At 42.5% G+C, this 72,089-nt stretch overlaps 1 pseudogene; it reads left to right on the top strand.

The window, feature by feature from the left end:
• Positions 1-39,417: 39,417 nt before the first annotated feature.
• Positions 39,418-48,840, top strand: LOC127663779 (endogenous Bornavirus-like nucleoprotein 1; annotated as a pseudogene).
• Positions 48,841-72,089: the final 23,249 nt, after the last annotated feature.

Raw genomic sequence — 72,089 nt, 5'->3', positions numbered from 1 at the left:
CACACACACACACACACAAGGCTTGGGAGGTGGGGGCAAACATCAATCTCTAGAGGGTAAGTGTGTTGCTAAGAAATGAGATCCTTTTTTGTAAAATAAAGAGAAGCTCAGAGATTACAAGAAAAACAAAGGAAAAGAAGATGTTTTTGAAAATAAGCAAATAAAGCTAGAAAGGACCAGTGATGTCATCAAGTGACACTTTTTCCCAGTGACCCCTGAAGCAGCAACCTGAAGGTGCTGACATGAGCTAAGGTGGGGAGTTATTTACAGGAACAAATGTTCTACATATGCACTCTGTAATAAGCTTTGTTCTTATTCAGATGCTCTGAAGGAAGATTGCCCTGCAGAACCAAACGGACCTCCCTATGAGGACACCTGAGGCCCTACAGCAACTTTCCGTACCATATGAAGTCGAGATGAAATAAAATCCTTCGCAAACAGGAGAGCAAGGCTTGCAGTGAAGTGGTCTGGGGAGGCAAAGACACGTCTGGGCTGTGAATTATCTAAGTTAAGTGCTTATCGCAGGGAGATGGACTTTCTAGAAAGCGGCGTAGAAGACCTAGGTGCTGAAATGCCTCCTGGGCCATCTTACAATGATGTAAAGTGCATGTCTCAAAGAGGCAGATGCTTGTACATACACTGTTATGTTGCAGTACACAGTTTATGTTAAAAAAGAAAACATAGTTTGCTACTATTAAAATATATAGCTACTGGAAAGAACCGAGATATCCCTCAACAGAAGAGTGGATGCAAAAAAATGTGGTCTATATACACAATGGAGTACTATTCAGCCATTAGAAGCAATGAATTCATGAAATTCTTAGGCAAATGGATGGAGCTGGAGAACATCATACTAAGTGAGGTAACCCAGTCTCAAAAGGTGAATCATGGTATGCACTCACTAATAAGTGGGTGTTAACCTAGAAAACTGGAATACCCAAAACATAATCCACACATCAAATGAGGTACAAGAAGAATGGAGGAGTGGCCCCTTGTTCTGGAAAGACTCAGTGAAGCAGTATAGGGCAAAAGCAGAACAGGGAAGTGGGAAGGGTTGGGTGGGAAAACAGGGGGAGGGAAGGGGGCTGATGGGACTTTCGGGGAGTAGGGGTCTAGAAAAGGGGAAATCATTTGAAATGTAAATAAAAAATATATCGAATAAAAAAATAAAAAATAAATTTAAATATATATATATATAGCTTCAAAAAATACCAACAAAGAATGAAATAAATATCCCAAAGAAATTGTCTAATTGTGTCCTGACATAAATATGTACTAGGTAAACAATAATGAGAAAAGTAAAGCCACAGTCAAATATGATGCATAACTGGCTACAATTTTGTGTGTAAATCTGTACTTGTGTGTAGGCACACATGTGTGTACGGGTCTGCATGTATGTGAGTGCATACATATGGAAGCCAGATGTCAACCTCTGGTGCCATTCATCAGGTGCCACCCGCCTGTCACTGGCCTGAGGCTTACTTATTTGGTAAGGCTGGCTGCCTAGTGAGTACCAGGCATTTGCCTGACTCTGTCTTCCCAGTACTGAGATTACAAGGGCATACCACCATGCCTGGCTCTCTAATTATAATTTTTAAACACTTTCTAGTTACAAGTCATAATCTAGTTATACAGTATGCAAGACTGAGAGGAGCCAGATTCAGGGGTGAAAAAAAGGTTGAAAGGATCATGTCCAGCTGTTACGGTATTTTCCATGTCCAATCATATTAGGGCAGTGGAAGGACTGTGATTGGACAAGAAAAGGGGGCGGAGTGAGGAGTTGGGGGGGGGGGGGGACAGAGGTCGCAGGAAGAGAAGGGAGAGAACCGAAATAGAGTCCAATGTTAGACTATCAAAAAGTTAGAATAATACTGTATTGACATCTTATAATTGTGTTTATAATATACATAAATCTAATTACCTAACTAATCAAGCATCAAGAGTCATGTTTTTACCAGGGAATTCAGCTGGCAGACCGTAGATGTGTGGGCATTATGTGGAAGTGTGAAGAGCTCGTGGGACCCCTCAACAGAGAGTTTGCTGGGTGGGGCCTGGAAAGTGGGCAGGCTGGCAGATCACGGGAACGGGGTCCTAATCTGCGGAGAGTCCGCGGGTCCTTTGGCAGGCTAGCAGGAGCTCTGTGGCCCGGAGGCGTGAAATCTGCAGATCACCATTGCCTAGTTGGCACTAGTGCAGGGACGTGCCAGCGTTCTTTTTGTAATATTTCCCGCAATATCCAGCTTATGCTCTCTGGGCACTGATAGGCCAGTCTTGGTGAGTTCAAGACCAGCATTGTCTGCATAGCAAGTCCTAGTCCATCCAGGGCTATAGAGTGAGACCTTGTAAATAGCGAAACTACATGGGCTGGTTCAGCAGCTAACACCTGAGGCTTGCTATGCAGTATGCAAACACCTGTGTGATCTTCTATTTTACAGATAAACAGGCAGAAAATGTTGCACATCTATACCTAAATTTTCTTGTGCTATTTCTGGTCCCTTTGAAAGTCACCCATTGCCTGTGTCTGGTCCTTGTGTTTTTCACAACCATTAAAATGGATTCTTGGCAGGTCATCAGTTTTCACCAAGTCAAAAGTTAAAATGTTATTGTATAGTGTATGAATCATCTACCCAAACTTTCCCCACATTGCACACCCCTGCAACCACCACCACCAGGATATTTGGTAAGTGCCCTGGCTCATAACTTCCTCTGTTCTGGTATAATGTGACCTTGCATAACCACCCCTCAGTGGAATGTAGCCTTGAGGACAACCTAAATCCCCGCCATGGTCACTTCCACTTATCTCAAGAATAAAGTCTCCCTTAGCCCCTTAGAGGTGAGAGCTGGGTTTATGTTGACATTAACCATAGACTTCTAAAGTTATGCATGAAATGACCAGAGTGAAAAACTGGGCATTACAAAAAGAGGTAATTCTTAAAATTCAGTCTTTTCAGTTGGCAAGAATCTCAGCTTTTGATTCTTAATATTCTCAATTCTAAATTCAAAGTGTTCAACTCTCTAGCAGAAGTAAGAATCTATGCAATGAAGGATCTCACAAGCTCTTTCCTATAGTATCTTAGATTAAATGTTATTTCCTAGCAGGGAAGTAGTGCAGTATTTTCATAACTTGGATAACAGATCAGGATTACCTAAGAATGAGCCTTGAGCATTATCAATACTGTAGCTGTAGGAGACATTATTAATTTGGAACAAGCAGTTGGAAAGAAACTGAGGTTTGATTTTACCTTAAAAATTAATTAATTAATAAAACCCTCATCCATGTTGTGATCAAAGGCTTGTAACAGCCAATGATCAGTAAAGTTGTTCATACACACAGTCTCCTACTATTGACATATTGAATTGTAAAACATTGATATTTACTAAAATATATTTTCATATATTTTCTATACACCCAAGATTTTCCAGAATATAATTGTAATTTCCTGAGGACATAGAAAACTTTAACTTACATAATGGGATACTCTATTTCTCATTCTAGAATCTATAGGTTTCGCATCCTGACCAAGCAAAAAGAACTTAGACATAGGTGAGAAAGGAAAGCTATTCTCCTGTGTGCCCTATAAAGAAAGGTGGTTCTTAGAAATGTGACTGAGTCTGTGCCGCCGATTCACATTTAAGTAAAGCAGTGGTAGAAAATGACTGTGATGTGGAGAATTACACTCAGATCAGATTATTGAACGTCAGAAATGTGACTCACAGGAAGCAACTTATCAAAGGGCACAAACCCCCCTGAAGAGGGAGCAACCATGTCACTTCTTCCAATTTTGTGATAACCTCCATTGATGGGACTGAACATTCTTGTAATTAAAACAAGAAAGCATCTTTGGTTGATGTATTTATTAGTCAGGGTTCTCTAGAGTCACAGGACGTATGGGCAGGCTCTATTTAGTGAGGGAACTTGTTGATGACTTACAATCTATAGTCCAATTCCCCAACAATGGTCAGCAGCAGCTGTGGATGAAAGTCCAAGGATCTAGCAGTTGCTCAGTCCCACAAGGCAAGCAGATGAAGAAGAGAAAGTGAATCTTCCTTCTTCCAATGTCCTTATGTAGGTCTCCAGCAGAAGGTGTGGCCCAGATTAAAGGTGTGCCACCACACACCTTGCTTTGTCCCAGATGACCTTGAAGTCAGAGATCTCCCTGTCTTAATCTTCTGGGATTCATAGCCACTATGCCTCAAGATCTCCAAGCTAAGATCCAGATCTGAGTTCATTCCAGATACAGTCAAGTTGATACAAGGAATTGCCACTACAGTTGAGGTGAAATAAAAACCACTTTTGTACAAATAGGCACCAAGCAACCATGACTGGCATAAAAAGTGTGCATCAGGGATGATGTTTCCTATCACACATAATTCAGATATCAAGGCTCTCAGCTCTAGATTAAAATGTCAGTCTGAAGTCAGCCTTGGATGGATTTTCCTCATGAACTATCATCTCAACGCTATGTGCTATTAAGTCATGCATGCTATTTCCGGGAATGTGTGACTGTCGTAGACCTGTCGTGTAGATGCCGTTTGGGAGTTGTCGTCACATGATGTCACTGCAATTGAATCTTGGACTTTTCCGTCTCGCAGCATTATGGTGATAAACAGTTCAGCCAGCCACACTAGCCAGGGAAGCAGGAAGCCCAACTGCAGATCTTTGCCTCTCTCTCTCTCCTCTCCCCCAAATCCACTCAACCAGTCTCAGCCCCAGCTCTGTATACCACCTGTTGGGGCCCCTTCTCATTCTCTGTCCCCATTCCCAGGAGAATAAGAAGATCCTACCTGAACACCCCGTTTCCTCTTTTCTGTGGACCCCCTCTGCTCTCTCCCCATCTTCATGTGTCAGCCCCCATTACTTAGAAGCACATTCTACCAGTGCACTCAGTGGCCACAATAAGAATTCCCTACCAGAGCCACCACACCCTGCTAAGAACCAGAGAAGGCATCAGAAACCAAGGAACAAATTGCCCACCCAACAAAGACAAGACCAGATACCAGCACCTAAAATTACAATCATCCCAAAGCCAGATGCCTAGATGCCAGCATATAAAAAAAGGAAAAAAAATTAACAGACCTGGAGAGATGGCTCAGCAGGCAAGAGTACTGACTGCTCTTCCAGAGGTCCTGAGTTCAAGTTCCAGCAACCACATGGTGGCACAAGCCATCTGTAATGGGATCCAATACCCTCTTCTGGTATGTCTGAAGACAGCAACAATGCACTCGTATACATTAAATAAATCATAATTTTTAAAAAGAAATCACTAAGTTAGGAAAATCTCTCTGTTAAGAGTCAGAAATCCTACCACAGTAGGTCTGAAGGATGAAATAGCTGAAACACAAGACATGGATGTTAAAATAACCTTTATGAATATTATAGAATTCCTTAAAGAGGAAATCTGGGACAGTATGAAAAGACCAAATCTATGAATAATAGAAATAGATAAGAAGGAACCCAGGTTGAGGACATAGAAAATATTTTCAAAATATTTCCTGTCTCTCCCCAGCACCTGGTCCTGCCTCCTGATCCTCCTCTGCCTCCCCTCTCCCACTCAAGTCCCTCCCTCCCTCTACTTTCTGTGATGTTTTGTTTCCCCTTCTAAGTGTGATTCAAGCATCCTTGCTTGGGCCTTCCTTTTTGTGTAACCTCTTTGGGTCTGTGGGGTGTATCATGGTTATTCTGTGCCTTATAGCTAATATCTACTTATTGGTGAGTTCATACCATGCCTTTCCTTTTTGGGTCTGTGTTAGCTCACTCAGGATATTTTCAAAATTCATAATGACCTTGTTTTTAATAACCAAATGGTACTCCATTGAGTAAACAACATTTTCTGCATCCATTCTTCAGTTGAGGGACATCTGGGTTGTTTCCAGGTTTTGGCTATTACAAATAAAGCTGCTATGAACATAATAGAGCATGTATCCTTGGGGTTTGGTAGAGCATCTTTTGGGTATATGTCTAGGAGCCACATAGCTTGGGTCTTCAGGTACAACAATTTCCAGTTTTTTGCCCACAACTAAGTTGATTTCCAGATTGATTGTACAAGTTTGCAGCCCCACCAGCAATGGAAGAGTATTACTCTTTCTCCACATCCTCACCAGCATGTGCTGTCACTTGAGTTTTTGTTCTTAGCCATTCTGACTGATGTAAGGTAGATCTCAGTGTCATTTTGAATTGCTTTTCCCTGATGATGTTCTTTAAGTGCTTCTTGGCCCATCTGCCATTTTGTCCTATTGACAGTGTCCTTTGCCTTACAGAAGCCTTACAGTTTCATGAGGTCTCATTTATCAATTGTTGATCTTAGGACCTGAGCAATTGGTGCTCTGCTCAGGAAATTGTCTCCTGTACCAATGCATTTGAGGCTTTCTCCCATTTTCTCTTCTGTTAGGTTTTGTGTATCTGGTTTTATGTTGAGGTCCTTGATCCACTTGGACTTGAGCTGAACTGGGCAATTTGGCCCATGGCAGGTTGGTGTGAGGAATAGAAATGACCATAAACAAGAAGAGTGTACTACATGCTTTGGAAAGCGGGAAGAATGGATTTCCAATGGCTTCAGCACAAAGAAATGCTAAATGATGTGTGTGTGTGGCGGGGGGGGGGGGGGGAGGTTATGCTAATAAGAAGTTATGCAATATGTGCTAAAACACCCCACAGTACCCATAGATTGGAACCTGATTTTATTTATGTTTTTATGTGTCTATTTATAATTTTAATTTAAAAGACAAAAACCTAAGAACTAACATAAGCATAGACAGCCTACACTTTGGGACTCTGAACAGAAACTGACCTGCACAGACCCTGCATAGGAAGAGAATAAAGAAAGGACCATTCAACTGTTGAAAAGAAAAGACTTGGAAACTAATGAGAATTCGTGTCAAATATACATTTGCTGACATTTTGTGGTGAGGAGAAAGGATCAGATTCATTCAACGGGAGCAGTTTAAAATGCCTGCATCCAAAAAAAAAAAAAACGTTAGTATGAGAGGAAAACTGAGTGTTTCTCAGTGCTGACTAGAGATATCTACTGGGACAAGTTAAATGGACTTAACTCTTTAAACTCTGTAAGACATTCACTACATGTTCCACTGACATTGAAAATACGTATGACCTTACTCATTAATATCACTTTCTGATCTGATTAATGTTATTTTTGTCTGTAGTTGCTGTTATTTATCACCTGAAATATAAAGTTGCATATATTTGTCAGATATGTAGTGATGTTTTGAAATATGTGAACATTATCAGCCAAACCAAGTTAATTATTATAAATATCTTCTCATAAATCTTTAATATTGCTCACCTTCAAAGGTGAACTCATTCCTGAAAGCTGGTTAAGGGACGAAGTGACATACGTTTCTCTAAGGGTCCAAATTTTACTTCGACAGGAAAAGCATGGTGAACAGATGTGTCCTGCAGCATAGCTGCTGTGTTGATAACAGTGTAGAATCTGCTCCCGATTGACTGAAAATATTTTCAATTTCATCTAACAGAAGAATTGCATCAATAATTCACTATGTTCTTTTAAAAAAAATCCCTGAGGAATAAATTCCTTTTGATACATTTTGCAATACAATGTCAATCTCCAATATATTGTAAGAGGAAAACCACCAACTCAAGTACAAAATAGTGCATTTATTTTTCTTGTCCAGTAAACATAGAGAAAATGAAACTGCTGGATGGGTATTTGGATTTTATCACCTACAAATTCTCCCTGCCTCATATTATAAATGCAACAGTGCCCTCTAGTCCTCGTTCTGCATGGAGAGGCTGTATTTCAAAAGAAGCTATTCTTCAATACATGAATCATAGTTTTCATTAAGATTTCATCCTGGAATAATTTAAGTAAATTATTTAATCAAGAAAATTTAATTCTGTTGCCTTATAGTCTCAAATACTTAATTCTGTTTTTTAACTTTTGTTTTGGTTTTGGTTTTTCTGAGACAGGATTTCTCAGTGTAACAGCTCTGGCTGTCCTGGAACTTACTCTAGAACGGACTGGCCTCGAACTCACAGAGTTCCACCTGCCTCTGCCTCTGGAGTACTAGAATTATAGGTGTGTGCTACCACGCCCTGCTGTTTTTTAACTTTTAATTGGTTATATCCTTTGATATTCTAAACCGGTATTAAGAATAGGATCTTAGGAAAAGCTATAAGGCTAGCATGATGATTAAAATGTAATTATGACATACCCAACGCTGCAATTTCCTTGGCGAATTTGTGGAACTCTCTCACTGATTGCATGTGGAAAGGTGTCTTTTAGAAAGACCTTAGGGGATTTTGATGGGAATTGCATTGAATTTGTATATTGCTTTTGGCAAGATGGCCATTTTAACTATATTAATCCTGCCAATCCAAGAGCATGGAAGATTTTTCTATTTTCTGAGGTCTTCTTCTATTTCCTTCTTCAGAGTCCTGAAGTTCTCGTACAGATCTTTTATTTGTTTGGTTAGAGTCACACCAAAATACTTTATATTGTTTGTGGCTATTGTGAAGGGTGTCATTTCCCTAACTTCTTTCTCATCCTGTTTATCCTTTGAGTATAGGAAGGCTACTGATTTGCTTGAGTTGATTTTATAACCTGCCACTTTGCTGAAGTTGTTTATCAGCTGTAGGAGTTCTCTGGTGGAGTTTTTTTGGTCACTTAATTATACTATCATATCATCTGCAAATAGTGATAATTTGATTTCTTCCTTTCCAATTTGTAACCCTTTGACCTCCTTATGTTGTCTAATTGCTCTAGCTAGAACTTCAAGTACTATATTGAAAAGGTATGCATAGAGTTAGAAAAAGCAATTCTCAAATTCATCTGGAATAACAAAAAACCCAGGATAGCCAAAACTATTCTCAACAGTAAAAGAACTTCTGGGGGAATCAGTATCCCAGTCCTCAAGCAATACTACAGAGCAATAGTGTTAAAAACTGCATGGTATTGGCACAGCAACAGGCAAGTGGAGCAATGGAATAGAATTGAAGACCCAGAAATGAATCCACACACCTATGGTCACTTGATCCTCGACAAAGGAGCAGAAAACATCCAGTGGAAAAAAGATAGCCTTTTCAACAAATGGTGCTGGTTCAACTGGAGGTCAGCATGCAGAAGAATGTGAATTGATCCATTCTTAGCTCCTTGTACTAAGCTTAACTCCAAGTGGATCAAGGACTTCCACATAAAACCAGACACACTGAAACTAATAGAAAAGAAACTGAGGAAAACCCTTCAGGACATGGGCACAGGGGCAAAGTTCCTGAACAGAACACCAATAGCTTATGCTCTAAGATCAAGAATTGACAAATGGAACCTCATAAAACTACAAAGTTTCTGTAAGGCAAAGGACACAACAGGCAAGCAACAAATTGGGAAAAGATCTTCACCAACCCTACATCCAATAGAGGGCTAATATCCAATATATACAAAGAACTCAAGAAGTTAGACCCCAGGGAACCAAATAACCCTATTTTAAAAATGGGGTACAGATCTAAACAAAGAATTTTCACCTGAAGAAATTTGGATGGCCGAGAAGCACCTTAAGAAATGCTCAACATCATTAGTCATTAGGGAAATGCAAATCAAAACAACCCTGAGATTTCACCTCACACCAGTCAGAATGGCTAAGGTTAAAAACTCAGGAGACAGCAGGTGTTGGCAAGGATGCGGAGAAAGAGGAACACTCCTCCATTGCTGGTGGGATTGCAAGATGGTACAGCCACTTTGGAAATAAGTCTGGCGGTTCCTCAGAAAACTGAACATGACACTTCCAGAGGACCCTGCTATACCACTCCTGGGCATATACCCAGAGGATTCCCTGGCATGCAATAAGGACACATGCTCCACTATGTTCATAGCAGCCTTATTCATAATAGCCAGAAGTTGGAAAGAACCCAGATGTGGAGGAATGGATACAGAAAATGTGGGTATATTTACACAATGGAATACTACTCAGCAATTAAAAACAATGAATTCAAGAAATTTTTAGGCAAATGGTTGAAACTGGAAAATATCATCCTAAGTGAGGTAACCCAGTCACAAAAGAATACACAGGGAATGCAATCTCTGATAAGTGGATATTAATTACCTCAGAAGCTCTGAATACCCAAGACACAAGTAGCATATCAAATGACTCCCATGAAGAAGTAAGGAGAGGACCCTGATCCTGGAAAGGCCTGATCCAGCATTATAGGGGAGTACCAGGACAGAGAAAAAGGAGGGAGGTGATTGGAGAATGGGTGGAGAAAAAGCTTATGGGACATATGGGGAGGGGGAAACCAGGAAAGGGGAAAGCATTTGGGAATGTAAACAAAGAATTTAAAAAATAATAATTTAAAAAAGAAAGAAAGAAAGAAACACCTTAGGGAAGATTCCCACAGCCTTAGAGTCTCCAGCGGTCCTAGCAGCACCTGCCTGAGTATGGTTACTGTCCGAAAACACCAAGCTCCGCCCCTCTGCAAAGAGAACAAAAGTGTAACATTCATGGCAGCTTGGATTCTTTTATTCTGGCACACTCCGGAAATCAGGAAAGCCTGGCCTGGAGCTGGGACCGAAGTTCAACATCAGGAAGCATAGTGACCTGATTATGGACAGAGCCTGGGTCCTAGAAACGCTTGACAAGCGAGGCTCAGCCACCTGTCTCCAATATGCCAGTTAAAGAGACACAGTAAGAGTGGAAATCAGGAAACGGGGATTTATTCAGTGTGATCACATTGAGAAGAAGCAAGGTCCATTCCACTCCCTCCCTTGAACCCATCTTTGAAGTCATAACATTTGGTTTAGGTTTAATAGAGGAAAAGAGGTATGCAGGAAATGCAGGAACTTAGGGGTGGGGGTGAGGTGTTCTACGTGGTGAAGACAGGCTGAGTGGTGCTAGGGAAGACCAATCAATCTCATGCTAAGTCGAGCATCACCCAGGGGTTTCTCTACACTCCAGCTGGCTGGAGCATCCTTCATGGCAGTACTTTACTGCAAAGAGAGCAGCCTATGGTTTAAGCCTGACGTACTGACTGATTACAAGTCTGGTGCTCCTGACTGGGTCTATTAATAAAGGCAGACAAAACCAGGTCCCCTTTCAGCATTACCTGGTGGACCTAGACACAGATGTTCATTCCACTGACCAAAAGCACTAGAGTGGGTGCCCCCTTTTTATTTCCCAAGCTTATTTGTCAATAAAGCTTTTAGGACTGGGAAATGTGATACAGTAAGCGAAATCTTTATTGAGCAGAACAGCAGCCAGCTGGGGAAAGATCAGTGTCGATCAAACACAAATGACAAAATGTGATCGGGCTGGACTGAGAAAAGATGGCAAGGCAGAGAATGGATTTGAAGAAATAGTGACTGGACGGCTCTCAATTTGGTTAAAATAATAAATGCCCACTAGGAGCTCACCAAATCCTCAGGGGGCAGGGGGTGGGATGCAAAGATACGTTTCCAGCAGAACACAGAAAAGAGCAGCAACGTCATCGGCGCAGATATGGATGCCCACCGATGCTATCTTTAGAAGCTCCCGATTTTTTATTTTAAAGCTTTAATTCACCACCTTATTGGATAAAGACAGAAATTCACGTGGATGTTTCAAGTATGGGTTTAATCAAAGTTCAAACTTATTTGAAAATAAAAATTATTTGACAAAATCCAATGCACATAACAAAGCTGTCCCCACCCCAACCCCTGACACCAAACAAAAACCCTCAAAATTTCAGTGGACATTAATGTCAATAATTGTAAGCAAGCTATGGAGAAGGGGAGAGGGGGAGAGGGGGAGGGAGAGAGGGGGAGGGGAGTAAGGGGGAGGGGGAGGAGAGAAGGAGAGAGCATTGGTTCTCTCCCCATAAGGAGCAAAGCTACAGCTAGCATTGTTACCATTGCTATAACTTCCCACAATATTATCCCACAGCCAGGAAATCAGACCTGTGCAGGTTCAGGATGGCCCTGGCAGTGTGTGCTCCAAAGTGTGTCTGAACTGACATCTGTCTCTTTCCTCCAGCAAGACAGCAGCATAGCGTCCTCTCTTTCCTCTGACATCCTGACCTATTTCAAGGAGTATAATAATAAATGGGGTTCACCTGGGGCAATCCAGCCCCCATTCCCCACTGCAGGGTCCTTAATACATCACACCTGCTCAGACTAAACTTACTTGTCAACTTGATTGAACTGAGGAGCTCAGACTTGGATGGGTCTATGAGGACTGTCCCACAGAGAATGAACCAAGTGGAGAAATGCAGCCTTGAATGTGGACTACATCATCCCTGGGCCTGGGATCCCAGACAGAATCAAATGGGGGGAGAGGAGAAAGATAGCTAGCGTGTTGGCACTTGCCTTTCTCTCTGCTTCATGATCTGCCCAGACGACCTTCTTGCCTCGCCTGTGATGGTGGATTGCATTGCCTTTGACCCTGAACCTGAGCCAAGACCTTCTTACCTCCTTTATGTTGCCAAAGCCAGACATTTTTATCCCAACTAGAAAAGTACCTGAAAGTCACATATCGGTGTAAAGGTTGCTGTTGGCTTGATTACAGTGAGAATGAGTAGCTTAGTTCACAATTGCCTTTTAATTTAAGGTAACATTACCAACCACTCTGGGGGTCACACTGAATGTGTCATAGGGTGTGAGGGGGGCAATAATTTAGAGCAAGGGTGACTTGGACTTACTGTTACCCATTCAACACCGCTCTAGAACTCCTAGACTCGACAAAAAGATGAGAAATAAAGAGGTACGCTAGATGCCTAAATGTCTCTATCTATACTACATGTTGTGGTCTCAGAACACCATGAGAAATGCATGAAAAACAGTCTCCTGGCAAAGCGAAAGGGTACAGTGAAAACAAATTATATTCTTGTGTGCTATTGTGGTTAATCTTGTCAGCTCAATTGGTCTGAGGAGTCTGTAGGAGATCAGTAAGGATAAAGTGGTATTGATTATTCATTTGTTCAATAACTTGGCATTTGCGCTTAGCTTCAAACTAGCCTTATTTTGAAAATTAATTGTTAGAAACCAGTTGAAACTGTTTGATAGTAAGCACCCAGGACAAGGCTGTAATGAAGAGGCAATCGCTTTTATACAATCATAATGCTTGAAGTCAGCAAGGCTTTTCAGTAAAGGAAAACAGCCATTTACAAATACGAACCTACAATTACAATGAAAATGTGCTGGCTTTACTTCTAATTTGAGTTGGGTCTAAATTATGTGCTGGCGATTTTAATAGATATAGAAAATAAAGGGCTTTAAAACTCAAATTACCATCTTTGTTTTTTTAAAAAAAAAAAAAAACGTGTTCTGTCTTTCAAAGCCGATAAGAAAATTAACTATAAGCCATCACGTTGAGATCAAAAGTTCCAAAGCTAAGCTTGATCTGCATTTTCATCTGTACAGAGATGAAGCAGTTATTCAGATATGAAAGTAGAGGGGAAGCAGACTCTGCAAGGTCTCTTGTTGTTGTTGTTGTTGTTGTTTATAATAATGAACCTGGGCTGGGGAAAGCACTTGCACACAACCCGGGCACATGAGACCCCTTTTTTTTTTGATATAATTTTTTATTTACATTTCAAATGATTTCCCCTTTTCTAGCCCCCCACTCCCCGAAAGTCCCGTAAGCCCCCTTCTCTTCCCCTGTCCTCCCACCCACCCCTTCCCACTTCCCCATTCTGGTTTTGCCGAATACTGCTTCACTGAGTCTTTCCAGAACAAGGGGCCACTTCTCCTTTCTTCTTGTACCTCATTTGATGTGTGGATTATGTTTTGGGTATTCCAGTTTTCTAGGTTAATATCCACTTATTAGTGAGTGCATACCATGAGTCACCTTTTGAGTCTGGGTTACCTCACTTAGTATGATGTTCTCTAGCTCCATCCATTTGCCTAAGAATTTCATGAATTCATTGTTTCTAATGGCTGAATAGTACTCCATTGTGTAGATATACCACATTTTTTGCATCCACTCTTCTGTTGAGGGATACCTGGGTTCTTTCCAGCATCTGGCAATTATAAATAGGGCTGCTATGAACATAGTAGAGCATGTATCCTTATTACATGGTGGGGAATCCTCTGGGTATATGCCCAGGAGTGGTATAGCAGGATCTTCTGGAAGTGAGGTGCCCAGTTTTCAGAGGAACCGCCAGACTGATTTCCAGAGTTGTTGTACCAATTTGCAACTCCACCAGCAGTGGAGGAGTGTTCCTCTTTCTCCACACCCTCTCCAACACCTTCTGTCTCCTGAATTTTTAATCTTAGCCATTCTCACTGGTGTAAGATGAAATCTCAGGGTTGTTTTGATTTGCATTTCCCTAATGACTAATGAAGTTGAGCATTTTTTAAGATGCTTCTCCGCCATCTGAAGTTCTTCAGGCGAGAATTCTTTGTTTAACTCTGTACCCCATTTTTTAATAGGGTTGTTTGGTTTTCTGGAGTCTAACTTCTTGAGTTCTTTATGTATATTGGATATTAGCCCTCTATCTGATGTAGGATTGGTGAAGATCTTTTCCCAATTTGTTGGTTGCCGATTTGTCCTCTTGATGGTGTCCTTTGCCTTACAGAAACTTTGTAATTTTATGAGGTCCCATTTGTCAATTCTTGATCTTAGAGCATACGCTATTGGTGTCCTGTTCAGAAACTTTCTCCCTGTACCGATGTCCTCAAGGGTCTGCCCCAGTTTCTTTTCTATTAGCTTCAGAGTGTCTGGCTTTATGTGGAGGTCCTTGATCCATTTGGATTTGAGCTTAGTACAAGGAGACAAGGATGGATCAATTCGCATAACCCACAGAAAGATAGAAGAAGAGAATCAAAATTGTCCTCTGAAACTTCTGAGCTCCTAAGTGGTAGCATGGTAGGCATGCTCCTCACCACAGCCTGTTTGTGCGTGTGCGTGCACATGTGCACACACAGACACTCATATACATACAGAGACACATACATACATATACACACACACACATATGCACACACAGACAGACACACACACACATACAAATAACAATGATGATGATAATGCCAAGCATGGTGCTGCATGTCTCTAATTCTAGCACTCACTAAGCAGAAGCAGGTGGATCTCCATGAGGATGAAGCCACCCTGCACTACATAGTGAGTTCTAGGCCAGCCAGTGCGACATAGAGACCCTGTTCCATACAAACCCACAAAAATTGATGATTTTGCATCAGTTGACACCAATACTTTATTAAAGATGCCATGTCTTTGTTGGTATAACTGAATGGAATTTGATTTCTATTTTCTGGATTTATTTTCACTTGCATGTATGTGTGTATGCATGTATTTGTCTCACAGGCAAGCACGCGCGGCCCACCATGGTGGGGAGTTCAAGGCAGCAGGAGCTTGAAGAAGCCCGTCATATTTTCTGTGGTCAGGAAGAGGGCATGAACAGTGCCATGAGCAGCATCCTTCCTTCCTGCTGTACAGTGCCCAGGCCCTAAGCACGGGACCGGCCCAACCCACACCTACAGTGGCCTTTCCAACTCAAGACTCCACCCCTGAAAGATACTACATTTGAGACATTTTTCAGTTTTCTGGGGTTTTTACCCCCATGTGTGCCAAAGTGAGAATCATTTTCTTTTCTTGAGTAACATTTCAAGTTACTGCAAGATTTTCAAAGCTCTTAATATTAAGAAAGTAGAATTTCTCTGACAGTAATTATTAACTCAGTTACATATCTTTCAGTATTAACTCAAGTTATATATCTCTCTATATAACTGTACATATAGTATGCTATATATATAGTATATGTCTAACTATATATAAGTGGTATATATAGTATACATATATATAGCTATATATTACTATATATGAAGCATACTATATAATTATATAACTATATATTATTTAATTGTATATTGCTATTATATATTATAATATAAATATCTATATATTATTATGTACTATTCTCTAACTATATATATTACTATATATAATATTCTATATATATTTATACAGTAATGTATAGTGAGATAATATATGTAACTATTGAATTAATCAGTATGTTGCATTAATTACATTATATATAATTATATTATTTTTATATTTATATTATGTACTATATAATGATTATATTAATTAATATATATGAGAATATGTCAAGTATTACACATACACGTTATTACAAACCAAACACACACACACACACATATGCACAAATGCATTTGCCACTTGAGTTCTGTACCAATATTTGATTTTGAGGGTTAAGATCACAGCAACAAATAAAGGAATAAAAGAAGTTGGCAGTTCTGTAGTAGCGCGCATGTTTTGAAGAAGACAAGAAATGTACAATTGAATACATAAAAATTTTAGTGCCATGCTCTGCACTCACAACAAAGAGCAAATTATAGCTTTACTATAACTTAAAACCATACTAGGCATTTAGATAATTTCCCAGGTTTATGTATTATCTTCTGAAGGAATATTATTTAATAATCTAAAAGGAATGTGCAATGTAGTCCACTGTACTTTTTATTTAAATTTAAAATTAACATACAGAGTTTGGGTTTATTTGGTATTTTATACACATATGCTAATATATTTTGTTCCTATCCATCCTCTTTCCACATATTCCTTCTCCATCCATTTTGCTAGTTCCCTTCCCATATCAAATAGTCCCTCCCTTTTGCCTTAATGTCACGTGCATTTTATCCTCCTGCTCACTGAAAATCTATTTCTCCACTCTGATGGTCTCCTTCTTACTTTCATGTCTCAAACACTTACACACATGCACATACATGCACACACATGCACACTCAGACATGCACACGCAGGCATACACATACATGAGAGCCCTATGCACATGCACACACACACACACACATGCATGCACATGCATACACACTCAGGCACACCATGCAACACGCACTCTTACTTACACATGCACACTCACATGCACTCAGGTACAACTCATATGCACACACCCCTAAATCAAGATTTCACATGTGAGAGAAGACATGCTTGTCTTTCCAAATATGGCTTGTTTCGCTTAGCATCATGATCTCCAGTTTCAGCCATTTTTATCTTCTGCAAATGAAAATGTCGTGATTTCATTTCCTACAAGGCTAAATAAAATGCCATTGTGTATATAGACCACATTTTCTTTGTCTATTTATCTGCTGATAGACTTCTAAGCTGGGTCTATTGCATAGCCGCCTTAGGGTTTTACTGCTGTGAACAAACACCATGACCAAGCTAACACTTACAAAGGACAACATTTAACTGGGGCTGGCTTACAGGTTCAGAGGTTCAGTCCATTATCATCAAGGCAGGAACATGGCAGCATCCAGGCAGGCATGGTGCAGGAGGAGCTGAGAATTCTACATCTTCATCAGAAGGCTGCGATCAGAATACTGGCTTCCAGACAACTAGGATGAGGGTGTTAAAGTCCACACCCACAGTAACATACCTAGTCCAACAAGGCCACACCACCTAGTGGCAATAGTGCCACTCCCTGGGCCAAGCATATACAAACCACTGCAGTAGCTATTGTGAATACTACAGCAGGGAGCATGGGTATGAAAATGCAATGAATATTGCAGCAGTGAGCATGGGTATATAAATCCCTAACCACAGGAAAAATACTAGTTAAAATTAAAATTAAATTACTAAATAAAATTAAATAAATAATTTACTAAAAATTTACTAAATACAATTAAAATTCAATTTAATTAATCAAAATTAAAATTACTTTGTGGATCCCTGTTGTCTCCACCCCAGCTTGCTATCAAGGACCTTTGTAGCCACGACACTGGATATGACCCAGGTAGGCTACCTATGTTCTCTCTTCCCTCCTATTCATTCTGTCCTCTAGTCCTTCTGCTATTTGTCTCAGAGAGTCCAGTTTACTCACCCCATTTCCCTTTCTTTAGGACTTGATGCCAACTCACTTGTTACCAGGGACCCTGTAGCCACCAACCCCAGCCCCACTTGATACCAGGGATCCTGCAGCCAAAATACATATCATGAGCCCACATAGGCTATCTGTGTTCTCTTTCACCTCATACATTATTCTGATTGCTTGCATCTCATCCAACCTCCAGGCCTTGCATAAATTCCATGTCTATGCCCAGGTCCAGCCTGGTGAATTCTCTGAACTCTAACCCATCTTTACCCCTCCAAACCACAGACTTTGCATGGCGCAGTCTGACAAATCCTGACTGTGCTGTTTCTAAGTTTTAAAAGACCATGGATGCTAACCAAGTCTAATGTGCTCAGCAAAACTATTTTTCATACTTGAAGAAGAAAAAAAATCTTTCCATGCTGTGAACAGGTTAAAAGAATTCATGTCCACAAACCATACATAGAATACTAGAAGCAATACTCTGAAGAGAGAAATAGTACAACCAAGACACGTAAAAAACAAAAGAATTTTCATATGTGTATATGTGTAATATATATGTGTGCATGTATAGATGTATAGATGTATTGATGTGTGTATGTGTATATGTATATATGTATAGATGTATAGATGTATAGATATATAGATGTATAGATGTGTATATAGATGTGTGTATAGATGAATATATAGATGTATATAGATGTATATGTATATATATGTATATATATATATATATCACTAAGTGTACATATATATAATTACTGAAACACAAATATGACTAAATATAAACAGCAAAACAAACAAGCAAAAATATTTAAATAACTGCAAGTAACACACCTTTAAATATTAATGCCTGTCAATTAGTCAATTTCCCAATCAATAGTCAGCAGAATAGATTAGAAAATGAAGTCCAGGGGGCTGGTGAGATGGCTCAGAGGTTAAGAGCACTGATTGCTCTCCAGAAGGTCCTGAATTCAAATTCACATGGTGGCTCATAACCATCTGTAAAGAGATCTGATACCCTCTTCTGGTGTGTCTAAAGACAGCTACAGTGTACTTACATATCATAATAAATAAATCTTTGAAAAAAAAAAGAAAGAAAATGAAGTCCATCTTTCTACTGTCTATAAACTCAGCTTTAAAGATAGATTCCATCTTTAAGCGAAAAGATGAAAAAATATTATTGCAAACAAATGAGACCAGGAAGCAGGCAGGTGTTGCTATCCTATTGTCTGGAAAAGTAGAATTCAAATCAAAACTAATCAGAAAAGACAAAGATATTTCATTATAACCATGCAAACTATTAACCAAGAAGACATCCATATGTTATAAACATATAGGAACCAAACTCTAGCGCACCCAATTTCATTTTAAAAAAATGTTTATTAATAGGCTTAAAGCCACAGATTAGCTTCAATTCAGCAGCAACAGATAATTTCACCATCTCATGTCCTCCAATAGACATAAATAAAATAAATAAAAGCAGAAAGACATCAGAATTAAATGACATTATACGTCAAATAGACCTAACAGCACTTGTGGTGGTTTGAATATGCTTGTCCCAAGGAATAACACTAACTGGAGGTGGGGCCTTGTTGGAGGAAGTGTGTCACTGTAGGGGTGGGCTTTAAGGCCTTTCTCCTTCTATGCAACCAATCCAATCTCTTCTACTTAGCCTTAGCCAAACTCCCCAGAAAAGGACAAGAAGCAGCCATATTCTTCACCAAAACATAAGAGCAATCTCCAGGCAACATACTAAAACTCCTCTCCTCTGAAACCTCTTGATCCAAGCCCCCAGACTCCAAATCACCCTCAGCACTAATGTCTTCCATATTCCTACAAGGATAGCTGATTAACCATCACTGAAAGCATTTCCCTGCTTTCCAAATCCAAAGTCTCTGAATCCACATTCTTCTAAACAAGTGCATGAACAGGCCTATCACAGTAATACACCAGTCCCTAGTACCAACTTCTGTCTTAGTTAGGGTTTTTCTTCTGTGAACAGACACCATGACCAAGGCAACTCTTATAAAGTACAACATTTAATTGGCATTGGCTTACAGTTTCTATGGTTCAGTCCATTATCAACATGGCAGGAAGCATGGCAGCGTCCAGGCAGACATGGTGCTGGAGAAGCAGCTGAGAGTTCTACATCTTGATCCTAAGGCAGGCAGAAGGAAAAGGCCATCAAAGCCATCCCAAAGTGCTACACTTCCTCCAACAAGGCCACGACTGCTCCAACAAGGCCACACCTCCTAATAATGCCTCTCCCTGGGCCAAGCAAATTCAAACCACCACAGCAATCTAGGGCTAAAAACCCAATATTTAAACTTCAAACATGCAGGATCAATGCTAAGTAGTGGATCTTTAACCTCACGAGATTAAAAAGTTTCAAAGGAGTCCTTTAGGAGCACAACCTTCAGCTGGTGATGGGAAATTTTGTGTATAACTAAATTGTGTGCAATTGGGAAATTTTGTGCATAAATATCAAAATAAAGACACTAAGCCCTTAATTTACACAAAGTTTCACAAAGGAAGAAATATAGACAAAAAGTGTCCTATCTTTAACTATCACAGTTAAATATTATTTGAGAGGAGGAATCTTTAATGAAGAATTGTCTAGGTCACTCTGGCCTGTAGGCATGTTGAGGGTATCTTATTAATGTACATGGGAGGGAGGCCCCACCTGTTGTTAGCAGTACCATTGCCTAGACAGGTGGTCCTGGGCTATAGAAGAAAGGTAGCTTACAAGAGAGCAAGCATGGTTTCTGCTTCAAGTTCCTGCTTACATTCCTTTCCTGACTCCCTTCAATAATAGACTACAACCTGTAAGCTGAAATAAACTCCTTCGTCTAAATTACTTTTGGTTGTGGTATTTATCCTAAAAACAGCATGAAACTCTTGTACATATGCCTATATGTACAAGAATCGAACTGAATGAATGTTAGTGACTAGAACTCCAACCTCACTCCAAGAAGCAAAAAAGACAAGAGATAAATGTTATCTTCTGCTCTTTCCTGATTAATCAGCATCTCTGATAGTTTTAAAGTTTCCCACTGTATAAACAAGATCCAAGCTAATATCTCATTTCAAAGAGAGTCCAGCTGTGCAAATCCTATTTCATATCCTCACTTTATTAGCATAGCAGTGGCCAGTGGTTATAATGAAAAGCACTTTAAAAGCTAGCTAAATGTCGTTTATTTATACAGCACTTTCTGCATAATACATTTACTGCCATCTACAAAAGACCAAACAGATAACTAAGCCAAGGAATATTTATGGATGCACTCCTTTGTTTTGCAAGCCTTGCTTAGCTTCAGGTAAATTAATGTGCAAATTAAATATTCATGAGCCAATTCATGTTATTTGTTTATATTATAACATCCAGGTGTCATTTTTCTCTTCTTTGATATACATCTGAGATTCAAATGCAAACACTAAGCATAATTGTTATATCTGTGTATCATTAAAAATGGAACCCTGAGGTTTCCTGGAAGAAAGCATTTAATCTTTAAAATAAAGACAGGTCTCCTGGGAGTCTTATTTTATCCCTTAGAATAAATACATCTATAACACCAATTATATGGAGGCAAGCGATTTTTAATATGATTGTCTTTTAAAAGTGTGGTCTTAGGAGCCATTCACATTATTAAAACTTATTAAAGACATAAACTTATTAAAGATATTTTCTTTATGTGAATTATAAAAGAATTTTATGTGGATTATATATAATAATTTGTGCTGTATAAATCAAAGCTGCTAAAACATTAAAAATTTCTGTTCAGTTAAAATGCTTATATTCATAAGCATGTTGTAGTACAACAATTATATGTATGTCATGGTTTTACAAAAAAAATCTATTTTCTAAAAACAAAATAAAATTAGGATAGTTATATTTTATATTTTGGTAATTTATTGCTTGGTAGTGGGTTTTGTTTTGTTTGGTTTTGTTTGGTTTTGTTTTTAGTAGACTAGGCTCAATAGAACTCATATAGATTTTCCCATCTTCTGTCGTTAGTGTGTTTCAAATGTGTTATTTAAAGTATCTACCTGAAGAAAATTTGGGTCAGAACACATCACTGGAAAGGGCAGATATTTTTCAGCAGGTGAGTTTTCTTTGATACACAGAAAAATGAGAATGTCATTTTCAATATGAAATTATGTCAATGAACTTTTTGTTCTCTTGATTTTATCAACACAGAGGCAGTGATACGCATATGCCCATTGGATGCAAAACAAGTGGTATATTACATGCTAATTACATCAGGATTTGATTATTTTTCTCTTTATCATATAATCAAGTCAATCTGTGACTAATTATTCAATGTCACTAAAGTTGTATGTGATTTCTTACGAATATGAATGTGTATGTTGATGATGTGTATCCCTTGGTGCTTGTAGCATGGTTTATGTGTGGATGTCAGATGAAAATTTGTGGTTTGGTTCTCTCCTTCTACTTATTCGAACCCTGGCCATGAATTTCTGCAGTTTAGAATCTCTCTCTGGTTGATAATTACTGTTCTGCCAGTATACCAGAAATGTGAGCACATCTCCAGAAGTTACTCTTGACCCTGGATTCTCACAAACAGCATAGCATGCCTGGGTGTTGGGCTGTCCACTTCTTAAGAAAGTCTTGCCTAGCCTTAGTTTTTTCTGTCTTTCTTTCCTTCCTTCCTTCCTTCTTTCTTTCCTTTGTCCTTCCATCCTTCTTTCTTTCTTTCCTTTGTCCTTCCTTCCTTTTTTCATTTCCTCTTCCTCCTCCTTCTTCTTTCAGTCTGAAGCCCTTTCTGTAGTAAGAATAGAACCTATTGTTTTCTGTCGTACCTCTTCACGTTCACATGACTGACAGCATTTCAGATTGATCTTGATTTCCTAGACTGCTACCAGTCAGCCCACACATATGCCTTATAGTTTGCCCTTATAAGGTTCCATTAAAACTATGAAATGCAACTTAGAATGATTAGTTCCTGCTAGGTCATGTTTTAAAATAATTATTTACTATGTGGGCTTAAGGAAAAGGATGGAGATATTTGAAAAAAATGAAAATTAAAGCCAGACATAGTGGCACACACCATTAATCCCAGCTCTTAGAAGGCAGAGAGAGGCAAGCAGATCTCTGAGCTGGAAGCCAGCCTGGTCTACAGAGCAAGATCCAGGATAGTCAGAAGTCAGAACTACACAGAGAAACCTGTCTCAAAAAAAAAAAAAACAAAAAACAAAAAACAAAAAAAAAAAAAACAAAAAACAAGAAAATCATATACATCAGCACATTTTAGATATGGATGAAAACCTAGTTCCTATAGTATAAGAGCTATTTGGAACCTGCTAATTTAACCCAGTTATTTTGAAACCACTAACGTTGAAATTAAATAATTAGCATTTCTTTGTTAGCATTTTATGTGTTAAAAACACATATTGCCTAAGAACCTAAGAACAACCTATATTGACTTGACTACTTAGGTCTATTAGCATATCTTTGTTGGGAAGCAATAGACCTCAAATCAGGTTGTCTTAGGACAATAAAGACATTGAAGTCAGAGATCTGATTTCTGGACTGGAGTCAAATCTTTGTCCAGTTAGTTATACTTTGTAGGAAAATTTTCCTAAGTTCTTTGCAAAACAGACTCTCCCTCTGGAGAGGTTTAGTCTGAATTATGTGTGTGAATAATCTGAATAGTGAATTCCAAAATAAAACCAGTGTGGTCTCTAAAAAGCAATTGTAAACTATCCTATACTCTTGGCAGAAAACCCAGAAGTAGTGATACAGTTCTGATCACTTGAAGATTGTGATCCTTTCTCCTTTCAGCTCAGGTAAACACAAAGCTTTAAAATGAATGTGGAGGAATCAAACAAAAGATGAAAGAATCGCAGATTATAAACACCAGATGCTCTGAGGCAAGAGCTAGTGTCTCTCTGTTCTGTGTATTTATATTATTCAGCTTCACGGTATTGTTAAAAACAACTTCTCAACGATGAAAAGGCATTCTGGCAGAACAGACCAGCAATTTATGAAAACAGACGAAGTAATGGCTCTTGAAGTCGTCATGTCCACGTGTCTTCTGAGAGTCTATTGAGTTACTCTGTCCTCATGCTTCCTAGCCTTAGCTATGCACTCTGACTTCACATCCGTCTTTCACTTGAACCCAAATATTCATAAATTACATGGTAAGATATCTAAGTCTGGTCTAGCTTAAAGGGATATCACAATTCTTATGATTTTTAACTTATGACTAAGCCTAAGCACCATGTTGATGTATAAAGAACTGAACTTTGAGCACCATGAAAATGTATACAGGATTAAACATGTTTTCACATCTTCTAAGTTCATAGACAGTAAGCACTAGAGTGTCAAAACAGATAAAAAGAAAACAATATTTTATGGTAATTGTCACATTCTTAAGTATTAAATAACGCTGAAATTCAAGACTTTATATTATACTCTAAATATTGCATTACCAACTCTTTGGATGAATGAATGGATGGATGTAGGTAAGGTACACGATCTTTTTGTGCTTTCTTATTTGGAAAATGACAGTACAATAATAGTATCCACATACGGTATAGATTGTAAGCTTTCCCTAAAAAGTATCATCTCACTGGTTTATTAATAATACTGTGCATTCCTTCTTTCTCTTTCTGTGCATCTATATAAAGTGATAAATGTAAAGTGTCTATATAGCTAAAGATTATCTCACACCATGAAGTCATCCTTATACTGGTCACTTCTACACTGTAGCTCTGACATTCTCCACATGAGTACATTCGAATAGACTAGAATTTCTATCCCAGTGTGGTGGGTTGACTATGCTTGGCCCAGGGGAAGTGGCACTATTAGGAGGTGTGGCCTTAACTGTGGGGGTGGGCTTTGAGGTCTCCTCTTATGCTCAGGCTCCACCCAGTGCAGGAGAGCCTCTTCCTAGCTGCCTGTAGAAGAGAGTCTTCTTCTGAAGGATCAAAATGTAGAACTCTCAGGTCCTCCAGCACCATGTTTGCCTGCATGCTGCCATGCTTCCTGCCTGATAACAGACTGAACCTCTGAAACTATAATCTAGCCCCAATTAAAAGTTTGGCTTTATAAGAGTTGCCTTGGTCATGATGACTCTTCACAGCAATAGAAACACTAAGACACCCAGCATTCTACTTTTAGTAGCAGGCTAGCTTACCTGTTTCTTCTTTTCCCTTTTTTGCAGATCTAGAATATCTATTAAATGCTAGAGCTAACTCTGTGGATCTGCATTATATAATGATTCTGTAATTTGGTTCTAGGCACTTGAACTTGAATTCACTTTAAAGACCTCTGCAGTGAAGTCACAGTAGTGTTACAATACAGGTCAAGGGTGGTTTGGCTTTTTCTTGCTATAAAGGGAAACATCAAACACTCAGATGCCCTTCCATCTTCAGGACAATTTCTCCTTGGAGGGGGAGGTTATGGGCTTTGCTATAGTCTAGTTTTCTTGTATTTTCTGAACTGGCATCTCAAGATCTCCTGCATTGTTAATTCTTCCTTAAATATGCTTCTGCTTCCCTGTCCTCTGATTAAGTGCTACTTATTGATCATAGTCTAGCTCACAGTTCAAACAAAAGAGAACATTAGCTCTTGGTGGAATGAACTTAATGACATTTTCCCTCATGATCCTGTCCCATAAATCTATGAAGAGATCACAGTCTCTTTAGAAATGCAATTTCTCCTTATTAAATATGATTTTTGTCAATTGCTCCTAGGATTTGTCCATTATTCTCTAGGATGTAATCCCTCCATGGAAGTGCTGAGTGCAAGTTGACACCTCTGCTTTGACATCCAGGCAGAATTCCTAAGAAATGCAGTAGACAAACAAATGTTACAAAATTGATGAGTATTTATAAGAAAATATAGAACATTTCAGAACAGTGGTCGAGAATCAGAAGGACATAATTATTGTGTGGTTGATGTTACAGCAGTGCTGAAGAAAAGGGACTCTAGGATCTTTCGACCGGGATGTAATCTTTGATCTATTATAAGACCTCCCTGCAAGTCCAGTTCCTCATCTGTGGAGAAAGAAACTGAAATGGTCAGTGCTCGTGCAAAGGCTGGGAGTGTCGCTCAGGGTAGAGTGATTATGATACACAGCTCCCTACATAAGGATACTCAGACCCCATGTGACATTTTTGCATGTCAACTATCACATCAAGTCACTTAACTGAATGTTTTAATTCCTTCTTATATAACAGCTCATGGGAGAAGTCCATACCTTTCCTTTTTGGCCTAGCTTTTATGGCCAAACTTTCTCACAAATAGAACTAAGTGAGAAAATAAGGAACTCATATACAAATAGAAGCTGCCTCATTTTTCTAAACCCACTGAAGCAGATATATAACTTAAGCTTAATTTCATTCTCTTTTACCAGACTGAGTCATCTTTCTTAAATATCATTATCTGGTGCCACATCTGTCTTAAGAGTTTCTGTCACTGTGATAAAACACCATAACAAAAAACAAACTGGGGAAGAAAGGGTTTATTTAATCTTACTCTTGTAGTCAATTACCCAGAGAATTCAGGCCAGGAACTCAAGTTAGGGACCTGGAGGCAGAAACTGAAGCAGAAGCCATGAAGAAATGCTGCTTGATGGCTTGTTCTTCATGCTTCTCTCTGCCTGCCTTCTTATACATCCAGGCCTATCTACCTACAAGTATCACCTCCCACAACAGGATGGATTCTCCCACATCAAGCATCAATCAAGAAAATTCACCCCAAGCCAATCTGGTGTGGACATTTTCTCAGTTGAGGTTTTGGCCTTCCCAAATGACTCTGGCTTCCATCAATTTTACATAAAACTAGTCAGCCTAGCACCATGGTCAAATACTACAGCCAACCAGACAACTCCATAGGGGTATTCAGGTAGTCCCATGTCTGGTTCCAGATTTTCAATACAAACACCTTGTAGTTGCCACATGAAATGGAACAGGACCATGCCTTCTGGGTAAGCGGATACCTACACAGTGAAGATAGTACCTAGAATCACTCAACTCCCAATTTCTTTTTACCTTTTTGTCTTTATTTATTGGACTATATTCATCGTGGAGACTGAATTTCATGAGGATGTTTATATACCTGTTTACTGTTTACCTTGAGCATGCCCTCCCATAGCCATGTCTTTCATTGTCATTGTCCCACTCCGATTAGTTCCCTTTGCTCCCCCAGTTTTACTTCTACTTTCATATCATATGCGCATATGCACGACTTTTCATATCATTACAAAATATAGGACCCAAGATGAAACAGTGTGTGTCTTTCTGAAGGTATAGTAACTCACTTAAGATGATTACCCACAGCTGCATCTAGTTCCCTGAGAACGACATAAATTTGTTCTTTATGACTGAGAAACATTCCATGGCACATGTGTGCCACAATTCCTTTATCCATCCTTCTGTTGTTGGGCACATAGGACACAAGGAAGACAAGAATTTTATAGCTCAGGAGTACGTGGTATCTGAATGGGAGGTTTGGTGGGCAAAATAGGCAGGGTTATATGAGCAGAACACAAGCAAAGCAAGTTAGTCCCTCCTGAAACAAAGACTCAGTTGCGTTGGGCAAAACAAGGTAGTCACAAAAGGTAGTCATAACTGTGGGAAGCCATTAGAGACCCTCACTTCAGCTGACAGGGCAAAGGTCCTGAGATTAGCAAACAAGAGCCTCTCCCATGGGCATTGGTTTAGCCATTGTTTCGAGATAACTGCAGAATGGTCCTGCCTGCATCAACACCACCCGACACCGGGTATCTTCATCAGATGACCTCTTCACCTCCTGCCGTAAATGCCAGGAATACCTCTGTCCCTCTTTATCCTTGCCTTGGGGCACATCCCTCCTGAAAGCCTTAAAACCTGTGTACCCCAGAACATTAAACGAGGCCTTGACAATTGAACCCCTCTCTGCCTGGCCTCGTTCTTTCTCTCCCCCCTTTTGACCCTCAGGTAGCACCCCTTCAGAACCCTGAAATAACTGACCCGCCGGATGGGTTACAGTGGCACCTGTACAGGGACCCGAAGTACGGTCAACTACCGGACAACAGAGGAGAAACCCAGGAAGAGGAATCAAAGACCCCACAGTCCGCATCGCTCGTGCGCATCGCTGGAGGGGCAGGTGAGTGGCCGAACAATTGTCGTCCGATTGTCATGGGGAAGCAACTATCAAAAGAAGCTTGTTTTATAGGAGAAATCAAGCAAACACTCAGGGAGAGAGGAATAAGAGTTAAGAAAAATGTTTTAATTAAGTTCTTTTGATTTCTTGATAAAAAAAATGCCCTTGGTTGATTTTAAGTGGACCTGACATTCACCCGCCAATGTGGAATAGGGTTGGTAAAGAGATTAATAAGATTTTGAAAACAGGTGAACCAGTGTCTGATGCATTCTTTAGTTACTGGGGCCTTATACGGGACATAATTATAGATGCTGAAAATGGAGGAGAAAGCTCCCGTCTGTTAGCTGTTGCTGACGACTTCCTGCAAGCCTCAAGACCGCCATCACACAAAAGCGAAGGCAGCTCCATGTCCCTCTGTGATTGTAGATATGCCTGAGGACACAGAGGACCCTCCTCCAAAGATTACACACTCACTAGAGGATCCCAAAATTCCTAGAAGTATATACCCTTCTCTTAAGGAGTTTTCAAAAGACCAAAATGAAACTAAAAACAAGCGCAGCCCGCCATTCCTCAGACCTGAAATTAGACCCAACCTCCGAAGTTGAGTTAGAAGAGGAAGCTGCCAGGTACGAAGAGGAGAGGTACGCTTACGGGCCCCCGAGAACCTCGAGTCTTTTTCACACAAAGACCTAGATTCACTCGGCCCCCGCCTTACCTACTTGATGGGCTAACCCAAACAAAGGCTGCGTTCCAGGCGCAAATTACTGGGCTCAAGCAGGTCTTACATTTGCAGCAAGAATTAGGAGACCTTTCTCTAGAAATTCAGAACCTACAAGAAACCATGAGAAAAGGACAGGATCTCCCAAATAAGCGGCCGTCCGGCCTTTTAAAGAAACATCAGTCTAAACTGACCTTCCCAGTCATGACCAGGGCGCGCGCCAGATAAACCAGAAATGAACCCGAGCCAGATAGCACTACTCAAGGAAGAGACAGTAATGAGGACCAAGAAATTGAGGAAGAGCAGGACTATGATGAGGTTGCTAAGGATTCTGAGGGAGAGGAATCTGACCAAGGGGACTATGGGACCTCGTGCCCCGTGTACAAAAAACTCAAATTCAAGAGTATTAAGGAATTGCATTCGGCTGTAAAAAACTACGGCATGAACGCACCCTTTACTCTGTCCATACTAGAAGGGCTCGCAGGGTCCGGATATTTAACACCTGGTGAATGGGTTAAAGTGGTGCAATCCGTCCTGAGCAGAGGACAATACTTAACTTGGAAATCAGAATTCATTGACAGAGCGGAAAACCTTGCCGCTGGAAATAGAAAGAATCCCTTAAGTAAAACTGCCTCCTGGACAGCAGATAAGCTATGTGGAAGGGGTGCATTCACCTCCGAGGAAAAACAGCAAGGGCTTTCGCCTGGCATCCTTGCACAGACAGCACAAGCCGCCTTGTCTGCTTGGAGAGCGGTCCCTGCCTCAGGGACAGTTACTACCCTCTAACTAAAATAATTCAGGGAGCCCAGGAGCCTTATGCTTAATTTGTGGGGAGATTGCAAGAAGCGACAGAAAGGATCTTAGATCAAAATGAGAGTGAAGGGCTCCTAGTTAGGCAGCTACCCCTTGAGAACGCCAACCCCGTGTGCAGAGATGCGCTACGAGGCAAAACCAAAGACCTTGATATCTCAGGAATGATTAAACTTTGTAGTGATGTAGATCCCTTTTCACATCAGATATCCAAATCCATCAACATGGCTATCAGAGCCACCTTTCATAAGATAGGAGACTCTAGCCGCCCCAAGAGCAAGACATGCTTTCAGTGCAGACAGCCTGGTCCTTTTGCAAGGGAATGTGGCTCTCCCGGGCAGGCACCCAATCCTGCCCTCAGCCAAGGGGCTATAAGACCTGCCCCGCCAGGAGTCTGTCCCCGATGTAAGAGAGGCAGACACTGGGCTAACGAGTGCCGTTCTAAGACCGATGTCCATGGACAAGCCCTTACTGCGGTCCTGGGAAACAGGCCGAGGGCCCCACATCGGGGCCCTTACTTTTAGGCCAGAGCATGCCCCCAAATACTAGAGCAGACACCAATGACGACACCCTATCTAGGGCTACAGCAGGGAACGCTGGACTGGACCTCTGCTCATCTACCACCCGGGTTATAACCCCCCGAGGAAGGGACTGTTATTATAGAATCTGGAAAGTTTGGGCCCCCACCTTCTGGAATGTTTTTTTTGATCATTGGACGAGCTTCAAGCTCCCCTCAAGGCCTCATCATACTCCCTTCTATAATAGATGCTGACTATTCAGGAGAGATAAAGTTTCTCGCCACTGCCACGAGGGGTCCATTAACACTCAGGGCTGGGCAACGCATTGCTCAAGCCCTACCCCTCCCCTTGATGGGACACTTCCCCCACAAGAGAAAAGGGCGTGGCTCTTCCTCCCCTGGTTCTTCTGATATCTACTGGATTCAGAAGCTATCTGATGAGAGGCCCATGATGACGCTATGGCTAGATGGCAAACAGTTTCAGGGCCTATTGGATACTGGGGCCGATGCAACAGTGCTTGCCTCCAGACACTGGCCTTCAGCTTGGCCTCTTGAGGCCACGGCCACACACTTAAAGGGAATAGGACAGTCACAAAATACATTACAAAGTTCAAGGCTTCTAACTTGGAGAGACAAGGAGGAAAATACGGGGACGGTTAGGCCCTTCATGGTACCGGGACTCCCTGTTAACCTTTGGGGGAGAGATATTCTATCCCAAATGGGGATGATGATGTGCACTTCATGGTACCGGGACTCCCTGTTAACCTTTGGGGGAGAGATATTCTATCCCAAATGGGGATGATGATGTGCAGTCCTAATGAAATTACTAATCAAATGTTTAAAACGGGGTTCCTCCCTGGGAAAGGATTGGGTAAATATGAACAAGAAATGACGGAACCCCTGGTTCTCACGCCTAATACAGGTAGAAAAGGCTTGGGTGCGGACCTTTTTTCATAAGGACTGCTGATCCCCCTGCACTCCAGGCTGATAAAATATCTTGGAAATCAAATGACCCAGTCTGGATCGATCAGTGGTCCATGCCTAAAGAAAAGGTTCAGGCTGCCCTAAAGTTGGTGCAGGAACAATTATCGCTGGGGCACCTTGAACACTCCACCTCCCCTTGGAACACTCCCATATTTGTTATAAAAAAGAAAAATGGTAACTGGAGGTTGCTACAAGACCTCTGAAAGGTTAATAAAACTATGTTTCCCATGGGGGCGCTACAGCCTGGGTTGCCCCCCCCCAATAGCTATCCCCAAGGGCTTTCATAAAATAGTGATTGATATAAAAGACTGCTTTTTCTCCATCCCCCTTCATCCTGAGGATTGCGCTCGTTTTGCCTTTTCTATCCCTATTACTAACCATGCAGGTCCCAATCCCCGCTTTCAATGGCGGGTATTACCACAAGGGATGGCTAATAGTCCTACCTTGTGCCAGCGTTATGTGGCACAGACTATAGATCCAATAAGGATATGCCATCCAAAGGCCTACATTATTCATTTTATGGATGACGTATTGATTTCATCAGCTAATCTATCAGAAACCCAACAGATAGCCCAAGAATTGGTTTTTGCCTTACAACAGAGAGGTTTTGTTATAGCTCCCGAAAAGATTCAAACACAATTTCCCTTCTTGTTTCTGGGATTTCAACTAGGACCCACCACTGTCTGCTCCCAGAAGTTAACAATCAGAAAATCACAATTGCAGACCTTAAATGATTTTCAAAAACATTTAGGTGATATTAATTGGCTCAGACCATATCTTAAGCTGACCACAGGTGATCTTAAACCTCTCTTTGACATTCTAAAGGGCAATGCTGATCCTCTTTCCCCTAGAATATTGACCCCAGAGGCTAAGAGCTCTTTACAGCTAGTGGAGAGGGCTATTAGCCAACGATTTATAGGATATTTTGACCCATCCAAAAATCTTTTTTTAATTATTTTCACAACAACATTTACACCAACTGGCCTTCTGTGGCAGGATGGGCAGCCACTTATGTGGGTTCACCTACCAGCCACTCACCCTAAAATACTCCCTACTTATTCTTCACTGGTCTGCCAGGTCATATTTCTAGGGCTCAAAACAGCTATCTGCTATTTTGTCTGCGATCCAGAGTTAATCATCTTACCCTATTCACAAGAGCAGCTTGCCTGGCTACAACAGAGAGATGATGACTGGACTGTTTTATTATCCAGCTATCAAGGAAAGTTTGATACCCACCTACCAGTAGATAAACTATTACAATTTCTTCATAACACCCCTTTTGTTTTCCCGAAAGTTATGCAATTAAAACCTATAAGAGATGCCCTAACTGTCTTTATAGACGGGTCCAAAAATGGAAGGGCTTCCTTTGTCATTGGAAATCAGGCCTCTCATATTAACACGCCCTATGCCTCTGCTCAATTAGTAGAATTGCAAGGCGCCCTTGAGCTATTTAAAACAATGAAAGTTTTAATCTTTATTCAGATACCCATTATGTAGTCAGAGCCCTCCAAGTTCTTGAAGTTGTCCCCATTATACAGCCCTCGTCACCGGCCTTCTTGTTGTTTTTTGAGATACAACAACATATAAGGGCTCGAACAAATCCATTCTTTGCAGGACACATAAGGGCCCATACAAACCTACCTGGCCCTCTTGCTAAGGGGAACGATTTGGCTGATAGAGCTACCCGCTTAGTAGCATTGGCCTCCCTTACCGATTCACTTCGAGAGGCTCAGATGGCTCATTCCCTTCATCACCTAAATGCTCAAACATTAAGACTTAAATATAAAATAACCCGAGAACAGGCTAGGCAAATTGTAAAGAACTGCAAAAACTGCCTAACATTGCTTCCTGAGCCGCATCTAGGAGTTAATCCCAGGGGCCTTGTCCCGGGAGAACTTTGGCAAATGGATGTTACTCATGTTCCCTCTTTTGGAAAACTTAAATTTGTGCATGTGACCGTTGATACCTTTAGTGGATTTTTATGTGCCTCTGCCCAGATGGGAGAGGCCACAAAGAATGTTATTTCTCGCATGTTATTTACCTTCTCTGTTATGGGCCAACCCAAAATACTTAAGACAGATAATGGACCTGGTTATACCAGCCAAAAATTTAAACAATTTTGTTCACAAATACAGATAAAGCACATTACAGGCATTCCCTATAATCCCCAGGGTCAAGGAATTATTGAGCGAGCCAATCAAACGCTTAAAAACACCCTGTTAAAGCTCACCGCTCAAGAAACCCTTTATTCTTTTAAAGGCAATGCTAAGCTCCTACTATCCCATGCCCTGTTTTAAATTTCTTAACTCTAGATAAGCAAGGGCACTCCACCACTGATCGCCTATGGCATCCCACAGCAAACATGGACTATGCACAAGCCCTCTGGAAAGACCCCCTATCTGGGAGATGGCAGGGACCTGACCCTGGTATCATCTGGGGAAAAGGGTCCGCCTGCATTTACAATTCTAAAGGAGGAGGAGCCAGGTGGCTCCCTGAAAGATAAAGCCTTATAACAAATTCCAGGGTGGCACCTGAAAAAGATCATGTCTTCTCTTTCAGAACAATGACCAACCCCTGGACCGCAGGACTTCTCCAATTAATGATGACCCCCGGAAGGGTGAGCCCCCATTTGAACCCCTATCGGGTCTTCAACTTCACATGGACCATTAATAATCAAGCTGGAGATACAGTCTTCAGCAGGTCCAATATAGGGACCTCTCCAAAATGGGACCTGATAATTGTGGACATATGCAAATTGGCCCTAGGCGCTGACCCCTACTGGGGAACACCAGACATCTTTTGGCCCCAAACAACGGCTATAGAAACTTCCGATGCGGCCTCCAATGGAGAGGGCAAATGTAATAACAAAGCCAGAAGAGCTGCACTGAAGGACCAACTATATTCCCAAAATGGACGCCCTGAAGGATTTTATGTATGCCCTGGCAATCACCGGGATCACTCTCTTAATTATAAATGTCAATTTGAAAATGACTTCTTTTGTGCCAGCTGGAGTTGTGAAACCACAGGAGAGGCTTATTGGAAACCCTCCTCCTCCTGGGATCTTATAACTGTAAAAAATAATGGCACTTATTCCACTGATGATTCATCTTGTGACATAAATCAACCGTCAAAAGGTTGGTGCAACCCCATAATCATAACATTTACTGAAAATGCAAAGAAATTTGATTGGACTACATCACGACCCCCTAATTGGGGACTTTGTTTATATAAAGATGATTATGATTCTGGCCTCATATTCAGTATCATACTAACAAAGAGCATCCCCTATACACATCTAGCTTCCTTGGGTCCTAATCTTCAATTACACAATTTGGCCCCTTCATTGCCCCAGGGAGCTCCACCAGCTAAGGGTCCATCAACATCTTCGACCACATAGGCCCCTCCTGCCTCTCCCCTAACCACTCTGTTTCAACCTACCATCCCTCAGGGCCCCAGACCATCAGCTCAGGTACTCCTTTCCATCCTCAATGCATCTGCCTCTGCTTTGCTCCTTAAGGAACGAGAGGCTAGTTTATCCTATTATGAGGAGTGCTGGCTATGTTTTTCAGCCTCCCCTCCATTTTATGAGGGTGTTGCTCTTTTTGGAAATTTTACATATACCAATGATTCTCAGGGTTTAAATGGAAATTTTTTAGGATTTACCCTCACAGAGGTATCTGAGATAGGGAGCTGCGTCCTGGGAGAACACATGCTACCCCCTCAACAATTGTTAAAAATATGCAACCATACCATAACTATTGACAATCATTATGAGTATTTGCTAGCCCCAAATTATACTTACTTGGCATGTTCCTCAGGATTGACTACCTATATTGTAATATCTGAATTTATACAGTGTTGCGATTATTGAGTGCTGGTACAGTTATTTCCAAGACTTAGCATTCATGAGCCAAGAGATCTTTTTAATTTTTGGGAGAGGAACACTGGGGTATCCCATAGAGAAAAAAGAGAGCCTATTTCAGCAGTCACTCTTGCTGTTATTCTTGGACTAGGAGCAGCTGGAACGGGTACAGGTATTGCCTCTCTTGTTACCGCTCAACAGAATCAACAACAATATTATTTACTTAGTGCTGCCATTGATAAAGACCTGGCCGAACTCAGAGATGGTTTAGCTAATTTAAAAGGCTCTGTCACCTCCTTATCAGAAGTAGTATTACAGAACAGGAGAGGTCTTGATTTACTCTTCCTGAAGGAGGGAGGACTCTGTGCAGCCTTAAGGGAAGAATGCTGTGTTTATATAGACAATACAGGACTGGTAGATGACAGCCTGAGGAGAGTAAAAGAAAGTTTAGAGAAACGCAAAAGAGAACGAGAGCAACAGGAGTCTTGGTATAAAAATTGGTTCTCCACGTCCCCGTGGCTTTCCACCCTACCACCTTCTATCCTAGAACCCTTCATGGGGTTATTGCTGTTAATCTCCTTTGGTCCCTGGGATTTTCAACGATTAACCCACTTTGTTAAATCACAAATAGATTCCACCCTACCCAAGAATTAGATCTCGGTACAGTATCATCGTTTGGACGCAGCAGAAGCGATGGAACCCAGTAGACAAGACGGCTCTGCTGAAACAACTGCAATACCTGCCACGGAGAGGCTCGATTTCAATAAGCTCCTTTGATGAGGCTCTGCCTGGCTCCCACCTATTCATCCCTGGGCTTATCTGAAGGGGGAGCTGACCCAAGGTAGCCGTCTTAAAGACGGGCAACTTCCTCCATCCCCTGACCAACCTAAGATACGGGGCCTTGAGGATGACAAGGTAACCCTACGACGGGTAAGGCGGAGGGAAAGAGAGGATGATCCTAAGAGAAGAGACGGTTACACATTTTCAGTCTGGCCCCCTTGCCCAGTATTTCCCCCAAACCTTTCCACTTCTAATATAAGGAAAGGGAGGGAATGTGGGAAGCCATTAGAGACCCTCACTTCAGCTGACAGGGCAAAGGTCCTGAGATTAGCAAACAAGAGCATCTCCCATGGGCATTGGTTTAGCCATTGTTTCGAGATAACTGCAGAATGGTCCTGCCTGCGTCAACACCGCCAACACCAGGTATCTTCATCAGATGACCTCTTCACCTCCTGCTGTAAATGCCAGGAATACCTCTGCCCCTCTTTGTCCTTGCCTTGGGGCACGTCCCTCCTGACAGCCTTAAAACCTGTGTACCCCAGAACATTAAACGAGGCCTCGACAATTGAACCCCTCTCTGCCTGGCCTCGTTCTTTCTCTCCCCCCTTTTGACCCTCAGGTAGCACCCCTTCAGAACCCTGAAATAACTGACCCACCGAACGGGTTACACATAACAACGTGTCATAACAGATAGATGTAACAGATAGTCATAGGTGGTCAAGGCTGTACTCATTATGTTCATCAGAAGCGTCCAGTTTGCCAACCCAGCTGAAGAGAAAGGAAGCAGTCACATTGATGGGACTGGTTTACATCAGCTTTCAGAAAGTCCAAGGTTCTCCAGTCTTAAAGGACTACCTGGGGCTGGTGTGGTGTAGATGACCTTTGAAGCAGTTTGTGGTCCATAGTTGATTTCTGGATGGCATCTGTCAGCTGAGCAAAACTGCCAAGACAGATACAGACTAGAGACAGGAGGTGTTAAAGAACTTTATAAAAAAGTTATATTTGGAGCTGCCCTCTCAGGAGTAGACAATAGACAGGGAAGCTTAGGCTGTTAATTGACAAGAGCTCTTATCTGGACCTCTGAGTGGTGGGTCTAAGTCTTATGATTTTTTTTCCATGACCTGAAGCTTACCTTAAAATCTTGAGCTTGTGACTGATAATAGTAGTAAATGCTTTACCAGTTTATCAGAACTCCATTGATTAATGTTAAAACTGAATTTTTGAGATCTCAGTGTGATAATAACATAGGGTAATTAGTATTTACATACCTTAGGTCATTTTTTGATCCTCATAATTTTAGACTTTTTATATCCTCAAATGTTTACAATTTAAACCTTTGTAATTTATATATACTTTTTATTCAGTTTATTTAGCATTATACATAAGTGGCTGGCTACCAAGAACAACCTTTGCCAAGTAAGTTCCTTTAAATAGTAAAAGTTACATTTGGAATCTGTTTGTCCTCTACTATGAAGTCTGTTAGTCAGGCAAGCCTGTCTGCAAGTTTGCCTTTTTTATCAGATGATTTTATAGCTCTAGAAAGGTAAGCTTAAAAAAATAAAAAAATAAAAAAATAAATAAATTTTAAAAAAGAAAGGTAAGGCCTGATTTATATATACCAAATGCATTGACTAGGCAGCTGCTGCTAAATGGATGAGCTACAGTTAGCCATCAACACCAACAGAGATCTGAGAAAGATAGACTGTATCAGGAAGTATAATACAAATGACCTTTGTATCAATTAAAAGGAGAGAGACTTAGCCATGACCTAGACCATGTCTTAGGTTCCTGTTGTCTTGATGGCCTCGTTGGGGGCAGTTGGTTATAGGTCTTTGCTACGCATCAGACTTTTGCTGCCAAACCCAGGTCTAAGACATTTGCCTGTATAGGAGGAACCTAGAGGACTGACCTTCAAGGCAGACCAAAGCAGGCAACCCGATAGTATGCAGGGCCCGGGCAGCAGGTGAGGCATGGGACATGTTCACCTTGTAGTTAGCATTACCACAATCCAGGTGGGGTTGGTGTCCTGTGTCTTTCTTCTTTAGAGACCTTAGGATTGTAGCTAGGAGCTGGGATCTCTGTCTGCCATAGCAAGCCTCTTCCATTAAACATTTTAAATGCCATTGTATGGCACTGAAAAGTTTTGAGGGCTGTCTATTAACCATACCTGATTTTAAACAAACTCAGTTTTTAGTTACTTGTTCTAGGTTTAACCTTTGTATTAGTCAGGGTTCTCTAGAGTTACAGAACTTATGGGCAGTCTCTGTATAGTAAGGGAATTTGTTGATAACTTACAGTCTATAGTCCAACTCCCAACAATGACCAGTAGCAGCTATGGATGGAAGTCCAAGGATCTAGCAGTTGCTCAGTATCACAAGGCAAGCAGATGAAGAAGAGAGAGAATCTTCCTTCTTACAATGTCCTTATGTAGGTCTCCAGCAGAAGGTGTGGTCCAGATTAAAAGTGTGCCACCACATCTGAATCTGGGACTTGCTTTGTCCCAGGTGACCTTGAACTCAGAGATCTCCCTGTCTTAATCTTCTGGGATTCATAGCCACTGTGCCTCAAGATCTCCAAGCTGTTTTAGTATCAAAATAAAACTTTAAAGCATAACTACAGTCCACAGGGAGACCAGCAGCTGTGCTTTTCTGGTCCTCTCACAGTGCCCCTTTGCAGAATATCACAGTTTCTTGCTATTTACCCAAATAGCTAAAGCTTAACAAAGTCAGGAAAGACAAGAAGGCTAGACATAGATTCCTAAATCAGCATTTGCTAGCCTGAATAGACCTTCTATGATGAAGGTAAAGAATGAAGAGACATTCTATGGGCTCTTTGCCAGACTGCTGGGGTCATTGTCTTGCTTCATCGGGAGACAGGGATGTGCCAGTTTCTGGTGTTTAGTAGTTGTGGCCTCAACTTTAGCTGGGAGATGACTGTGCTGGGTGTTTATTCCAGTGTAGCTCTGAGCCTTTATCAGAGTGAGGCTTTAAGCATGAAAATTGTGTTTTGTCTTTTTCAGTTAACAAGAACAAGTCAGTCCGAAACAGAACTTCAGGGGTTAAAAAAGCAAGGTTAGCATATTTGAATATTTGCCCAGAACTATAGACATTATGAATTATTAGGTCTTTGTTTTAAGATTACCTATGTAGCCTTCTAATTATTAACCTTATAAGTTTTAACTTTTGTTACAGATTCTATAGATTCTTAACTGTATCTAATAAACTTATAAATCCTGAGGTCCAGAAAGCTTGTATAATAATTTTACAGATATGTTTATATCTTAGATGTTTCAGGCAACTACACCAAGTCTTCAAAATACCCTTACCTAAAACACATTTGAAGCCCTAATAAGCTTAATCTGGTAACCAGAAAGCTCAGAGATGAGGCTATCAAAACCAGTCACAGCGACCCGAAGCAATGGATTCAGGCCTGGAAGGGTAATGCACAGAAAGTGAAGACAAGATGCATGCTTGGGGATGGGGGGCGTTGCCCACATAGCCCCAGTGGCTTGGCACTGTGGGCGTGCTTGGCACTGTGGGCGTGGCTTAACACTGTGGGCATGATGGAGGAATTGCAAAAGGGTGGAATTGTACCCTTCCCCCCAACCTTGAGTTGGCAAAACCTCCAAAGGTTTTTAAAGCCTGGCTAGAGACAGCTTCTGGCCTCGCTGCATTTGCATTTTCCTGCCAGAGCCTTGAGGAGTCGACCACCTGCTGAACTCACTTTGCATATCAACTCAGTCAGAACAAAGAACAACAGGTCTCCAGTTTTCCCCCTATATATTCTGGGCTAAGATATTAAACATTGAACATTGATCAGAAAACTTTGTCTTTAGCTTGTTCTCTTTTCAGACCCAGCTTTCCTTCCAGGTGTAACCTGTTCGACCAAGCTGCAGGACAGCTAAAGGTGGCACCCAACATGGGGCCTGGACATAGACAAACTGAGGGAGCGCTGCCTTTGGTGGAGCTCCACAGAAAACAGAAGAAGTTAAGTATCTGGTAAGCAACATAGCATTAATGTTAGCACTATAAATGTCATCTTTTGAAGACTCTGGTTGCAGGGGTGCAAAAAGGATACAGGCTAGACTGAGTCCAACACTGATATCAGCTAGGGTATGACAGCAAATTGGGAAGGTAAGTTTTATTAGGCAATTGTCTGCAGTCTAGAACTGCATCAGGCAAGAGGAATAGGGCTTAAAATAAAAATAAAAAGAGTACAAAACAAAAAACAACAACAAAAACAGATCTTAGAAACATGAGGGGGGAGGAAAATGGATTTTAGAACTATCCTAAGGACAGGAGTAAATCAGGAGATGTTGTGCTTCCTCTATCGACCCTACTGGAGATACTCTTAGTACTGGTTATGTCAAGTTCTCTTCCTTCTTTATATATTGTGTGTCTTTGGCACACCAATCTGTCCATGTCCATCAAAACTGACTGTCTTATGTTAAGTCTGTGTCTTCATTTTGTGGTTTGATTGAATGTTCTATGTTTCATGTTGCAAAGAAAAAAATGTTAAAAACTTTATCTGCTGGCTATCTATCCTTTTATTTAGTTTAGAAAGCAGTGTGGGTTTGCACAGCAGAAAATGATTTAATCTGCCCTGAACCCTTAGCTAGGCGTCAAGCACAGCTGGAGCAAAAGCTGCTTTTAAAAGGGATCAGCAGCTTCTCAAGTTCTATAGCAAGTAAGCTGATGGTCATTTCTCCTAGAAAAATCTCTGCAATTATGATTATTTGGTTCAAGGTGCTTTTTCTTTTGAAATTACAGCTAGAAAAAGTAAAAAATTTGTTTGGTCTAATTTATAAATTCATGTAGCTGCTTCATTTTTGTTTTGATTGGTCTTATAGATATAAATATGTTTTGCATGTCTTGGCCATAAAGTATTGGCTTATAAGTTACTGGGCATGAATAAAAATTATAACATTGGTAACAAAAAAGTTAGCTTAAAACTGTTAACTCAGGGTTGGAGTCATTTTAAACAACAACATGTGGCATGACCCAACCCAGGAAAACAGAATACTTCTAAATTGGCATAATATTTTATGAAATTCTTATCCTAGAAATTAGACTTATATGGGATAAGATTCAAAACAATGTCTCTTTATTGAGGTATTAAAAGTTGCACAGTCATGCATTCATATATAAGATCTGGCAGCCAAACTTGTGAAAGTAATGCTTTTAGTATTGATTTTTAAAGAGAATGGATTGTTTAAAATTGGGTTTTGCTTTCCAAAGTTGTATTTATGCTCTAATATTGCAAGAGAAACTTTAAAATTATAGTTAAATTGCCAGTGTTCTATTGACTGCAATTTGCAGTTTGATCATAAGCTCAAGATTTTAATTCACCATATTTGTAATTTAGAAAAAAAATCAAGCAAGTGGAGGCTGCTGCTTTGCAGGAAACTACCATTAATATTTACATTTGAGATAATTCGAAGCTCAGAACTGCCTCAGGGAGACTTGTGTGGCACTGCTTTTGGAAGTTTCAGGCCAAAACAGAATTATTAACAACAGATCTATCCAGGTGTTATTCAAAATAAAGTTCAAACTTAAGATTCATGAAAGGTTAATGAGACTAAGGAACTTGTAGAGGTATTAAAACCTGACCTGCTTACTCCATATAGAATTATTATGGATTTGGAGGGTTGTATTTTTTTTTCCTTTGCATCATAATAATTGTAAAGGGTTCGTTTCTAGTGGGCTAATTTTAAAGTACCAGTGAAGCAATATCATTGGAGAATTTAGCCTCAAGGAATGGCTAATAGCCTTACCTTATGTGAGAAAAAAAGTGTTTTGTCTCTGTTTCAATTCAAGAAGCTAAGACTTTGAATCTTTCAGTGTATATTATTCACTACAAGCCTTTACTTTTACAATGGACTTTAAAATTTTGGAGTAGTTTCCAGAAAAGATTCGAGGGGAATTATCTTTTTCAATATTTGGTACATCAATTATATCCTAAACAAACTGACACAGAAAATTCAAATTAGAAAAGATAATTTACTTACTCTAAATGATTTTCAAAAGTTGTTAGGAGATATTAATTGGCTAAGACCTCACCTTAAGCTCACCAAAGGAGGACTTAAGTCTCTGATGTTCTCAAGGGGGATGCAAATTAACTGGTGAGAGACAAATAGCTTTGCAGATAGTAGAAGAAGCTACTGTAATCAGTTGGTGGTTGTTTATCTTATGTGTTCACAACAATTCTTTGACAAAGAGAGCATTATGTGGATTCATTTTTTTTTCATCTCCAAGTTTTAACACCCTATTATGAAGCTGTTGCTGTGTTAATAAAGAATTGTAGGATAGAATCATGAAAATATTTTGAAAGAATATCCAAGAACCTGGTGAAACATTTGTTCCTTATTTCAAACAGCAATTAAATTGGTTATTAAAGAATATTGCTATTTGGTCTATTACATGACAAAACTTTTTAGGCAAAATTAATAAACATTATCCAAAAGACAAGTTGTTACAATTTGCCTCTATGCATGCTTTTGTATTTCCTGTAAATTTATGCATGCAGCCCATGGAAAATGCACTTACTTTATTAACAGATGGCTCATCTAATGAGAAGGCAACATATGTGATTGGATCACAGGTTCATTCTCTTCAGTCTTCCCCTGCTTTAACACAGATAATTAAATTACATGCTGTAGTTGCTATTTTTAAAATGTTAGAAAATCAAGCTTAATTTGTATACTGATAGCATATCATATATATATATATATATATATATATATATATATATATATATATATATAATCATGGCTTACAATTGCTTGAAATTGTTCTTTTAGATGCTAAATCTCAAATTTTGCATTTATGCATATACAACTCAATTTAAGAAAAGGTACTGTTCCTTTAAAGGACTATCTTTTGGACATTTAAGAGCTCATTCTAGGGGCTGGAGAGATGGCTCAGCGGTTAAGAGCACTGTCTGCTCTTCCAGAAGTCCTAAGTTCAATTCCAAGCAACCACATGGTGGCTCCCAACCATCTATAACGAGATCTGATACCCTCTTCTGATGTGTCTGAAGACAGCTACAGTGTACTTGTATAAATTAATAAATCTTTAAAAAAGAGCTCATCCTAGATTGTCTGGACAAGACCCCTTAAGGCAATGCCACAAGAGATTTGTATCCCAGGCAGACTATAGGCCTTACATAGGAACAGTTGGCCATGCAATCATATTCTTTACATCATTCTTTACATCATTGGCTTGAGACAATACTTTGGAATTTCTAGAGAAATGTGCATATCAAATTGTAAAGATGTGTTCTCAGTGTCCTCAGTTTCTACCTGTACCACATAATGGTGTTAATTCTAGAGGACATATACCTGATCAATTATTACAAATGGATGGTTCTCATATGTCTGATTTTACAAAATTAAAATATTTATATGTGACTAATGATACCTTTTCAGGCTTTTTGGTTGCAACTGCTTTAACAGGAGAAACAACTAAAAATGTAATTAGTCACTGCCTGCATTATTTTTCTATGCTTGGTGTTCCAAAACAGATTAAAACAGATAATGGAATTGGATATTTATTACAATCAAGCATTTGAGATGCTTTGTCAACAACTTGTTAAACCCATATGACTGGAACTCTTTATAATTCTCAAGGACAAGGTATTGTGGAACTTTAAAATAGTATCTTCTTAAAAAACAAAAAGGGGGATTATATCCCTGTGCACATTTAAATCATGCTTTTCATATTTATAAAATTTTAAAATTTGGATGCCAAGGAACTCTTTGCTGGGTTCCTTGATGAACTCTATGGCATCAGACAACTAGGCATACTCATGCCTAGGAGAGATGGAAGGATCCACTTATTGGCATATGGCACGATCCTGATCAGGTATTTAGTACGGGGAAGAGGGCATGTTTGTGTTCTTTCAGAAGAATGCTGCAGGAGCATGCTAGCTGCCAGAGTGATTGGTGGGGCATGCTGAAGATAATGCCGACATGTGAGCTTGCTGGGTGCCCTGACAGTGGTGACAGGAAAGCTGTGTTGTGTGTGTTCTTGACCCACCTTTACTTGCCTGTGTCCCAGACAGACAAGCTGCCTTGCTTCAAGCTTTTAGACCTTGTGGGACAGAGAACATGGAGACTTTGAAAACTGACTTAGAAAAATTACAAAAGGAGGAGTTATAATTACTCTTCTCTTTCCTTTAATGTGACCAGTTATTCTGACTCAATAATGGACTGGTCTAGAAATAAATCCAATATTGGAGATTGCAATCATGAAGATGGCTAAAAATATTTATCAGCCAGCTGCGGTAATTTGGAGCATAGTCTTCACTATTACCTGAGATGTAACAGTTTTTTCCTATTGATTCTCAAAGCCACTTCCTCCACACAAAGGCCAGGCTTTGTTTCTGATAGTTGCTAATTTGCAACTGAATTGGATACTTGAAGCCATTCTCCTAAAGACAACCTTAATCCTGTTTGCTCTTAACTTTTGACTTTGTATTTTAAGCAGGTCGGTTGCCTCTAGGCGGGATTGCTCCCAGCAAACCTCAGTGATGCATCATGGCAGTTTTTCCTCACTATGTAGAAATGCGCTGTGTGCTTATCCGTGGGTTCTTTGTGGCTTTAGTCTTAATGGGAAAAGGGTGTGCTGTGAGGGCCGGCAGTAAGAGATGGTCAACTGATATTCTATGACTCATCAACCTAAAATAGAGGCATGTGCCAAAATGCCGTGTTTGTTCATAATAAACACTAAAAGGGCATGCTTTGTGTAAATAAACACAAGCAAGCTACACATGTCCTCCAGGACAAGTAAGAGAGTCTAGACTCAGACCTAAGACAGCCACCATAATTCCTAGGCAGGAATCTTATGCCCCAGTCCAACTAATTAATAAAAAGGAGCTGTAAAAGGGAGGAATTGTACCCTTTCCCTGAGCCTTGAGTTGGCAAAGCCTCCAATGGTTTTTATAGCCTGGCTAGAGACAGCTTCTGGTCTCCCTGCATTTGCATTTTTCTGCCAGAGCCTTGAGCCGACCACCTGCTGAGCTCACTTTGCATATCAACTCAGCCAGAGCAAAGAACACTGGTTTCCAGTCCCCCCCCTCCCCCCCCCCCCCCCCCCGCTGTATATTCCGAGCTAAGATATTAAACATTGAGCCTTGATCAAAAAAGTTTGTCTTGGCTTCATTATTCTTCTCGCCTGACGGTTCTTTCGGGCCCAGCTTTCCTTCCACGTGTAACCCTTTCGACCAAGCTGCAGTGCAGCTACAATGAAAGGCCTTAAAGCCTACCACAGGAACTCAATTTTCTAGACTTCAGTCCTGCAATTACTTTCTCAGATATTTTAGAACCGCAGCTCTTTCTCCCCACCCCCAGGTGCTTACCAGTTGCCAAATTATGTTATGTTATGATATGTTTGAACATGCTAAAATGTAGGCCATGGATTGAGGGAGGGAGAGGGAAGAGGGGAACTAAGAAAGAATATCCGCCCCCCAAAAAAGAAAGAAAGAATATCCCCCAATTTAAGAAAATACACGGAAAGAGATTCAAACTCTAGTACAAAAGCCATTAGCTGCTGAGACTGTGAACTCGATAGAGAGAAGCGTGAGAAATCGTCTGCCTCAAGGGCGCTTGAAAGATTCCCTTTAACACACAGGGTGCTGCAGTGGGCTCAAGCCTTATTCAAATAAGGAAATCTTCATTCTTCAAGCCAAAGCATCATATCATAATGTCCCAGGCAGCTCTGCACCCCATTCAGCAGAAAATACCCTTTACAAAAAAAAAAAAAGACAATTTCTTACCCTTTTGCATCATTCATCTGCTGTTTGCAGTTAATATACAAGGGCAGGTGACTTCTTCAATAGCTAAAGATGTGTGAAGAATTGAAATAGACCATAACCCAGAAGGCACATGTCAAATAAGCTAAACATATTGAAACAGGAAACTAAACAAGCCCCCCCCCCCAAAAATAAACCTTGAGCATACCTTTTGCTGTCTTCTGAACAATCTTATCCCTTCAAATACTGTATATAGCATGTCTAGTTTTCTGCCCCACTCTATTGGTTCAAAAACCACACAGTTGTCAAAACTGGAAGCTTCGTGGCTAAATCCAAGACATGCACAGAAGACGGGTCACAAACACAAGCTATCACGGCTTCGCAGATGAGCAGTGTACACAAAGCAAGGTAACAAGAGGAAAGAGCCAGAGGAAAGGCACTTTTTATTTTAGAATTAGCTACCTATAGTGTGGACTCCTTATGGGAATGGAGAGCTAAATCCCAGAGGGGCTGTGTGTGGAGCTCAGTTCCTGAATCCAGTTGAGGCTGTCCTGACTGGTTATATGATTTACCTCTGAAAAATACCCCACTGCAACCCACTCCTCTGCTATGTGACACAAAATAAGAACAGGTGTGTCCTGCAAAGTTCAAGTGAGGCCATCTGTGTAAGGGATTTAGCTTGGTATCTGGTGCAATCAGAGTACATGAGGGTAGCCAAGGATATTGAAAGGAAGATGAAGTGACACCATTTTGTGTGAAATGAGCCGTTCAAATCCAAGATTTTTTCTAAGAAAAAGTAAGGGGGAGTGACTTGGAGAATTCCATTAACTAAAAAATGATAGTCAGGGCAGGAGAGATGGTTCAGTGGTTAAGAGCACTGACTACTCTTCCAGAGGTCCTGCATTCAATTCCCAGCAACCACATGGTGGCTCACAACCATCTGTAATGGGATCTGATGCCTTCTTCTGGCATGTCTGAAGACAGCAACAGTGTACTCATAATAAATGCTTTTTAAAATGGTTCAGTCTTCTTTGAATGTGACCTTGAATTAGTGCGCGGGTTGCAAACTCTAAGACAACTAACTTTAAAGTGTAAAGTATACTTTATACATTTTTTTAAAAATGTAACTACAGCAATTACAAGAAAAGCTCATCTTAAATCAATGAAAGAAATGGTCAGAAAGGGGAAACAAAAAACTAAGAGAGAAGTTAAAAATTATAAAACAACCTGTTTAAATTGTTATGTCTAATTTAAATGCCAATGATCTAAATATGCCAAGTAAAAGACAGTTACTATCAAAGTGGATAAAAAAAAAAGATTCAATGATGCTTTATCTGAAATGACTCATGTTAGATGGCTCGATCTTTTTGAGAAGCCTGCAGCCATGTCTTGTGTATTACCCTTTTCTTAAGTACTTTTCTCTCTCCCCCTTAATACCTGTGCTTAATCTATAATAAAATCTATAATAAAATTGAGTTTAACAAACTCAATTTTGGTTCAAAAAAAAAAAAGATGCTGGGAAGATGACTCCATCCGTAAAGCACTCACTACACAAGTCCGAAGGCCTGAGTTTGGATCCCCAACACCTAAGTAAAAAGCAATAATAATAAATAATAAATAAAAATAATAAAAATAAAAATAATAAAAATAATGGGCGATCTTATAATTCCAGCACTGAGAACTCTGAAACAGAAAAATTACAGGTACTTGCTGGCACTGGTGAATCGGTGAACTCCAGTTTTAGTGAGACATTACCTTTAAAACATAATAAGGTAGGGAACAGTTGAGAAAGACAGCCAGGGAACATTCCACAATGTCTGAACCAGGAAAGAGAAAGAAGCCTGACCCAGCACAGACATCTCTTCCTGAAGAGGACATAGAAATTATAGTTGATGTTGAATTAACTTCAGAGTTCAAATTAAGCCACAACTTCCTACAATATCCTAAGGAGTCAACAGACCCTCATCCAGGCATTGGGGAAAAAAAAAAAAGAGGCATAGAAATCAAAGCATTGTTCATGTTGAACCATTAACATAGGGCAGAATTCCACCCAGCCTCTACTAGCCTAATCTTCATGTGCTGATTCCAGGATCACAGGAGGCATTATTCGCTGTTGCTGGAGTACCTGAATGGATTACGGGAGATCCTACCAGGTAGCACCTGTTCAGATGAAAGTCAGCTTGGCTTATGAGACTGCACCACTTCACATGGATGGGACCCATGAGAATGGATGGGAGCATACAGTCACTTCACTCGAGATACCTTCCAATGCTTGACTACTGCTGCAAGCTATTGATTGGATTAGCTATCAGATCATCTGAAAAGATGATTCATAGTGGCTCTGAGCAAATTAAATGCAGATTCAAGACTCTCATGGTAACAATAGGGGAATCTGCAACTCATCTTAACACGTATCAGCCAGGTGCCGCTGTGGATTGGCTCAACTCAAAACCCTGGGATGGAATTCTGCTCCTTGGCATCTTGTCAACTAAGTTTAAATCCCCTGGTAAAGACCTTATGGGGCAAATTCGTATGGTGACATCAGATGCCCAAATGACCACTGATTAAACAGGATCAATGTATGGGTGGGACAAAAGCATTACCGAAGGTTGTGAGATACCACCTTTCCTCTCAACAGAGAGGGATCTTAAAGAAACATCCAGGAGAATGGTTTGAACTTATTGGCACTATAAGACACAGTGATTCTATGAAGTTAACCACACAAGCATTTCCACATCTCTCCTCAGCAGCAATCTTTTGGAGCAAGAGAGGAAGTACAACAATGACAGCATTTAAGGCTCCAGTGTTTCAACCCAACCCAGGTCATCCCTTACAGAACCTCTACTTCCAAGGGCTTAGGAAGGACAAGTCATAAGATCTGGAATCAGAGGAGAGATGAGTCCAAATGTTAAAGCCATTCTGAAGTTAGTTGGTATTACTGGATTCCCTATTGACAGATGAACCAAGGCTATAAAAAGAGAAAAGAGAGAGGATGGAGAGAAGGTGGGAGGGAGGGAGAGAGAGAGAGAAAGAGAGAGAGAGAAAGAGAGAGACAGACACTGGGTCTCTGTCTCTCTCTCTCACACACACACACATACACACAAAAAATCTACTTTAACAAGGACATAGATATGTTAAAGCTAAAACAGATTTGTGGCAATGACACTACTCAAGAGGGCTGGAGTTGCTGAATAACTTCAAAGCTAAGAAAGTTGTCAGTGACAAAGCATATTATATACTAATAAAAGATGTAGTTCAACAAGACATAAGCAGTCTTTTGCATCCATCAGTATGATGACAAAGTATCAGAATGTAGAAGGTGAAGATGGTCAGAGAGCTCTTTGGGGCATTATGGTGCACACCTGTAATCCCAGAATGCAGGAAGGTGAGGGAGGAGAATCTCGAGTTTGAGGCCAGCCGAGGCTACATAGTGAGTTCCAGGTTAGCCTGGGCTACATAGCAAGACCCTGTCTCAAAAAAATAAAATAAAATAAAAAGTAGGTATATCGGAAGGCATAGATGAACCCACTCTCACTGAGGAAGACATCAGTGGCCTTTGCACTACTAAATGAGCGTAATAATCAGAGGACAGATGAGAAAACAATGGGATTAAATGGCCATCTCAATCAACTGGATCCAACTGACATTTACAGAAAGTTTTATCCATCAGCAGAGAACACATTGCTCTTAAACTCAGAAGGGACACTCACCAAGCTTGGCCACTTGCTGAACTATAACACATACCTTAGCAAAGTTCAAAGTCATAAGTCATATGTCTGCCCTCAGACAGTAGAGTTAATGCAATGACCAAGTATAGAAAGGTAACTGGGAGATCCAAAAGCATTTGAAGACTCATGTCTGAATGATATATGGCACAGGGCTGAGATGTAGCTCAGTGGTAGATTGCCTGTCTAGCATGTGTAAGGCTCTGGATCCAATGCCCAGGACTATACACATGGAAATAAACTCAATAACATATGGGTCAAAAAAAAAAAAGTCCCAAAAGAGTGTGCTATATTTCCAACAAATTGAAAACACAAGTTATTAAATTACAGGCTGTAGTGGAGCCATGCATATATTCAACATATATGTAGTAAAGAACAAAGATCAGTCATTTCCTTCTTTCGAAACCATCAAAGGAAGTCCAAGTTAGAGTGGAAGTTAACAAAGCTGGATATCAAAAAGCAGTGCCCAAGAGACAATTACACAAAAAACGTCAGGTCTGTTGAAGAAACTGATGAGACTGATGCATCTCTCACAAGCTAACTTAAGACACAGATTGCTGACATCAGACATGAATGCGGAGACATTAATACTGAACATTACGGGGATAATAAAGGATTGGGATTATAGCTCAGAGATGGAGCACTCAATTTTCGTGGGTAAGAGCCTCCCCCCCCACCCCCCTAGCCCCACCCCCACCCCCACTGGACTCCATCTCCAGCACTACAAAGAGAAAACAGGGTTGGATGAAGGAATGAACAAGTCTATGCCCAAGAGAAATAGACCAATTCCTTGAAAAGCACAATCTAGAGATATCTGTGAAGTTAAAAAAAAAAAGGTCCCTTGTCAATTAAAGAAGTAGAATCAACAATTAATAGGCCCTGTAAAACAGAAAGCACCCATACCCACTGGTAAATTCTTCCAAAAATTTAAGGAGGAAATTACACCAATTTTCCTTCAGCAAACAATAGCAAAGGGACTTCTTTTGAACTCAAAGTGGGAATCCATCGTTCCAAAATACCCATACAGCCAAAGACATGGCAAGAAAGGGAAAATAGAAGTATTTCTCGTACACAAGACACTGGCAGCAGAACAATCAACCAGAGACATGAAACAGCCAACCACACGTACAGAACAACAAACCACCTGAAAGATGAGGACGAGCCCCGGTGTTACAAATCCAGAGAAAGTAACATTGAGTGGCGGCAGCGGCGGCGGCAGCGGTGGCAGAGGCAGCGGTGGCAGAGGCAGCGGTGGCTGCGGATCTAACCAGGGCACTAGCTGAGCTTGCCGCGAAGACCAAGCAAAGCCAACCTTCCTACAAGAAAGCCAGCAATGTCTGTTTATTACATGCCGGATAAGAAAGCAGAACTAAACAAGGAAGAACTTCAGCCTTCCGGGCAGCACCCTGCGCACAGAAAGTCTCCGAAACCTAGAACCATCTGCCTCCACTCCAGAGAAAGGTGGCAAAGGGTCACAGGGTCACAAAGCGCAGCACTTGATACAGCGCAGGAGTAATTGCTCAAATGAAATCAACAGGCTGTAAGAGTAAAAGAAATTAGCACCAGCAAACTGACAGTACAAAGAATTGCCAAGCAGCAGTGACTCTGCCAAGCAGCAGTGACTCCGCCAAGAACAGTGAGGGTGTGTAGAAAAATGGCTATAAGACACAGAAGTAAAACAACAACAACAACAACAAAAACTAGAAATCACAAGATTCGAAATTTCACACAAGTCTGAAGATTTTGTAAGGGGAAAAATAGTCAAGAATAATCATTTATCTAGGAAGGTCCTAAACAAAACAAAATGAAACCCACCAGATTCTACAAAACAAAATGACAATAAAAATGCTCGAGACTATACTCTCAAATTCTATAACCTTTCTAGCTGTCTAGACTATCAGTCCGAAGGAAGGAAAAGCATCCTTTCAGATGTCTATGTAAGCCCTCAGATATTTTTCCTAATGTGGGCCAATTATCATAGAACTATGGAACAGGCTGTTCTTTGTACAATGGAGGAAGCAAGCCAAAAGACAGGTGAGTTCGGGTCATCAGTGAACAGGGCATGAAATATGACAGAAATTCCAAGGCTAAGGATGAATACTGTCCACCTGGCCTAGGAACATACGCGTTCATTTCAAACTAAGACAAAGGACATAAGGGGCAAGCAGTGATGTGGGGATCTCTCTGGTAAATAACCAGTTATGCTCACCCTGAACAGAGACATTTACAATTCTATACTAGCATTTCAACGAAGAAAGTTGTTATGGACGCACTGAAACACAAATGGAAGTTTGAGATAATCCCCCCTCAAAAAAAAAAAAAAACAATACTGAGAAAATTATCATCATGAAATAAAATCCTATGAGACGTGACAGTGCCTCTCTGATGCTAGTAGTGTATATTTTACAAGCCCTGGAGCTAAGATTATAGACTTCATATTCTTTTTAAAAATAAAATTAAAAATAAAAATTTCAAAAGGAAAACATAGAATGAGTGCCCCAAAGAGGAGGCAAAATATAGAGATGACTTGATCCCTGAAAGAAGCCAAACATGTGAGGTAAGAGCTATATTCATACGGCACGTTACCAGTATACACGGGAGTCTATGCAGCACAAAGAAACTAAACCTCAAGCAGAAAGCCATGGTATCGCTGGCTCCAAATACTGGAAAATGAAGATTAACACTGCATATAAGGTGGGAAAGGAAGTATATGAGGAAAACAAATTCTAAAAGGAATGTCCAAATAGCCCCTCAACTGTCCTCGGCACCTGCTGAGCTGGCACGAGCAGAGTGTGCACAGTCAGGAAAACCTAGAGTTTCATAGGGGCAGCGTTCAAGAGGCTGAGGTTACACTGCACAGGAGCAGCCCCCACGTGCAAGGAAAACACTTGGAAAGGTGGACTCGGGTCTCAGTCCCATGCCAAGTGGACACTTAATCTTTTCCAAAGACCCATCTAAATGGATCTGCTAAATATAGAAGGCCCCTAGAAGCCAACACGGCAGCAAAACTCAGCAACTTCTGGTACAGTATCCAAAATACACATGGCAGGAAAAAGGAGAAGAGAAAAAGAAAAACCAAAATTTTATCAGTACCCAAGAATCCAAGCTTAAAAAGTGAAAGTGCAACCAAGGGATGGAGACAAAACAACCATTTATCTCTCAAGGTACCTGTGTCTACAATGGTTTAAAGAATTCATACAACTTATTAACAAGCACAGTTTTCAAACAGCCAGAGTGCCTGGATGCGCTTATCTCCTAAGAAGATCTTCAAGCAGCCACCGAGCACAGTCAACGGTGTTCAGCACCTTTAGCAATAAACTGAGACAGAAGACAAAAACGTGGTACTCTGCCACTACACACCGAGGTCACTGCCATTAAACGAAGGTGTAGACGTCAAACAAGTTGTAGAAAAACCTGGAACCTGTACATGTTGGTGGTGGTAACGCAACAGAGAAAACAGCTTGGTGGCTCCTCATAATGTACAACACAACTCCTATAGGACCCAATATCTTCATTTCTAGAGGAGGACTTGGGAGATATGAAAGTATTTTATCCTGCTGAAAAAGTATACATGGCTGGCCCTCAGTCTTGGACTGAGACACTCCAGCCCCTGTTCCATGCATCCTTTTGCAAATACCCATAACCTGAGTCCAGGTTATGAACAACGCTGAGAGTGGGCGGCAGCCTACAGGAGGCCTGGGCTAGCGCTCTTCAAGACGGGCAGTATCGTTAAAAACCTGTATAAAAAAACAAAAGTACCCATATTGGCAGGGCCACAAAAGATCCATAACTGCACCATGGCCCCACGGGTGGGAGGCTGAAACAGAAAAGGGACGGCAGCAGAACACCCTTGTAGGATGTAGACAAAGGCCAGGATGAGCAGCAAGATACTGAGGTCAGAATCTAAACCTGGGAAATGCCTGGCAGGAAGGTAAAACGTTAGCACTGGGGACAACTGAATGAAGGATGTATACAAACTGTTCTTTCACATACTTGTGTAAGCCTAAGGTTCTTCCAAAGGTCACAGTTTTTTTTTTTTCTTCTTTTTCTTTAAGTAAGGTAAATATAACCCTTTCAACAATGCTGACTGCTGGAAGTCAGTGGTCCAATGTGTCCAAAATTCTTATCATTCCTCCTTAGAATACGACACTACTCCAGAGAATATACACAAATTCAACTACAGGAGCCTCAATTTGCTGTCGTATGTGTGTGTGTATATATATATACACACATTTTGATAAAGTTACTCTAAGACATGTGTCATAGCAATGAGGTAAACCAGGAAGAGGCTCTGTCATCGCTTTTACTCTCGTTGCTCAGAGGATTAGACAGAAATACCCGTTCAGGGACTCAAGCACAATTTGTCCACCTATAGGAGAAGCCGGGAAGAAAGAGCAGGCAAGGTGGAGAAAGGGAAAGAAAGTCAACATCTCCTCGGCAGCTGAACAGAGCGTGGGTGGCCATGGCAAACCTCCCAAGGGCTACACCGCATCAGCGCACCTGCCATGTATCCTTCTGGCTCAGGAGAGTCAGTTACCCACAGACTCCTGGTAAGGCTTGCAATCGGTCAAGTTACACTTCTGGGTCTCGTGTTCCAGCTCAGGGACTTCAGTAGACCAAGCCGACGAGTTCTTTGACAAGCAGCTGAGTGCCCCACAAATTCTTTGACAAGTAGCTGAGTGCCTGCCTCTTTTATGTGGTTTTGTCTTAGGACATATTCTTTAGGGATATTATGTGATGTAATCCCACTTGCCCCATTTCTTTTTTCCTATGAGCTCTAATACTTTTATATGCCTGTTATACATCCCTCTAACCCCCATCTAAGGACTTCATAACAGCACCACGGTGGCTTGGCCACTCGTGACACACACCCAGTAGGCCAAGCAGGTACCAAGCTGGCCTCAACCCTGACTCCGTGCTTCAGGAAACTGTCCCAACACCCCTCCTACCACAGAATGAACAGTTGAGAGCTCTTTGAGTCACAAGAAGCACTGCCAGATGGCTTCCATTATAGCTGACTCAGCATCTCCTCTCCAGCCACTTTCCACACATCCCCACAAGCTCTTAGCACTGGATATTTCTCTAACCCAGGCCAGCATCGGAGTAAATAATTCTCTCTCCTTAATTTCAGTTCCTCTTATTACCGTTAATTCAGACTTTTAACTTATAAAGTTAATCAGTAATTGACAAGGATTGAAAATGGATGCTAAAAACAAAGCACAAAAAATATTTTCAAAAGATTCATATGCAACTTTTCTGTAGCTGAAAATTTATAATATCTCAAGTTAAAGCATCCTTGGTAGGAGGTGGGGATGTAGCTCAGTTGGTAGAGTGTTTGGGCATCATGTTAAAAAAAAAAAAAAGAAAGAAAAAAAACACCCAGTACCACAGAAACAAGGCATGGTGGTACTGCCGGCAATCTCAGCATGTGGGAGGTAGAGGCAGGAGGATCGGAAGTTCAAGGTCATCCTCAGCTACATAGCAAGATTGAGGTGGGCCTAGAATACATGAGACCCTCTCCCAAAAGAAAACAAAAAACCCTCTGAGTTGCAATTAGCCCAGGAGACTCTGCAGACAGATACACTGAGTGCAATGGCCAGTCTCCAAGTACCATGGTATGAATGTGTTTGCTGCATGAGCAAAACATTCTGAAATGACAGAATTCCAGAAGAGTGGTTTCTAGGACTTGGGATTGGGAAATCTGAAGCCACATAGGAAAGATAAAAACAGAACACAAGCAGCCCCCCCCCAGGGAGGGGGGGCAGAGAACTCTAAAGAACACTGGGTAGGGGCTGTGTCCCCATCAGTGTCCTTGTTTGGGATTCTAGACTGTCGTCTAATAAGATGTTGCTGTGGCTGAGCACTGAACAAAGTGTGGGAATAATCAGTATCAATTCACAATATCACATGGTTCTATCATCACCAATCACATTTTCAACTAAAACATATAGACCACCAGTGAGGCATTGCCACAGACAACATCAGTGGGCTCTGATAAATAACAGAAGCCATGTAGGACACAAAAAGAAATAGACAAAAAAAAAGCTAAGCAGGATCAGAATGTCACCATGTCAGCATCATGGGAGTCTCTCTCTCTCTCTCTCTCTCTCTCTCTCTCTCTCTCTTTCTCTCTCTCTCTCTCTCTCTCTCTCTCTCACATACACACACACACACACACACACACACACACAGGCTTTTGTAAGGCAAATAGAAGGAAATGATGGCCAAGATGTTTTCCAGTTTTTCATGAGAACCACTCAACGCACAGAGCTAAGAGGCTCCATGAGCCTACCTCTCCAGTACCACATCACCCTCACGTTGCTCAAATCCAGTAACAGACTGCTCTAAAAGCAATTAGACTCATAAAAACGTAAGTGCCCAGCAACTTTCTAGGAGAGACTACAGAGCAGTTGGATTCAGGCAGAGGGCAAAGATGCAGTCCAGCTTGCTCCATCCACAGCAAGTATCTTTCAAAACCAAAGGCAAAATAAAGTCTGTATTAAGTCATACAACAGCTTAAAGAAACAAAAAACGCTGAAGGAATTGATCACCAGGGCAATCCGATAGACAAGATAATTCCTCTGGTCAAGAGGGCAAATGGCACGGTGTAGGAACCTGGCTTTACACAGAAGCAACAAAGGCCAAAAATAAATCGCAAAGCTCCTAACTTGACCTGACATGGCTTCCCAGGTTTCTCAGCTTCCCAGAAAATAACTGAGTGTTCAAAGCAAAACTGGTACTTATTGTAAAAGCTTATAGCACTCCTAAACATCAAATCTACTATAATGGCACAAAAACTGAAGACAAAAAAAAAAGTGCCAGTGTGCAGATGTGATGTGCCTGCATCATCTGCTCGGAAACAGTAGTCAACAAGTATAGACAAGGATAAATGGGCTGAATTCCAACACCGGAGTGTATTTTCTCAGATTTCTGGAGGCTAGAAATCTACAGAGTACACGAGGTTTGGGTCCTACTGGGGGCCCCTTCCTGGCCTGCAGGCAACCAACTTCTCTCTGTCTGAAGAGCCTATGGCTTCTCCAGGAAGTACATTGCTGAGTAAGAGAGCAAGCAAGTTCTCTCTGGTGTTTTCTTTTATAAGGACACTACCCCTTATCCTGATGGTTCCACCATTGTGAGCTCATCTATCCCAAATTTGCTTCCTGTCACACTTGTGTTTAGTGCTCTACCGTATGGAGTGGGAGGCAGGAGGTCTGCAAGGGTTGCCGTGGGATGCATGAAGCTTCCGTGTTGTTTGATGGTAGACTGGTATAAAATGTACGATAAGAGCACTAGCCAGAATAATGCTCATCAGACAAGACTGAGGGTCGAAGGTCTTTGTTTTTGTTTTATATTCTCAGCTAAACTAATGGAAAACCAAAGATTTGAAAAGGAAATCTCGTCTCCATGAGACAAAAAGAAAATGGTGCACCAAATAACATCGTCACATTAAATGTAAATGGTCTAAACACCCAATTGACCATCAGATGGTGTTGGAACAAGCAAGTGAGGGGAATACTGTAGTGGTAAATCTTGTCAGTCTCTAAGATTAGAAGTTACTTAGATGGAATCATCAAAGTATGGCTGTCAATGGGAGTTATCTAGGCCAAGAAAACATGCACAGGCTTTGGGTCAGGATGGGAGAAGAAATAACGATGGAAAAAATAGATCAAAGGTGTGAACTGCCAGTCAAAAACAGAAGAAAGATGGAACAAAACCAAATACATAAAAATGATCATCCTCACTAAAAAGTCAAGAATTAAAAATTAAAGGAAAATACAAGATGCTGTGTGTGGTATATCTACTAAGGAAAAAATTAAATTGATGTTGAGCAATTGAAAATCATTTTATGTAGTAGGGAATATGTTTGTGTCTATCTTGAAAAATAATTTGCGTTTCTTTCTAAAATTGAAAAACTGCATGCTCCAAGATTCAAGAATTTGTCTGCTCTTGTATTTCTTGTAAGCTGCACTAAGAAAAATTCCTGGCAACATTTTCAATAGCAAAATAAAATAAAATAAAATAAAATGGAAAGGCTATCCTTCATCCTGTCTGTCACAGCATTTGTAAGCAAAATATTGTCAGTGAACACACATAGCAATAACAATGAGCGGTGGCCACTGGCATAAGTGTAAAGCCTCAAGACTATTCATGAAAAAAAAAATTAGCCCTCAAAAACTAAGCAACATATTGTCACAAACACAAGCACAAGTGTAAGAGGCAAGTGTGATATTAGCTACCTCTGGTAGCCTTGTCCCATCTGCTACATCTGTGCCCATGTCACACCAGTTGTTAAATATTTTGAATATTAACCCTCCAAACAAACAAACAAACAAAAAACATAGCAGAGGCTGAGGGAGTATAAGAATATAAGCACAAAATTCCATTCCTACCCATTTCAGGAATCAACAGCAAGCGAAGACTTAAGCCGTTGAAGTTTTAGGTCTCTATTTCCATAGGTGTTTGAGACTATGCTTTCTTTGTCTCTTTCCCCGATACGTATGTGCACACACGCACAATCCAGCCCAAGTGTTCCTGTGCTCTGCCATCTGTGTCACGGAGCCAACCCGTCCTTCACTAAGGGCCAGGCCGTGGCTTTAGAAATGACAGCATGTGGTTTCCATGTCAAGTCCGGATCATACAAATCAAATTCCCTCTGCTGTGTGGTGAGGCACTCTGAGCAGCCCCGTGGAGAGACCCAGGAGGAGTCAAGGAGCTAAGGGCTCCTGGGAGAGCTAGGAGCAGTTTCCAGATGATACGGAAAATGGATGTGCATGTCCCACACAGATGTGCATATTACTGCCTCAGCTGATACCTTAAACCGTCATGACGTGTCCACAGACAGACAACCCCACACAGCCCACAAGTCCCCTGGCCCACCAAGGACAGGCGAGACAATAAACAACTCTTCTCACTGGGACTCACTGAACTTTAGGTAACTGTTGTCAAAATAAGAAACAAATCTCACAAGTAGGATGCTACTGCCAAGAAACAAAACATTAAAAGTGTGCGCTCTGATGTAGATCTTGAGTCTCCATGTGCTGAAGTGACGGACTTAGGTCAACAACACTGTTAGCTACACTTTTGAAAACCGAGTAGGTAGCAGGAGCAGCCTTGTGGAAAGAAGACGGATCACTGAGGCACGTGCAACTGAACGGGATAGAGGAACTTAGGCCTAACCCTTCCTCCTATACCCCTCGCCCACCATCAGGCCAGCTGCTTATCTCTGCCACAAGCAACTTGCGGTGATGTTTTCTGCATTGCCACAGGCCCCACAGACGATGGAACCAGGCAGCCACAGACTGAAGCTTCTGAAACTCTGAGCCAAAATAGATCTTTCCACCTTATAAATGTCATCACACCTCTGGGATTTTATCCCAGTGACAGAAAGCTGGCCACGCCTACACTCTACGGATAGAACAGTGGGCAGACACTGAGGCAGATCTCAAGGACTGTCACTCACAGGCTTTGGGGAGATTGCAAAGCTTTGGTGACATCTGAAAAGTCGCCGGTAAGGACACATGGGAGCTGAAGAGAGACTATTAGGGAGACTGTGCAGAGGCAGAAAGCTGAACCGTACTGCCACGTACCCAAGAAATCACTAATGTACTAAGGTAAACAGCTGGATTTTGAATCACTAATATCTAACTGGTGGGGCAGAAACATGCTGAAGGAAGAACTATCTAAAGGATTCAGAGACTGGTGTGTTTGAAAAACCTCCAGCCTTTCCAAGTTTGCAAAGGAAACTGAGACATGATCTTTCCGGGAGCCCACTGAAAGAGTCCGCTCTGAAGCCCGCCGGACTGCATTTGCAAGCCCTGACTTGTGTCAGTGTCTCTGGGAACCGCTTCAAGGCAAACCACAGGAAGTTCCCGTGGGTTATCACAGCACTGCCCTCTGCCAGACTCAGCAGCAGTCTGGAGGGAAGAGGGGCTTATTCCGAAGACCTTGTCAACGTGACATTTGAAACAGAAGCAGGAGATTCACAGGGCTGGAAGGGAATTCGACAGGACCAGGCCCCCCACCTCCACTCCACTCTCCCAGCTGCTTGGACTACAAGTGACAGAGAGGATACCAAATGAAAAGTGGTCTCTGAACTTTCAAATATCTTCAGACAAGACACCTGGAAAATCGTGTGACAAGCAAGTACAAACCGCCAATCAGAATCATGCAAAGACAGAGACTATCAGCGAGCAGGCAGAGAAAGATCTCGAACGAGCTGCTTCCGGTGAGCTAGGAGAGAAGCCGCCTTCACTGCACCGCACCGTTTCAAATATGTCCAATACAGACTTTGAAATTACCTCCATGTGAACAGGGAGGGCCTGTGTCAGTTACCTTCTGCCTGTCCTCCACAAACACTCTGATGTGAGGAACTTGACCCGAGCAACCTTAATCACACGATGTCACCCTGGAGTTGCCTGGGTGAGTATTTTTGTGGAGGTTGGGTTAAAAAAGAAAAATTCCATTTTGCCCATGGAAAGCACTAGGGGCTGGAAGGTGAGTTAGGATACCAGTCTTCAAGATGACCCCAATTTTCCTGGGTTCCTGGTATTCAGATCCTGTGGGAATCTTCCACAGCCTTGGGGGGACGGGCGACAGACATTTTCACCTGTTGCCGTGCTTTCTTGGATTACCCATTCTCTCAAAACTGGAACATGCCAGCAATCTTCCAGCAACCTGTCAGCGAGGGAGTAGCGACAAAGTTAGCAAGGTCTCTTGCCAACTGCTAGCTGGTCTCAACGCTCCAGGCACAGGAGACATTTTGACATTGTTTTAAACACCCAGCAAATACACAGGGTTTGTTTGTTGTGTCATGGAAGATGTGTGGTGGCATTTAAGATAAGGAGCAAACGACCACCAAGAACAAAGAGAGAAAATGGGAAATGCTGTGGATTTGACACCGGGTGGAAGCTGACTTGTCTCCCCTACACACTCCTACCTCAAACTCTACCCTCATCTCCACTCCTACCTCCAAGCAGATACAAAGTCCTCTCTTTTTTTTCACAGCCACGGGACCAGTACACATTTCCTTACAAATCTTAGTTCAGAAGACGGACGCGTCAGGAAGCACAGGCTGGGAGGAAACTTCTAAGGGATTTGGTGCCGAGAGGCAGCATGGGCTTTGACATAAGTGAGGTCATAATGAATTCCCTCTCAAAAAAAAATCTTGCTTTAAAACTGAAAATGTATAAGGCCTTTTGGGGGCAAAAGTAAATAATCGGTCTCACTTTCTTTAAAAAAAAATCGTTTTCAAGGGTCACCATTGGAATTTTTTATGTGTGGTTCCCAAAGAAAAACATTACTTCCAGTGAGAGGAAAAACCGTAAAGCAGATGTAGCCACATGGAGGGAAAATGAGAACATTACTCCATTCTTTATCATATATACTGCAAAAAAAGTGGATTCAATCATCATTCCATTTTAATAACAGCAAAGTGAAAAGTTTAATTTATTTTCTTTGTAATTAAAACATAATTATATCATCCCCACTTCTCTCTCCAACCCTTCCCAGGTTCCCTGCTCCCTCTCAAATCCATTGCTTCTTTTTTTAATAATATTGTTATATGTACATATATCTAAATTAGAAAGTATTAAATGCAACCTGCTGAGTCCATTTAATGTTGTTTGTATGTATATGTTTTTAGGGCTAACCACTTGGTATCTAAACAGCCAATTAGGGGTTTATCCCTCAGGAAGACCTGTCCTCCCTCCTACAGTGGCTCTTAGTTGTCTAGAGCAGACAGAGCCCATTTCAGAAAGCCACAACGGGTCAAAATGCAGAGGACAGTTGATCTTGTGTCTAAGCCCAGCTTCATCTACAACAGTCCCTACCCTGAGGCTTAGGAAGCATCAGGGAGGATCTATAAGAAAGAGCCAGAGGACTAGGAAGTCTGCTCTGAGATTGTGTCTTCTAGACTCCACAGGGAAACAGCCAGAATTTCAACAATACAGCTGCCTAAACAAGACCCAAGCAACGTCGACAAGGTTTTAGGTCCATCTACCCTCGTGCCACTACTACAGTGGCGCTTCTAACTCTCCTTCATGCTCTTTTTCCAACATCCAGCTATTCTGGGCCCATTTGCTAATACATCTGACAGGATTTTATGTCTCTATTACTCATCGTCAGTGGTTTCTGAGAATATGTATCATCAGAAGGATAAGGAAAATATGAGGTCTTATCCCCTGTAGCCCCTTGAACATTTTTTAACCCACCCCTCCCTGAGTAACAGGGGGCGGAGTGGGGGGTAACAGTTAAACATGATATTGCACATTATGACAGCTCTCACCCCATTGAGATCTTTTGGGTGAACTTCTTTTTTTTTTTTTTTTAAGATTTGTTTATTATATGTAAGTACACTGTAGCTGTCTTCAGACACACCAGAAGAGGGCATCAGATCTCATTTACGGATGGTTGTGAGCCACCATGTGGTTGCTGGGATTTGAACTCAGGACCTTAGGAAGAACAGTCAGTGTTCTTAACCACTGAGCCATCTCACCAGCCCCTTGGGTGAACTTCTAAAAATGAAACATCTGCTTCCTCCAAGCATTGAACTCCTCTGTCCTCCTGGGGGTCCAGTGAAGGGACCCAGGTCTCCCGTGGCATGAAAGGCCAACCAACCTCCCCAGTCTCAATGCTGAGGCAGAGCTTGGGTGCGCACAGCTGATCCTCTTGGTAAGGTGCTCCGATCCCACCCCTACAAGCCTTCTCTACGGCAGTGCCTGCCTCCCAAAGAGCTCTGCCAGCTGCCCTTACTGACAACACTTCCCTGGCTCCAGCTGGAGCTCTCCTTGTTGCAGTAAAATGTTCACCCCATTACTGACCCAGGTAGCTAACATGGATACTTGGCAGCTTCTGGGATAAGCTCTCAACAAGACACAGGGGTCCACGCTGCACATCAACAACGCTTCTAATGTGTACCCAGTACTGCTTCAACATCATGTAAACTTGTGTCACATTTCCCTTCCTCCCTGCCCAGCCTCCTGGGAATTTCTAAGAGCAAGGAGATTGCCTCACCTCCACTGGAGAAATTTTAGCCAGCCTGTATGAGCCCTTCCCTGTCCCCACCATGGCCTTCTGTGTCAAGTTCCATAGACTAGAACAAAGTAAAAAGATATCTGGGACAGAGTCCAAAGGAATAACAAAGGCAGAAGAATCCTTACTGCTTACATAAATAACCAAAAGCAGAGTTGTGTAGAGACCAGGAGAATTGAGAAGGGCAGAGCCCCCAGCTGACCCGGGGCCTTGGTACCTGCAGGTTGTGGGTAGCCTTGGATTAGGCCAGTTTCCAGAGCACACATGATAGAGGCCGACAGTTGTCGCGTGGCGTGGGGAGGGAGTGGTAGGGAAGGGAGGCCATAGATGTAGGTAGGCACTGTTTTCAAGAAGCTCGGCTGTAAAGCGGTATAGGGAAGAGACAGGCTGCTGGGCGCGGATCACAGATCCATCACTGAGAAAGAGAAGCCTGCTTCCCCTCTCTGAATGAGGCAGATCTAAGTTAAATACGGACAAGAACCGGTCCTGTGGGCAACCCACAGTCAGCATCCATCTGTCCCAAGGCACACTAATGCACCCCACAGCTCCTCTTCTCTGTCCAAGAGAGAAGCAGCATCACTGGCTCAGACTGTAGCAACCACAGTGATGGAAGGAGACAGCAGGCTGACCCAAGGAGATTAACAACTTCTGGGTCGCACAGCAGGTGATAGATTACAGAACATACATGACACCGGATGCCCACATGACTTTGGCCAAAGTAAACTTAAGGGGGTAACCTAGGTGGTTCTGTGTGTGTGTGTGTTATACATTTCTGAGCAAACCCAGCCACCAGGTCCTATTTTGACAAAAGCAGTAAAATGGCCTTCATGTCTGGCAACTTGGTATATCGGCCAATCCTGGATGCCGGCTTTTACCACATGGGTACCAGTAGCTCAGATAAAGATGTTGCATCCCAAGACCCTGTGAGGCAGGATGGTGCTGCCTGCAACAGACAGGTGAAAAGGTCCTTAGAAAAGGTCCTGATTGCCACAGAGGAAAACTCTAATGCAAGACAAATTGCCTGAATTCAAAGGCAGATCTCCTGAGCTTAGACTTCATGACTCCCCAGTGGTAGACTCAGTGGGGTGAAGATACACCCTGTGCCTTGGGCTACCCCACCAGCTTCACTAGCACCTGCCGTAGGTAAAGCTGCCTCGTAGAAACACTTGATTTTTTTTTAAAACAAGGTGTCTCCCTATTTACTGGCAATGCTTAGAGCCCAGAGGTCTATATGCAAAACAATTAAATCTTGGATTTAGAAGAAGCTGAATTTCTAGGTTTGGGCAAAATGATTTCTCCTTAGAAGTGTATGTAACACCCTCATAGAAGCAGGGGAGGGGAATGGGATGGGGGATTGGAGGGGGGGTGGGAGGACCGGGAAAGGAGATAACATTTGAAATGTAAATACAGAAAATATTCAATTAAAAAAAAAAAAAAAGAAGTGTACATAAGCAGCCGCATTCTGAGCTGAGCCAGCAGGGGGCGCGCTGCTCCACTCTTTCCCCAGCACAGAGCAGGTTTAATGTGGCAAAACCAGGCTTTGCTGTCTCTCTGCTAATACCGACAGTTTCAAATAGTTCGTGCACTTAGCTTCCTTCATCCTAATAGAGAGGTCAAAGGACAAACTGGTGTCTGGGTCTGGGAAACAAAGTTCAGCACAATGGGAGGGAGAGTAAACAAACAAAACAGGGGGCCAATGGTTTCCATGCCGCAGATTGGAAAACATAAGAAAACCATGTTCCAGCTTTAAGACTGTGCATGGAAAACTCCATGTCTAGTGTTGAAAACCAACAATCCACAGACCTGGAGAGACTGAGGAACACGGAGGGCTCAGGAGGGAGACATGCCGGTCTGGATCCCCTGTGAAGGGGGAGCAGCTTGTGTGTGTGTGGACTGGAGATGGTGGATGAGAACAGGAGGGACCAGGCAGGGCTGGGAAGGACAGAGGGACAGAGTACTGGGAGAGACAGACAACTGGAATAGGGGAACAGTTGGGGGGCGCGATATAGAAACTCAATGCAGTGGAAGCTCCCTGGAATCTGCGAGAGTGACCCTAGAAAATTCTCCTAGAAGATACTGCATCCATCCCAGCCATCTTCCATAAGCAGACTTCTATGGCCAAGGCTCCAAGCAGTGGGACTGACTGGGGGACACACCCACCCAACCACAAAACCTTTGACCTACAACCTGTCCCGCCTGCATGATATTCTGGGGTTTATGTTACAGAGTTGCAGAACTTGGGGGAGTGGCCAACCTATGGCTGGTCCAACTTGAGGCCCACACCACAAGAGGGAGCCGGCCTGACACTGCCTAGCTGTGCAGGAACCAGAAGCTGGACAGGCAGCCCAGAGACTTAGGATAGAACCAAACACGACTGGCAAAAAAAAAAAAAAAAAAAAAAGAATCAAATCTTTGAAATGATTCCTAAGGATATTCTGCTACACTCAAATTGGTGCCTAGCCCTAGTGTCATCAGAGGAGCGTCATCCAGAAACTGACGGCAGCAGATGCAGAGTCCCACACCCAGACACAGTCCACGGAATCAACTAAACAGGCCTCACAGGGGATCACAAAGACTAAAGCAACACACACAGACTCTGTACAGGTCGAAGCTGGGTCCCCTTCATATACCTATGGTTGTGTGACTTGTTTTTATGGCACCCCAACAATGGGAGTGGGGGTGTCTGACTCTTCTGCCTGCACTTGGGACTCTTTTCTTCCTACTGGGCAGCCTCAGCCAGTCTTGACGTGAAGGTTTGTGACCAGTCTTACTGTAACTTTGTTAAGTCATGTTCCGTAGATAACCCTGGGAGGCTGCTCTTTCCTGAGAGGAAACAGAGAAGTGGATGTAGAAGAGAACAGAGGGGCAGCTGGGAAGAGTGGGGGGAGGGGAAACTCTGATCAAGATATGATCTATGGAAGAGACAAAAAATAAATACAACTTTTAAAAGGAAAGAAAGCTAACAAACAGGGTTAGTTCATCTGAGCAAACCGGCTGCCAGAGAGACACCGAGAGTGTGGGACACGTGCCCATCCCACCTTCCTCAGAGTCCTGGATATGACAACCCAACAGTCCACAGCCACAGTGGTATCCCAGCCAGGGTGGAGCACCAGAAAGCAAGAGGCGCCACCCCCACCCCCACCCAAGCCCCCATGCCACTTTAACTTTCCCGGAAAGTGATTCACTCTCTAGTATGCAATCTTGACTTCAGGGTGCAAGCCTAGATTCCTGTTGAAGTAATTCATCAGGATCCCGTGCCACTGACCTGCACGCAGCTCCTGTCTGTTACCTTAGCCGTCCCAGAAGACACTCAGCAGGGTGCAAAAATCAAAACTGAGGCAAGGTAGGACAGTCTTCCTTCAGACTCTGAAGTCTCTTGTACTCCTGAGGCATTTCCAGAGACGGTTAAGATCCTACCACACAGTGGCAGGCATAAGCCTCTGGGTGGGGCTCCTGCAAAGCTGATCACTGTTTCTATAGCTAAGGGTGACAATGCCAAGTCCAAAGGACAGGGGCCATTGTCACCTCCAGCCTCAAGCACTGCAGGGCTGACTTGTGACAATGAGAACTATGTCTCCCTGTCACTCACCCACCTCACCCTCCTCCTTTTACCCCCAACCTGAATCCACTAAGACAAGAAATAAAAACCATGGACATTTACTATGTTGTGATGAATATGAGCACACCTCCTTCAACTGTGAGATCACAGGTAGCCCCTCCCTCTCCACCGCGACAGCTGCATGTGGTCTCCTCTAACCTCGAGCTTCATCGATGCCTCATGGGCATTATGAGCTCATCTAGAGTGTTTTGGAGAAAACAGGAAGCCACGAGGCAGGGATTCCAGTCACATCCTGGCACTGCTCCATCTAAAAGGCAGCCAGGGAGTCCTGTTGGAGCATCCCCTCTCCCCTCAGCAGGGCAAGATCTATGGTGATGCTTTTCATCCCAACTCTACACAGATTCTCAGGCATCCATCCCTACTGCCAGCTTCCACCCCCCACCCTCCCCCACCTTTCCCCACCCCCCTACCCCCACCTTCCCCCACCCCCTACCCCCTACCCTCTCCCACCCCCCACCCTCGCCACAGCTTCTCTATTCAAGGCTCTGCCTTGCCACCTTTCTCCTTCCCATTCCAGACCCTCCTTTGACCCCCATCTGCTCATCCATCGGTACCCGTCAGCTCCATTTTTTTTTTGTTTGTTTGTTTTTTGGATTTTTTTTTTTCCGAGACAGGATTTCTCTGTATAGTCCTGGCTGTCCTGGAACTCAGGCTTTAGACCAGGCTGGCCTCGAACTCAGAAATCCCCCTGCCTCCTGCCTCTGCCTCCCAGAGTGCTGGGATTACCCAGCATGCACCACCACCACCACCGCCACCGCCTGGCTAGCTCCACTCATTTCTTAACACTACCCATCTGAGCTGGTGTCCCCAAGGGGACACTTCTCTAATTCCCCAACAACCTGTCCAGTCACTCGCCTGCTTCTTTCTCTCTCTCTCTCTCTCTCTCTCTCTCTCTCTCTCTCTCTCTAAAAAGCCTTGACTGCTGTGAACTATTGTGATTCTTCTTCAGGAGTCCATCTCTCAGGGCCCCAGCTGACATCTCTGCTCACCTTCTGAGTCTTTCCAGCCAGCTTTGTTGAGTTCTCCTTCAGGAGTCCCTACCCTTATCACCAGCCTTTTACAGGAAGGAACTGATCTAAATACAAACTTCACAACTCACTTTAACTTTCATACCAGAAACTCCCTTCCAAGGCCTTACCCACACCTGAGGCATGAATACATTCCCGAGATGTCTACTTCCAGAGTGCAACTCTGCTCAGAGTTCCTGTCCCACTCCCATCTCTAAATAAAGGTTTCAATAACTCCCATCTCAGCAGGACCAAGAACCAAGCAGAATCTGCCTCTTTGGGGCACACAGTCCTCCCTCCTGACACAGACTTCCCCCAGCCCCCATGTGGTTCCTCCTTCCTGAGGGTCTCCTCTTGCCAAATGTCATGACAATAAAGAAGCCACCGGTGCCAAAGGCACGGAGTCACCCCCCACTTCTTCCTTACCTCCTGCTTCTACCCAACCGAACGGGTTGAGTTCTATCAACTCTGTCTCCTGAAAATACATCAACTCCACCTCTATCACAACTCCCACCACCAAAATAACCATGAGGCTCCCAAAAGCACCCTTAGGCTTCCTACAGGCTCCACCCAGCAGCCAGTCAGGAGAATACTGCTAAAAGCTGTGTCACTTCACGGGATCCTTGGTGTGGCCCCAGTCACGGGGTCTCATTTCCCTTGGACCACGCATCCTGAGCTTCTTGGTACTAAGAATGGCTTGCTGTGCGATATGAGGAATGGCAGGCTTCACTGACAAAGCGGTGGCCGCCTCTGCATAGACTTCGGAATCACCAAACTTGAACATCATTAAGTAACTCCTAAAGGAGGACCTAATTGAAAACTGCCTGAGAGCCTAAAGATTGGTGACGCAGACAAAGTCAGCCAAATCGGGAACTGCCACTTGGAAGACATGCTTACTTTGGACCAATGGGATGTGAGGATCAATAAAGGTGCTTGCTGCAGAATTCTCACCTGCTCCCCCAGAGTCTGAGCCATTGATTTCCCACCACCTCATTCCCAGCCCCCAAGGGAGAGCATGGGGGGAGGGGTTGGTCCAGGGTGCAAAGCAGCACTGTATTTGGGGGCGGGGGCGGTGCCTGGTCTACCAAAGGCAACTTTGTAACGTCTTTCTCGTGGCAGAGCTGTTTCCAGAATCTTCAGGGAAAGTAAGCACACTTCCATTGAGAGAAGCAGCGAGTCAGTAAGGGGCTGGGCCTGCTCAGCGTTCAAGCCTGAGGCCAGCAAGGCTCGAGGGATACTAGATGAAGAAACTGAGGCAGAATCCCACTCAGGCAAAGTGGAACAACAGAACTGGCAATAAGTAAAACACAAACGTGTACCCGTGTCTCTACACTTCCAGCGGGTGTTCAGGTGCCCGTCACACCAAGTAAAAAAAAAAAAAAAAAAAAAATCATAGCTACAAATCCAGCTAGCCCTGGACCGCTATAACCCGGGGCTTCCGACATTCGCGGGCCTTAATGCTCATTTGCTAGGATACAGAGGAGAGAGCAATACACAGAAGCAATAAAAAAGGCCAGTGAGCCCCGACTGACCCACCCGGCTGAGCACCCCTTCACCTCCAGGCGCAACTGGCGTGCCCTTGAATTGCTTGTCTTTGAATTGCTCATCTTACGCATGTGCCTACTTGCTATTCACAGACAGAAACGTCCTCCATTCACCCAGAAAGTCCAACTTCCCAAGGGCCCTGAAGCCACCCTCCACCACAGCACAGGAACTGTGTCTGCCTGCCATCAAACAGCAAGTTGTCCTCTGTGCGACTACATGGAAAGTGTGGACTATGCCTAGGCCGTTGCGGATTCGGACCTGTGCATAGCCCTCCTTTCCTTCCACTGGTAGTGGGCTATCCCGGTTCCCTACACACATGAGCACGGGGCTGTGCCTTGAGCAGCCCAGTGCAGAAGGAGCCCCGGCACAGACACCTTAGCATAGCACAGCGCAGAACCCCAGCCACAGCCAGCCCTCCTCTTTCCCAGCGTCTCTCAGCTTCTCACTAAGACTGTCCCTTCGCTGCCCGTCTGTGACTCTTCCCCCTGGTGGAAAGTATAATGCTTCTGAGCCCATCTCTCTGGGCTCCCACGGCCAATACACATTCACGCCCATTAAAGAAGCCAAACAGAAATAGCACTAGCCCGGAGGAGCCGGGTCTGAGATCGAGAAGTGGGAGAGATTTCCTACCTCAAACAGCCCTGGCTGGCTTCTTGTGGTCACAGGTGTGAGAAACAAGAATTGTAAGGGTTGCGTGGTGATTTGTTCCTCTAGAGAGCACATACACTGCTTGCCCTAAGAGCCCACAGCTACTCGGCATCAGCGGTAGAAGGGAGTTCAAATCACAGCTCTCCCGCTGTATACCCTCAAGTTTTACACAGCATGTAAAAGAAGACCCACTCCCAGCACAACTTGGAAGCCATTATTCCATGAGTCTTCCTTTCCAATCACATTCAAACACTAAGCCAGGGGCATTCACCCAGCACTTTCTACATCCCAGGTACTTTAAAGACCGAACAAAAGTAAAACGGAGGCCACCATTTCCCCTGGGATTAGGGGTACACAAGCCAGATCAGAAAGCAAGACATTTATCCCTGGCACCATTGAGCAGCTACATGCCAGGTACCACTGTGGGTGTCAGTGAAACAGGAAGCTACACAGACCAGCCTCAGCCGCAGCCCACTCCACCACCCCAGGGGGAAAAAACGGCTCCAAAGCAGGCAGATGGACGAAGAGTGCAGGTGCAGATCATCAAAGCCACGGAGACAAAAAGAAATGGGGGAGCCGAACCCTGTCTTTTCGGAAGTGTCATTGTTGAGTTGTGTCTCCATAGAAAAGACTCTGCAAAGACACGGGAGAAGCGCTTTCCTGGAGCGAGGAGTTGGGGGGCAGCCCCCCTCCACAGAGCTAGGGGCAAAGGAGTAGACCACCCAGGAGAGAAATCGTGTAGGAGGAGTTCAGAGATGCGCACCGGAATTATCCAGAGCCTTCCGGGGCAAGACAAGGGGTTTTCATTTTGTCCTAAGAGGAGAAGGGGCTTTTATGTAGATGTGAGGCATCATTAGGACGACGGTCCCAACGCTAGGGAAATAATAGGAGTCATCTCTCCACGGTGACGAGTGACTACCACGCCCACGGGAGACACAAATATGGCAAAGAGAGCCAGAAAGCAGGACCGTAAGGGACAGAGCCTAAGGGGGTCTGTCCCTTCCGAGCCAGTCTGACGGCTGCTCTGAGGGGGCGTTAGCAGGGAGATACCACAAGGGAAATGCCCCCTGATGCTGCAAGCCTGTCTCTTTGGAAGTGGGCCAATCACACATTTTTGCTTCTCCCTGTCCTTAAAGGAAAGACAACCTTGTGTCCCAAGGTCACTTGCTCATGCTTGATATATATGGGTTAGAGGATCTTAACGTGCCTGTTGGAGGTACCAGCAAGTGCAAGATGCGATTCACCTGAGAAGGAAATCCCTCCCAGACACAGGAAGGATGTGCACAATACATCATAAGGGAGAGGCCCTGTGCTGCTCTGGGGGGGTAGGGGGGTAGGGTAAGGGGGAAGGAACCAGAGTTACAGAGCAGAAGAAGGCCTGGCCTAACTCAGAGAGCCAGAGCAGGAGATGGCAGGGAGGGCCCAGGAGGCACAGCGGGGCACGGGACTCCCAAGCAATATTCAAGTTCTCACTGTCTCCTGTGGATGAAGTGGGGTTTCCACTGGGAAGGTTAAAATCAAATTGAGACCCTAGCTAAGGAGACAAAGGTCATTGGTGCACCCCACAGAACGTGTGAGGGTCCCTTATCGAGCGATTCAAAGTGAAAACCACCACACGCTGGGTGTGGAAGGGAGAGGGCTTCAGGATGCTTCTGGTCTCAGTACCCCCTCCTGTCCCACAGAGTAGACAGAGGCTGTCATTACCTCCAGTTTACAGACACGGGAGAGGAGGACAGGAGGAGGAAGAGCTATGCCAGGACACAGTGTGCGGGGCTGCCGCCATGTTTTACATAACCGTACTGAGAGCCGGGGTACATTCATGATCCTCAGCAAATTTTTAGAAAAAGCCCATAGATACATTAACTGCCATTTTAAAATGGGGGTGGTGGTGGGGGTGGGGGGGGCAAGACGACTGAAAAGCAAAAGGATCTCAGAATATCCTAAATATCCTGGCACCTTTAACCAGAGCCCGCTCACTCCCTTTAGCTGTCCTTTTCCAGTATTTTCACTAACCACCTCCCAGCTTTTTTTTTTCCAATCCTCAGAAATCAATAGTGAGCTTGATGAGTCACTAATAGGAGGCTGTGCTTGTGCCCCTTAGAGCCCCGCCCAACTTTGCTCTGAGAAGTGGACCACATAGAAGCATCTTTGAACCCTGCCACCCAGCCTTGTTCCCTGAAAACCAGGTGAAAATGAGGGTATCCCCAGGATTTTTTTGAGTGCCCAACGACACTGTGAGTCCCCTCCCACCCCACCCCACCCCCGACACCCCGACACACACATAGGCTTCCCACCCCACCGCCGTCACTGCTACACCCTGGGAGCCGTGAAAATTAACCTCCTCTTCCAGTTTCCCCAAAAAAGCAAACTTGCACAGAAGCTGTTGGCAAAAAACGTGGACTTTCCAGATTATGCTCTGCTAACCCGGAATAGAATGCCCATCCCGGTCACAGCGGGAAACCTGGGCATCCATCTGGGTCCTTCTCAGTGCTTCCTCTTTGGGAGAAGATGCCCATGCTCCTCCCCACTGTGCCTACCCCCACCAGCCAGGCTGATGGCTCCAATGCTCTCCCCCTTCTACCACCCCAGAGTCAGGACAACTCAAGACTTCCCATTCTGACACCATGGCCCCCTTTCAAATGACAGGACCGGTCACCCTATCTTTCCATAGCAAAAGCTATACAGCTGTGTTCACACATGACAGATGAGGTGGTTTATATTTCTCAAAGTACCCTCCATTTCTGATTATACCCAGAAAGCAAGCTCGCTTTTTTTTTTTTTAAATTAAAGTCTATCCCAGAGAAAGAAAGAGAGGGACTTGGAGAGGAAGACGGGCAGGGAGGGAAAGAGAGAGGTGACTTAGAGGTTCAGAACCAAGTCACTCTAAGACTTTCATTGGTGAGAGCTGGTGAGGAACATTATTTGACAAAAACATATCCACCATTCCACAAGAATACATACATTTTCAGGAGATTTTGAAAAGTGAGACAAAGAAAAACTAGTGGGTTTGACCTAAAAGAAAGAGAAATGACAAAACGTTGGAGGTGGGGGAGGAGGAGAAACTCATCGCCCTCTGAATTTCAGCATGACTTTAGTCATATGAGAATTGGGTACAAGCAGTTGTTGGAAGGAAACACACGAGGTCTGCCTGGAGAAAGAGCAGGCAGGTGGC

The sequence above is a fragment of the Apodemus sylvaticus genome, chromosome 13, assembly GCF_947179515.1.
Source record: "Apodemus sylvaticus chromosome 13, mApoSyl1.1, whole genome shotgun sequence".
Classification (NCBI taxonomy): domain Eukaryota; kingdom Metazoa; phylum Chordata; class Mammalia; order Rodentia; family Muridae; genus Apodemus; species Apodemus sylvaticus.
This window is presented reverse-complemented; position numbering and strand designations above follow the sequence as displayed.